Genomic DNA, 66,799 nt, shown 5'->3' with positions numbered 1-66,799 from the left:
GTTTACCTTTTCTTTGTTTATTTTGTCTTATTTCTATTTTATTCCCGATAAGTTTATTATATTTGCACATAATTTATAGTTTTTCTAATTTTTGACATCAAGCGAAAATGTTTCACCTTCGTAGCGGGCGTGGGGATAGACAACCACCACCACCACCACCACCATCACCACCACCATCACCACCACCATCACCAACCACCAAACAGCAAGACCAACGTTCTCTAAGGTATTTTGCCTGTTTTGTTTGTTTTTTTTGCGTTTTGTTTTAGTTTTATTTTTCTTTGTTTTTTTTTATGTACATTTGCTTCAATATTTCCTATATTTTCTTCTCTGAGTCACAATTTTTTTTTTTTTCCTTTATCCAACTTGGCACGCGAAAAAGCACGACGTTGTCATGACAACAAGGGAGATAATAAAGAAATATTGTTTCGGTGAAGCATCAAGATTAACCGAGTCTCTCTCTCTCTCTCTCTCTCTCTCTTTCGCTATCAATCTATTTATCTATCAATATATATATGTATATGTCTATCCCTCCAACTATCTATCAATCTATCCATTTCTCTCTCTCTCCTCTCTCTCCTCTCTCTCTCTCTCTCTCTCTCTCTCACTCTCTCTCTCTCTCTCTCTCTCTCTCTATCTCTCTCTCTCCTCTCTCTCTCTCTCTCTCTCTCTCTCTCTCTCCTCTCTCTCTCTCTCTCTCTTTCTACCTATATTTCTCAAATCTAGTCTTCTGTATTAGCTGTCTCCTTGTCTGCATAAATCACCACAAAAAGTCTGTGATTAGCAGCAAATACTAAGTTTTATTTGTACGAACTTGGAAACATTTCTTTGAAATATCTCTTCCTCACCCAGTCATCTAATCACAATTGATTATCGTGGCATCTAACAAACCAAAGACTTCGAAAGCACCAGACAACAAGGTCACCGACTCAATGTGGTCTCTAAATCCTCTAGAAATAGCAGCCAAAAGCTCTGCGTCTCAAATTACGTTTTATTGTTGTATCAATGGCTGGTAGGGACTCGGTATTTCGTTCTGCAACCATCAAATGCCACAAAGTATATAAAGGTCTATAAGTCAACAGGGACCACTCAAAGTATCTCTTTTACTCTTTTACTTGTTTCAGTCATTTGACTGTGGCCATGCTGAGCACCACCTGAAGTCGAGCAAATCGACCCCAGGACTTATTCTTTGTAAGCCTAGTACTTATTCTATCAGTCTCTTTTGCCAAACCGCTAAGTTACGGGACGTAAAACATGGCGAGGGGGACAAACACAGACACACAAACACACACATATATATATACATATATACGACAGGCTTCTTTCAGTTTCCGTCTACCAAATCCACTCACAAGGCTTTGGTTGGCACTTGCCCAAGGTGCCACGCAGTGGGACTGAACCCGGAACCATGTGGTTAGTAAGCAAGCTACTTACCACACAGCCACTCCTGCGTCTGAAATTTTTTTTAATAATAATTATATATTTTATTTAATCAATAGAAACTCCATAATGATTTTTTAAAGTATCATATTACTCGGACAAGTAGAAAGTTTTGGGGCGCTGGGAAACCTCTCTAATAGCTATTGAGGCAGGCCAGCACGATTACAACGTTGCCGCGGGTGATGGCGAGGCTTCAACCAGTTACCTCTGCTAGGAGAGCTGCCAGTGAAGACAGGAATCTCGCAGTCAGAGGCTCGACCCCCACCAAACGTTTCGATCACCCACAAGATGGGAAAATGTAGTTGGCCGACAGATCGCGGTACTTCAGGATTTCGTTCCACTTGACCACAGAAGCTGTGGATCTCGCCCTGGCCGCAACTTCCAGAATGTAAGAAGCAAAGGAGTCGCTAACTGTGGCCTCCCAGACAAGTTATCTGCCTCTCAACCAGGGGCACAGGGAGAGGCCATCAGGTCTTTTGCCATCACATCTGGACAACCCAAATGGTTCCAAGATAGAGGGGGTGTTTGCCCGGGCCTAATTCCTCTTGAGTATAAAGTCTAACTTCGTGTGACGCGCGAAGCGACCAGCATTCAAGCGGTAAAGAAAAAACCGTGGAAGCCTGTGGAAGTCGAGGAGCTTGTCACAAAGACAGCTCAAACCCATGTAGATGTAGGGGTTAGATGTGTATCATGGTAAACAGATGCAAAAGAAATGTGTATGCCTTTGAAGCAAACAAATGAGTGAATGAATTCATAATTAAAAAATCATTATTCACTGACTTAATTTGTCGTTGGTACACATAATTCTTCACTACATGCAAAATGTTGACAACTGCTACGAGTTGCTAGAAATAGAAACAGGGTACATCTGTAGAAATGATACATCTGTAGAAGTGATAAATGAATATACGTCTGTGTGTGTGTGTACGTAGTTCAACTGAGGCAGTAATCTACCGTGGAACTTCGAACATTACTCTGGTCTCTGAGAAAAGCTATCGTGTCGTAGACCTTGCTCGTTCGCTTGCTAGGCCTTTCTCTCTCTCGTCTGTCTGTAGACCACAGGTATTTATAATAAACGTGGCAGCTAGAAGGACAGACATACTGCAGCAGAGTTTGTACCTAAATACGTCAGCTCCTGTCCATTTGAACTTCGCCTGTTGGTCAAAGGGAGATAATCAATCACTTTTTAACAGGACAAAGAAAACCTGTTTTCGCGCCTGTTGATCGTGGTGGTTTGGACGATCGAGAATTCTTAGATTCGGTTTCGAATCTAGGCTTGGAGAAGGAAGTGTTAATTTTTACACAGACGTCAGCTGCCACTCTTAGAGCAATGGAGACACGAAGTTCCTCCAAGCTGAGTAGGCCACCGTTAGCCACAGGAATGGTATCAATCCAGTCACCTGAGTATTTGGGCACTAGCAGACAGTAAGCGGGCGCCTTGAAAACTGGTCCGCATGGATGAGGGAGGAGTCGAAGGTGGCCTTCGAAATTATGTTGTCCCAAGCTCTCTGACTCCGACTGTCCTCCACCTTCTCAGGAGCAGACAAGCTCAATTCACTCCACTGTTGGAGAGCGCCATCTAACTCCCTGTTGGAACTGGTCCATATCGGAGAGGAGAGGATGTTGCTCACCAGGGTGGGGCAGGCGTGAGTGAAGGAAAGGAAGTAGGGTAGAGAGAGAGATAGACGAACACTTATGAAGACTAAGACTCCCAAATCACTTGGGCAATGCAGCCTGATCGCGGGACGTCGGAGAGAGCCTGACATTGACCAAGCATTCGTGTCTCTCAAAGATTAGGTCGTCGAAGTGTTGGAGGCAAGACGGGAATTAGTGAGAGGAGCTGATTCTGAGCAAACATAGTAGCTTAGGAATCAGAAGATAATTTCTAGGTATGAAAAAACCCTGATGAGGTTCGATTGCTTCAATATTCTTCAGCAAGGATGACACGCAAATTCGTGAAGCGTTCCATATTTTTTTAATAGGCGCCGGAGTGGTTGTGTGATAAGTAGCTTGCTTACCAGCCACATGGTTCTGGGTTCAGTCCCACTGCGTGGCACCTTGGGCAAGTGTCTTCTACTATAGCCTTGGGCCGAACCAAAGCCTTATGAGTGGATTTGGTAGACAGAAACTGAAAGAAGCCCGTCGTATATATGTGTATATATGTATATATATGTATGTGTGTGTATATGTTTGTTCGCCCCCCCCCCCCCCCCCCACTTCGCTTGACAACCGATGCTGGTGTGTTTACGTCGCCGTAACTTAGCGGTTCGGCAAAAAAGGGACCGATAGAATAAGTACTAGGCTTACAAAGAATAAGTCCTGGGGTCGATTTGCTCGACTAAAGTCGGTACCCCAGCATGGCCGCAGTCAAATGACTGAAACAAGTAAAAGAGAGTAATTGCTCAAGGGCAGCCACCTTCGCAATTGGAAGATGGACTCGAAAGGCAAGGTCAGTAACTGGGGCTCCTAAGGAGCACCAAACTAATGAGGGAGGAACTGCAATGGAAGGGAAGAACTCTGTAAATGGGTCTATAGTTTGTTGACGTTGAGAAGCTGGGTAGTTGAGGATCCAGAGCACACATTTGGAGCTGTTTACTTGGAGACCCCCGACGACCAAGCTCCTCAAACATCTTGTTCACAATGGCAAAAACCCTGTCCGGATCCCCTCCCCCACCACTAAAACAAACAAGCGTCGTCGAGATACTAGACGTTGAGGTTTAGCTCGACCCCCATTTTTGGTGATGACACTAATGCCCAGTGCAAAAAGAGTGGGCTCGAGTGGGTCACCTTGCTGGACTCCTGAGGCAGAAGTGATGAGTTGGTCACCGAAAGAGAGGTAGGAGGGCTCCCGATAAGCCTGCCATGCAAAGCGGTAGAGTTGTGGGACCTTCTCTCTTACTGAGCTGAGGTTGGCATCGTGGCTGACGGAGGTGAATGCATTCCTGGGGTCAAGTTTGAGGATGACCTTGGGTGACAAGGAGCGCAAGTTGGCAAAGACTCTGGTAGCGTGGGCAGCAGCTTCACATCCTAATTTGGTGTCCACTCTTAGCTAGGTGGGGGAATTCCTCCGCTAGTAGGTTAGAGACAGATTGTAAACACACCTTTGCGGTGAGACAGCAAATGGTGCAGCCAACCGCAATGGGGGCGCAGGTTTGCATTGGGTTTAGTGAGCCCGAATAATTTTGCACCGAGGAACAGTGGGCGGATATAGGGAAGGACGCTCACTGAAGAGAACGGGTTCACAAACTGAGTCAAATTCTCCAAGAGCTCAAGTCCAGCGTCACTGGCTGATAAGAAATACCATTCTTGAGGTGTTGAAGCCGAAGGCCGTCAATTCCCTCACCTAAACCAGCAGAGAAGGATGAAATCCTTTCTACTATAAGCACAAGGCCTGAAATTTTGGGGAGGGGGCTAGTCGATTAGATCGGCTCCAGTACGCAACTGGGTACTTAATTTATTGACCCCGAAAGGATGAAAGGCAAAGTCGACCTCGGCGGAATTTGAACTCAGATCGTAAAGATAGACGAAATACCACTAAGCATTTCATCTGGCGTGCTAACATTTCTATTTCTTTATTGCCCACAGGGGGCTAAACATAGAGGGGACAAACGAGGACAGACAAAGGGATTAAGTCGATTACATCGACCCCAGTGCTTAACTGGTACTTAATTTATCGACCACGAAAGGATATAAGGCAAAGTTGACCTCGGTGGAATTTGAACTCAGAACGTAACGGCAGACGAAATACTGCTAAGCATTTCGCCCGGCGCGCTACCGTTTCTGCCATGCTGGGGCACCACCTTGAAGAACTTTTAGTCGCAGAAAAATCAGCATTTTAAAAATTGTATATAAAGTCTTTTGTTTTCTTCTCTCAGCACTTACATGTTAGCACGCCGGGCGAAATGCTTAGCGGTATTTCGTCTGCCGTTACGTTCTGAGTTCAAATTCCGCCGAGGTCGAATTTGCCTTTCATCCTTTCGGGGTTGGTAAATTAAGTACTAGTTGCGCACTGGGGTCGATGTAATCGACTTAAACCCCTTGTCTGTCTTGTTTGTCCCCTCTATGTTTAGCCCCTTGTGGGCAATAAAGAAATGAGAATGAGATGACCTTTTGAACTTTCTCCGGCCGTTGAAGGTCTAACAGAATTATGGCACCGAAGGGTGGTCATTCAAACGTACTTCTTATCATTTTTATGTTTCTACACAATTTCTTGAAGTAGATGCTTTCTCTTTTGTTAGAATTCAGACAATATGTACATTGAGTAGTAAAGAGTCTTGTGTTCTGTTATTCTATTATTGATATTAAGGTTGATTTATTTTCATTTTCAAACTTTAAAATTATTCTAAAAACGAGAAAAATAATTGAAACACACGGAACATACCATTGTGAGGGACAAATATGTTTTGACACCGGTTTTTCGATTGAATATATTTTTGAATTTTGGAAAATAATTTTTTTTTACAAAAGCGATTTCCATTTTTGTTTACCGTGAAATTATTAAAAAAAAATTCGTAAGATTTGACTGTTATTTCTAGCATGTGGGGAGACTTCCTAGGCTTAACTTTATGTTCTGGTTGAAAATTACCTAAAAAAGATTCTGGGGTCGATACATTCGACTAAAAATTCTTCAAGGCGGTGCCCCAGCCTGGCCTCTCACACCTGAGCTACAATGTCCATCGAAAAAGGAGTGGCTGTGTGGTAAGTAGCTTGCTTACCAACCACATGGTTCCGGGTTCAGTCCCACTGCGTGGCACCTTGGGCAAGTGTCTTCTACTATAGCCTCGGGCCGACCAAAGCCTGGTGAGTGGATTTGGTAGACGGAAACTGAAAGAAGCCTGTCGTATATATGTATATATTATATATATGTATGTGTGTGTGTATATGTTTTGTGTGTCTGTGTTTGTCCCCCCAACATCGCTTGACAACCGATGCTGGTGTGTTTACATCCCTGTAACTTAGCGGTTCGGCTAAAGAGACAGATAGAATAAGTACTAGGCTTACAAAGAATAAGTTTGTCTCCCCAACATCCCTTGACAACCGATGCTGGTGTGATTGCGTCCCCGTAACTTAGTGGTTCGGCAAAGGGAGACTAGGCTTACAAAGTACTAGGCTTACAAAGAATAATAAGTCCTGGGGTCGATTAGCTCGACTAAAAGGCGTTGCTCCAGCATGGCCACAGTCAAATGACTGAAACAAGTAAAAGAGTAAAAGAGTAATCATTTCATCAAAATCTTGAAGTGACAGTATAAGGCATGATTAATTCAAGACAATTAGTATAAATAAAGAATTACATTTGACAGAGTAATCTGAATACTAGAGGGTTAATGAACAGCAGTGCATAGCTTCAGAGTTTGTGATTGTATTCCTTTAGGATAGGGATAAGAGATTGGATCTGACTGGTTTTGAACATGAAATAGGCAGAATATTTGGGCTGGTTATGACCAGTTTAAATGCTAAAGGGTTAAAGAAAATTTGCACAAAGTTCTATCTGAGGCAGCAGAGAAATCCACATTGCATGCTGGGAACTAGAAAAAAAAATTTAGAAAAGCAGTTCTGTTCAATTCATTACTTCACCAGAAACAGTTCTGCAGAGAGAGAGAGGAGAGAGGAGAGAGAGGAGAGAGAGATAGAGAGAGAGAGAGAGAGAGAGAGAGGGAGAGAGAGAGAGAGAGAGAGAGAGAGAGAGAACCAGGAATTAAATGTGAAATAAAAAACAATAGCACTAAAGATATCCATCTTTTAGAACATTGTCATTTTATAAGATTTTGCAGGCAAATTCTTAAATCAATACAAACAAACATTTATTTACATGAAGGAAAATTACTGGAGAACTTTCTTCTAATTCTTCCAGATCTTTCTATCAAAACTGTATTGAAACCATTTTTTGAGGAATTTTCTTTTTTTATATCAGATACATTTTAATTTAAAGATACTGAAAATAAAATATACCCAGGTAAAACTTATTCTGGTTGAATACACCCAACATTGCAGCATCAAGCACTTCAACCGGATGCACAGCACAAAAGGCAATTTCCCCCCAGTATGGATACAACCTCCGGCTGAAACCAGCAAAAGTCAAGAAATACATATCCATAGATATTGGGTCATCACATAAATAATGCGGGCTTTTTTTTTATACTTCTTTTATTTGTCATAATTCAGATAAACAAAGTTCTTTTTTAATCTAAAATATACTCTCCTTCATTTTCTACAATGCTCTTCCATCTCTATCTGGTAGACTTGCAAAGCCCCTCTTCCAAAATTCACTTGTTTGGTACAAAAAATACTCCTCCAGTACTATTCTGATCTCATTTACAGAATTCAGTTTTTCCACCCCAAATGATTTTGAAGACTGCAGAATAAATGATAATTAAATGGGGCAATGTCTCAGCAAATATGGTGGGTGGGGCAGTGTTTGCCATTCAAACTGTTCCAACCTTTGGAATGTCATCCCTCGCTGTATGTGGCCGAGCATTATCCTGATGGAAGAACACCTTTCATCTTGAAACCAAAGATAGTTGTTCTTCTTTTAGTGCTGACTTAAGCCACTCAAGCTGCTCACAGTAGATCTCCTTTGTTATCGTTTGGTTTGGGTTTTAAAAGTTCAAAGTGGACTAAACTTTAAACACATAACACCTTGCATGGATGAAGACCTTCTTTAGCCAGGGGTGGCCAGTGTTTCTCCTTTCCTTACCCAACATTTTTACAGAGGACCCATTTCTTGTTACCCAGTCTCTATTCAGTCCACTACACATTTCTCTCCGTGTTTCTCTCCTTGTTTCTTTCTGTGTTCCTTCCTGCTGAAGATCGTAGGCTCGAAACGTTAAAGACTTTTTCACTTCCCGAGCGTTATATTAATACTTCTGTTTGTTGTCTACACCACCTGTCTTCGTCTTCTGTTTTTTTTTTTGTGAATTCTCCCTATCTCTCTCTCTCTCTCTCTCTCTCTCTCTCTCTCTCTCTCTCTCCTGTCTCTCTCTATCTATCTATCTATCTATCTATCTATCTATTAGCAGCCCAGTCAAGATGATAATTTTTCTTCTCTTACTCTTGTTTTTTGCACACATCTACAAAATGACTTTCTAAAATGAAATTCCATTATGCAGCTGAGGAGTACATTTTCATTGTACATTTTATATAGTGTTCTCACTACATGAATAAATGAAGTTTGTACGAAAACGTACGTACTGCTATAACCTATTGAATTTTTGTTGCTTTTCTTCACGCTAGAAAGAACAGCTAGATTCATGAGAGGAATCCCATGAGTGGATTCCTCTTATGTGTTTAAATGTACACTGTATTTTATGAGTAATACATAGTCTTTGGACTAAAATTTCACACGCTAGGCCACTGGAAGTGAAAAATTTCTATCAATTTCCATTTCCCTTCAATATGACTATATATATATATATATATATATATATATATATATATATATATATATATCTATATATATATATTATACATATATTATATATATAGGGGTGTGCCAAAAGTCAAGCACGAAATAAGTTTTAATATGCTCTGGAATTGTCAAATATATGCTTCAGTTTTTATTAAAATTGAATACAATAAATAATATAGACATATATGCACACATGTGTAATATATATTATATAAACATTTATGTAATATATATACATCTGTAGATACATGCATAATAAAAGCACCCGTTACACTCTCGGAGTGGTTGGAGTTAGGAAGGGGAATCCAGCTGTAGAAACCATACCAAATCAGTTTGGTGCAGCCCCTTCAGCTTACCAGCCCTATTCAAACCGTCCAACCCATGCCAGCATGGACAATGGACGTTAAATGATGATGATGATAATATATATACACACACACATATGAATATACATACATGCGTATATATATACTATATATATATATGCATGCATAATATGTATATGAACTAAGATATAAGATTTTTGTGTGTATATATATATATATATATATATACAAACATATATATGTGCGTATATAAATATGTGTATATATACATATATATATATGTGTGTGTGTGTATTTATATGTACATATGTAAATATATTATATATTATATATATTTATATATATATATATATAGGTACACTGTACATATAAGGGAAGATAATTACATATGCTGAACAATATTGTATTATCTGCCCTCACTAAAGGAATTAGAACTATCACAAATAAAGAGATAGTACTCGTCGTATATTTTGGCGGCAAAATGCGAGCAACTTGTTGGAAGGTCAGTAAAAATTTTCTGGTTAAACTATTTGTACACACACACACATATATACATACATATATCTATATTTGTACACGCGTATATACATATAGATCTATATACTCGTATAAATGTGTATTTCACACACGTACATAGTATACTATTTTATAAATCTTGTATTTTCGCTTTAAATATTCGTATACATTGTTGATTAACATGCGTTTTCGGCCAACACCCATGTGGTTCTCGTAAACTATCGCCCAGCTCAGAAAGTGATAAATATTCTACTTATTATATCTATGTATAACCACAGCTCCTGTAATGGGACTTCTACTCATTTCTCTCGGCTATTCTAGAAGTAACAGTCAAGTATTCTTTGAATTACATACCCTACCAATAATTATCGTAAAAATAAATTTGACGGAGTTCTGATTTTAAAACCCCTCATAACTTTTTTTTTTTTTATTCTTGAAAATTTTCAGAAAATGTTTCCAAATTTGTATTCTACACACGGGAATTCATACATTATGCAAAAAATAATAATAATAATAATAATTTAGCTGTTATTTTTTAGCTCATCTGCCGACTACGTGATACCGTCTAAAATTTTTTTAATAGTTATGAGGATAGTTTAAGCCAGAATTTTACCATAAATTTGGCTGACTTACAGCAAAGCGGTACTACTAAAGCAGCGCGGACCCGAACGCGCAGTCGCTGAGTGGTCGATCCTAACCCTGACCCTAAACACACGTATTCATTTGCACACGCGGGGTTAGGGTTAGGATCGACCACTCTAGACTAGCTAGCGCGTTCGGGTCCGCACTGCTTTAGTAGTACTCAGCAAAGCTGCCTCTCCCACGTTGGAATTCCTGTTTTTGGTCAAGATTTCTCTTTGGCAAAGTTATGGTGTTTCAGTCTTTTGACTTTGGCCATGCTGGAGCACCGCCTTTAGTCGAGCAAATCGAACCCGGGGCTTATTTTTTGGAAGCCTAGTACTTATTCTATCGGACGCTTTTGCCGAACCGCTAAGTTACGGGGACTTAAAACACTCCAGCATCGGTTGTCAAGCGATGTTGGGGGACAAACAAATATAAACACACACACACACACACATATTATATATATATTTTTTTTTTTTATTATGAATTTTTAGAAAGTTTTTCGATTCTGTCTTCTGCATAATGGAATTGGCGGAGGTAAAAAAAAACATGGTCAGCACCGCCCCCCCTTTTTTTTTTTTTTTTTTTTTTTTTTCTTTTTCAACATGAACCCCACTTTTTCGACTGCCGAGTATTCCGAACCTGGTAAAAAAAAAAAAAATTCATTTCAAAATTTTCAGTAAAATTTCAAAACTTTTAGTAAAAAAAAAAAAAAATAATACTAAATCAATTTTCGGCACTATCATGCTATTAGCTGTCAGAAGTGAAAGTGCTCCACTGCTAGTTGTAGTATCTGTCTGTCTGCCCAATTTTCCTGCAAATGAATCAATTCACTTTGGAGTGCAGATCAGAAATGCTTAGAATTTAATATTGAAACCGGAATTTAAATTTCCCGGCCATCGTGACGAGAAAACTTAAAATTCCAGTCTTAGTATTTTCTTAGTGACATCTGAGTCGATGAAGAGGTAAGTTCTAATAATGTTTGCTGTTTCAACGGCAATAGTAAGAAAAGGAAAACCATAAATTATTATTATTTTGTTTGAGTGTATTGGAAAAAAGCTTGAAATAAAATTTAATTTTTCGTTTAGGTAATAGAAAAGGTTAAAAAAAAGATTTCATCTATCATGGTGAGAGAAACAAATTCGTATAAATACGGTTTCATAAATCCAGGTAAAAAAAAAGTCACAGGGGTTTTTGATCCCATAAATTGCGACTTTATTACCGGCCACCATAAATTGTGACATTTTTTCCTAGCCGAAATTGTAACTTTATTACCGGTCACTTTTGTCCTTGGGGAGAGGGGGTCCGGATCCCATAAATTAATTGTGACTTTATTATCGGTCACCGGTTTAACTATGCAAAAAAGGGCAAATTTAGCTGTTGTTTTTAGCACCCTCTCTGACCATCTCTCAACCTTCCGTGTTTAATATTTTTCTCACCATAAATACATTTGAGTAATGAAGACATGTTTATCAAATAAAAATGCCATGTTATCTTGTAAGAAAAATTCATGGCGATCTTTACCAAAGATCGGCATTTGTCGTAAAAAGTGTTGGAGGGCAACGACGTCGTAAAAGCGATAGAGATACAGAGAGCGCGATTTCTTTTGAAGGGTTTAGGGTTTGGGAATTCCGTCCCTAACCGTAACCCTGACACTAAAACCCTAACACCCTAGTGAAGATCGTGCGAGTGTTACGGAAAAGGCCGAAAAGGTTTCGTCGTCTTTAAATGTGTAGTAACCACAAAATCAGGCGGGGTGAAAAAAAAATACTGAAATCCCCGTCAAAACGGGAGTGGGGTGTTACTTAAATCTACATTGTGTGTTCAAATCCTATTGAGGTTGCTTTTTCGTAATTTTGTGGCCGACTAAATTAAAAATATTAAATTAGCGCGCGAAAAATGTTTCATCATGGCCAAGGGAGAAAACTCTAAACATTCTGTTGGCAGTTATTTCCCTTAGCGTCTAGCATTTATAATTTTCTGTTTATGAAAATTAGTGCATGATGTGATGTATTTCCGGAATAAAGTAGTACTTATATTGAAATACGGACAGTCCGAATTTTTAGCTTGAATTCCAGCAATTGACCGAGCCTGGGTGCATCATTATTCCATTAAATGTTTTGGGGGTTAAAAATTATTGCGACTTTATTACCGGCCACCATAAATTGACATTTTTCCTAGCCAAAATTGTAACTTTATTACCGGTCACTTTTGTCCTTGGGAGAGGGGGTCCGGATCCCATAAATTAATTGTGACTTTATTATCGGTCACCGGTTTCACTATGCAAAAAAGGGCAATTTAGCTGTTGTTTTTAGCACCTCTCTCGACCATCTCTCAACCTTCCGGCCACAAAATTACGAAAAAGCAACCTCAATAGGATTTGAACACACAATGTAGATTTAAGTAACACCCCACTCCCGTTTTGACGGGGATTTCAGTATTTTTTTTTCACCCCGCCTGATTTTGTGGTTACTACACATTTAAGGTGGCCGGATTTCTACATGTCAGCTGTAGAAATCGAGCCAAAAGAGACTGGAGAGTGGTGCAGCTTACCAGCGGCAATGAAACCGTCTTACCCATGCTAGCATGGAAAATGGTCGCTAAATGACGATGATGTCCTGCCAGCCGACTCTTATTTTTCTATGACGCCTCCGTCTACCAAAATACTCTTGTATGGTCACAGGCCATCCAAGTTACTGCACACTGATCAAATTTAGGAAAATATGTTTGCAAAGTGGTGTGTGTAAATATATCTAACTGCAAGCATAACTGTGCGGTTTAGAAGCTTGCTTTCCGATCACTTGGTTCCAGGTTCAGTTCCACTGCATGGTATGTTGGCCAAGTGTCTTCTGCTATAATCATGGAACAAAACCTGGTGAGTGGATTCAGTAAATAAAACTGAAAGCAGTTTGCCATATATATATATATATATATTGATATTATCTTGGTTGAAAAACTTCGATAATGCAAATATGTTAATAGTTACCAGGGTAGCAAAAATCACACACAAACTGGGATATCGTATCCGGTTAAGGGGTAGAAATTCCATGTTAAAGTGATGTATTTTGAGTTGATATAAATAATAATAATAAATGGGGCAAAACGCATATAATCTTATTGATTATATGTGTTTTGCTCCATTTATTATATATATATATATATTCCACCTTAAACAAGTATATTATCGACAGTGGCTTTGAAGTTTTGGCCAGCTTAAGCAAGCCATCGTTGAACTGCTGAAACTTTGAAGTCACTGTCGATAATCTTCTTTAGGAATGATAAATTATTTGTACAGAATTCTTGCTGTTTGTATTGTAAAAAAAAGGATAAACCATTATTATAACATTGTTATAACTGAACTTAAAAACAAACATTGAAATACAGGTTGGTGCTCTTTTGGCATGGGATTTACAAGGGAAATTGCTTTGTTACTTTTTAGTTTTCTTTTCAATTTCTAAAAACCCGTAAGATGTTAGCTAAAAATTTTTACAATGTGACGAACAACGATACAAAGACAATTGCATTTTTACAAGAAACCAGCACTAAATTCAAATTCCTTAAGAAAAAGAAGCGTGCCCCCTGGCATGTGATCTACAATTTCAAAGGAAATTAGTTTAGGTTATTTTTTAGTTTCCTTTGTGTTAGTGCCACTTTCCGTGTGATTTATGTGAGCAGATTTACTTTGGTGGGTGATCTGTGTTTGTTTTATATGGTTTTCTAATTAGAATAGTAAGTATTTTGAAATAAATACATATATAATGTTAAATTAGTACAAAATAATTTAGAAAGTAACCTAATCTCCCTTGTAGACACATGCCAAAGTAGCACCGATATATGTTTAGTTGTAATAAAAATATATTTGTGGTGGCAACCTGGCAGAACCGTTAGCACACCGGGCGAAATGCTTAGCGGTATTTCGTCTGTCTTTACATTCCGAGTTCAAATTCCGCCGAGGTTGACTTTGCCTTTCATCCTTTCGGGGTAGATAAATTAAGCACCAGTTGCGCAGTGGGGTTGAAGCGACTTTAACCTTCCCCCATAATTTCCAGTCTTGTGTCTAGAGAAAAAAAAGTATAAAAATATATTTGTGGAGGCACATGGCTTAGTGGTTAGGATGTTGAACTTAATCATAAGATTGTGGTTTCAATTCCTGGACCAGGCAAAGCGTGTTCTTGAGCAAAGCACTTCCTTTCATTTTGCTCCAGTTTACTCGGCTGATAAAAATTCTGCGACGGACTGGTGTCCTGCCTCAAGGAAGGGTTATATCATCATTTAATGTCCTTCCATGCTGGCATGGATTAATTTGACAGGATTTGGCCAGGTTTGGCAGATTTTGGCCTGCACCATGCTTCTGTCTCAGTTTTGACCTGCACCATGCTTCTGTCTCAGTTTTGACGGTTTTTTAATGGCTGGATGCCCTTCCTAACACTGACCACTCCAAAGAGTGGGCTGTGACATGGTTTTACAGCTGGATCCCCTTACATGTGCCAGGAAACCAGCTCTATGCCCCTTACAAGCAGTAACCTTTGTTTCCAATCTTCTGAGACCTGTCTAGCCATGGAAAAACTAGCTTTCTAAGAAACTGGTAGGGGTTGGTATCAATCCTCAGAAAATCTACTTAGAGAAATTGTTTGATCCATGCCAGCATGGAAAAGAAAACCATTAAATGTTGAATTCATTGAATGAATGCATAAATTTTTGTTTTTTACAGCAGCAGTTTCTAATGAACGTTCCAGATTCTAAACGATTCTTATTCCTTAAAAGTGGTTTTGGTTCGATTTTGGTAACCCTGGAATTTTACAGAATGATGCCATTGAGCTAATGGATCCGGAAGCGAAATCCCAGTTTTTCACAACTGTCAACTTCTATGGCACTTCTAGGTAATTACCATCACATCGTCTTCACACACACACACACATACACACACAATCTTATGGTCACAGGCCTCCCACACAGCCATCCTCTCTTTATTCAGCTATAAAGTACACCTTGAATTAAATTACCCAATCTGACTTAAACCTTTAAAATTTAAACTCACTGTATCTGTCCAAAATGACCCTTCTCTCCATTTTCATTCAAGCTGACCTGATCTGGTCTCCCACACTTGCCCTACAATGTCATTCTAAAAATACGCACTCGCATCATTGAAATCTCAAAGCCATGAGATAATGCACAATTAATTTAAAGCATTGTCCATAAATATTACAATGAGATGGGGATCGGAATGCTGAAGGGTCAAAGGATGTGACTGCTGTTTCTAGTGGATCAACTGACCTGTTAGAGCAGTGGTTCTCATTTTGTTCGTGATTTTTTTACGTCCTGTACCCATATATGCATATATATATATATAAATATATATATACATATATATTACAAATTAAAAGGGTAAAGGATTATCAATTTATTAATTAATAAATCAATTAACAATTTTTACCAAGCCCATCGGTATGAAAGCACCATTATTGGTGGAGAACTTATTTAAAAGCTCATATATATTTATAAATATAATTAAGGGATCAGCAAATATTTGCTTCACCATATACCGAAGTTCAGAAATGGGATTCTCAGCTTTTTTAGCTGCTATTTCTGAACTTCGGTATATGGTGAAGCAAATATTTGCTGATCTCTTAATTATATTTATATACATATATATGTAGACATGTAATGTGCATGTATGTGTATATATGCATATATATATATGTTTTATATATGCACATACATACATATACTCGTGAGGGTCTGAAAAATTTCTCTCTTTGGGTAAAAGAGAACACAGGATCTTTTCAGCACCCCCTTCGTGAAATGACACTCATCTATCTGCTATAGTGTGTGTGTGTGTGCTAATATGCAAGTAGCACCTATACGAGAAGATCTCGACGCTAATAAAGCAGTGTTCTAACAAGATTTAAGGTAATATAGCTGCTATTCCTCGCAAATCTGACCACCATTCAAATGTTCTTGTTTGCTTCGGAGGGTTCTGGTGTCAAATAGGAGTGGTGATGATATTTTACATCTCATACCTAGAAGTTAAATTTAAGGCCCCAGAAATCTTATTTTAAACTATAATTAAAAAAAAACAAAACAATAATTACCATCGTATTTTATTTCTTTTCAAGAAAAAGAAAACGAATTGAAAAGAAATTGGAGCAAAAAGCTGCAAAATACTCCGAAGAATTAATTCCAAAGAAGTTTCCTTCGAGGTGAGTTAATTTTGAACACGGGAGATAACAAACTTAAGGGAAACAACTCTTCGCTCTATTTTCAAATTGTTATATTCAGTTTCTTGCGTTATCTGTAATCTCGAACAACAGCATGGCCGTTTCGGGTTCAGTCCCACTGCACTACACCTCAGGCAAGTGCCTTCTATCATAGTCACGGGCTGACTAATGCATTATGAGAGAATTTGGTACACAGAAAACGTGGAATCACGTCGTGTGTCGACCACATCGCTGTTAGTTTGTTTATGTCCCCCGTAACAGCAGTTTGCACAAGAGACTGGCAGGATAAGTACTACCAGATTTAGTCTAAACGCTGAGGTCAATTTACTTGATTAAAAGCCCTTCTAGATATTCCCTAGTATGACTGCGATGAAATTACTGAAACAAATAGATCAGTATTTTTTTTAATCTTCTCTACGTAATTATTTCTCGTTAGCTTCATACAGTATATACACTTAGATTAATTTGCATGTAACCTGCCTCCAGCAATCGATTGCAGTATGTTTTTATTGTTTTCTGTGAATGTTATAAATATAAGTGGTGGAGTAGAGCATAAATATGTGAAGGAAAACGTTTCCTCTGTGGGGTAGGTGTGTGTGTGTGTGTATGTATGTATATATATATAATTTGAGATTGGAGGTGCAATGGCCCAGTGGTTAGGGCAGCGGACTCACGGTCATAGGATTGCAGTTTCGATTCCCAGACCGGGAGTCGTGAGTGTTTATTGAGCAAAAACACCTAAAGCTCCACGAGGGGATGGTGGCGAACCCTGCTGTACTCTTTCACCACAACTTTCTCTCACTCTTTCTTCCTGTTACTGTTGTACCTGTATTTCAAAGGGCCAGCCTGAATATCCCCGAGAACTACGTGAAGGGTACACGTGTCTGATGAATGATGGTCACACGTGAGCAATGAGAGAGTAAAGGAGAAAACGATAGGGGAAAAGAACTATATATATATATATATATATATATATATATATATATATATATATATATATATATATACACACACACACACACACACACACACACACACACACACACACACACACACACACACACACACACACACTTGAGTATTTAAGCTGCAAAAACATCACCAAAATATTCAGTTTTTGCAGCTTTGATAATAAAGTGTATTACTCTACCTCCTGTATTTGAGTACTATTTTTTTCCCCTTGTTTCACATTTATGTGCTTACTAGGGTATATATATATATATATATATGTATTATAATTTCTTAATTGCAGAATCATTGGACCTTCTCCAATATGGAAGACGTTTTTCAAACAGTCCAAAGCTTTCTCTTATGTGCGAGCATTTCCACAAAAGGTGAGGACTATTCTTGTGTTCATATACAGGGTTGGTCAAAAGACACCCGACAGTAAATCAAAATTCCACAAATACTTAATATTCAATTTTATTTATTCATTCCAATTATGAATGCTTAATAATTGAATGCTGTAAGTTAAATCACTTTTTTTTTTTTTTTTTTTCAACATTTGTTTGCTTATCAGCTTATATTTGTTTATCTTGTATAAAATATAATTTTTTGTAGTAAACATTGTTTGCCAACATAACATGGTAGTCCTGGTTTAGGACAAATGTTGCTGTAATTTAGCCCCAGGCGACATCGTCTCCAGCTGGCTATACGACATGATCTATGTCCTTATATTTTCGAACAAGGAAATATAAGAACACAGATCGTGTCATACAGCCAGCTGGGGGACGACGTCTCCTGGGGCTAAATTACAGCAACATTCGTCCTAAACCAGGACTACCACGTTATGTTGGCAAATAAGCTTCACTACAAAGTACTGTTGCTGAATATATCACGTTCTGAGATTTAAAAATAGTAATTTTCTGTTTTAATCTTGGAATTAAATGGTTTTGATTTACTGTCAGGTGACTTTTGGCCAACCCTGTATATTAAATCTTTAACATAATCCACACAAGTCAAGAGATATTGGAAAATAATAGTTTCAAATTCTGACACAAGCCCAGAAAGTTTGAAGGAATTGGTAAATTGATTACAGGTACCCTAGTACTCAACTATTGCTTATTTTATTAACCCCAAAACAGTGAAAGGCAAAGTTGACTTCATGGGAATTTGAACTCAAAACATACAGATGAATTAAATGTCACTAAGTATTTTACGTGATGTCCTAACAGTTCCCCCATCTCGTTGCTTATATGGAAAAATAGTAGTAAAACAGAAGTGTGTCATTCCTTAGTATATTGCTGTGTGTGTGTAGTTGTATTTTTCATTGCGTGAGTGTGATAGGCATAGACATGGCTGTGTGGTAAGAAGCTTGCTAACCCAGCTACATGGTTCCAGGTTCAGTCCCACTGCATGACACCTTGGGCAAGTGACTTCTATTATGGCCTTAGGTTGACCAAAGCCTTGGGAGTGGATTTGGTAGATGGAAACTGAAAGAAGCCTTGGGAGTGGATTTGGTAGATGGAAACTGAAAGAAGCCTTGGGAGTGGATTTGGTAGATGGAAACTGAAAGAAGCCTTGGGAGTGGATTTGGTAGATGGAAACTTAAAGAAGCCTGTCATATATGTATATACTTGCATATCACCCCACCACTGCCTGACAACTGGTATTGGTGTGTTTGTCCCACTAACGTTTGACAAAAACCAATAGAAGTACCAGGCTTGAAAAGAAAATGAGTACAGGGGTTGATACATTCGACTAAAATTTCCTTTTAGGTGATGCCCCAGCATGGCCATGGTCTAACAACAGACGCAAATAAAAGATAAAAGACACCTCCACATCCAGTTCCGTTTCCTTGCTTCCCTTCTTGTCTCTCAATAATGTTTATATTTGTCTTTTGTCAGGATCTTCGTGTGTTTGCTTACGAAAGCAAATCCTTCGTCTCGGAGATGCAAGGCCAACGCATGTTCCTAGTCTCGCCTTATCCTGTCTTTTGGCATTATTATAGGTAAGTATCCTTAGGAAAGACATAAATATCGCAACACTGCGATATATACACCATTTTGAGCGTGGCCGATGCCAGTACCGCCTGACTGGCCTTCGTGTGGGTGACACGTAAAAGCAACCACTACACTCTCTGAGTGGTTGGCGTTAGGAAGGGCATCCAGCTGTAGAAACTCTGCCAAATCAGATTGGAGCCTGGTGTAGCTATCCGTTTTCACCAGTCCTCAGTCAAATCGTCCAACCTATGCTAGCATGGAAGGCAGACATTAAACGATGATGATGACTGCATTACTGGCCCCCAGCTCCCCCTACAATAGAAAGTAAATGATGATTCCTTCAGCAACACATGTACAATCTCTCTCTCTCTTCCTCTCTACACACATAATCATCATCATTGTTTTAACATCCACTTTTTTATACTTGCATGGGTCGGAATTTGTTGAGGCAGATTTTCTATAGCAGGATACCCTTCCTGTTGCTAACCTTTACTTTCCAAGCCAGGTGATATTTCTCCATGGCCAAACTGGAAACAAATAACACTGCTTGTATGACAGTGATGCTCCTTTACAATGCCTTCTTGTGAAGGGTATACATGTGTATACACACACATGTATGTATACATTCAGGCTTACATATATGACAAGCTTCTTTCAGTTTCTATCTACCAAATCCACTTTCAAGGCTTTGGTCAGCCCAAATCTAGAGTAGAAGACACTTACCCAAGGTGCTGCACTATGGGACTGAAACCAGAACCATGTGGTTGGGAACCAAACCTTTTACCCCGCAGCCACGGCTGTTTTTTTTTTGTTTTTTTTTTTTTCCTATTATGTTCTTTATGCAGAAGGCGTCCCTGGTGAATTTTGCCATGACGTTTCTAACCTTTTAGCATTCAGGTTAGTTTGTCATACGTAATGTTCATTGATTCCCCTTTTGATTTTAATCCTGCGTTGTCTCACAGCTTGGAGATTTCAAATTATGGGATTTTCTACTTTCACTCTGACATCATAAAGTAAGACGGAAGAGGCTGTATTTGGTCAGTTTGAATATTATGGCTGGATGTGGTCAGTTTTAAATGCTAATTTAAAGGGTTGAATTGTTTACTGAAACAACGGAAGGAGTGGGGGTTGGAGTATTTTCTCTGAGCATTGTCTGTATTCTTTGTTCTTTCTTTCTTTCTTATGTCCAGCCAGCTGAAGGAAGGTAAACAGCACCATTATGAGATCATCCCAGAAGGTAAGATTTTCTCTCCCTCTGTCAATCTCTCATACACGCACACATACATACATACATGAATGTGTGCACACGCATGCACACAGTACTTGTTTCAGTTTCCATCTGCCAAATCCACCGAAAAGGCTTTCTTGACTCATGGCCATAATATAAGGCGCCGTGCAATGGGACTGAAGTCTACATGTGCCCATGATGGTAAAACTTCTTAAGCCCTCCACCAACCATGCCTGCACCCAATTCTAATGTTCTACAACATCATTTAATTTGTTAAAGACTATTTAGTTCTCACTTTGCTGCCACCATTATTTTGCAGGTGCTGTCTGTAAGCTCTACTTTGATGTGGAATTCTATAGAGAGAACAATCCCACCTTGGATGGCCACAGAGTGTGCAATCATTTCATTAAGGTTTGCATTTTGGTTTTTATACTCTGCTATATATTACTCTAAGCATAGGTGTCACTTCATAACCACAGAGTTTCAGGTTCAATCCTGCTGCATAGCACTTTGGGCAAGTATCTTCTATAGCCTCAGGCTCACCAAAACCTGTGAGTAGATTTGGTAAATGGAAACTGGAAAAAGTAGCCCCCTCTCAATACTCATGTATGTGTGTGTGTTTATAAGCACATGCTTACATCATAAATCTTTTTTTTTTTTCTTCAGTTATTACACTGTGGCCATGCTGGAGTACCACTGCCATGGAGTATTTTAATGAAATGTATTGACCCCAGTATGAATTTTTTAAAGCCTGGTCTCTTGTTAATGACATAAACACACCAACACCGGTTGTCAAGCAGTGTGCGAGAAACACACACACACACACATACATATAGATATGCATGTGTTTGCAAGTGTATGTGAATATCACACAAATATACATACACGAGGGGGTGCTGAAAAGGACCACTGCAATAAAAGTGAATCTGAGAGGGGAATATTTCAATAAAATCATAACTGGTCCTCCTGTATTTTCTTTTACTTTTACTCAAATCCAGGAAGTTTTCAGCATTCCCCCATGCTAGCATGGAAAGCGGACGTTAAACGATGATGATGATATATATATATATATGTATAGATATGTGTGTGTGTAGGCATGTATATATTTACATGCCAGTATTCCTTCAGTTTCCATCTACCAAATCCTCTTACAAAAGCTTTGGTTGGCCCAAGGCTGTAGAAGACGCCTGTCCAAGGAGCCGTGCGGTGGGACTGAACCTAAAATCCTGTGGTTAGGAACCAAGCCATTTACTACACAGCCACACATCTGCACCCACAGTCTACAATTCTCCACACACCCTTTCTATTTAGTCAATTCCAGCAGAGCTTAATTATTCTCCAAAGAACGGCACTGCCAGAAACTCTACACAGTCCTTATTCCACACAACAAACCAATTTATTCTACTTTTGAACTGTTTATATTCACAAATCGCTGTTACAGACCTTTATCAAATCTCTCTAATCCTTCTCTCTTTGATGTCTCAGTTATAATTACAAGTTTACTCTTGGTAATTACTCTTTAATTACTATACACAGCAGCAATGATTGGTACTAGTTTGGTCAACCTATATAACAATGTATATCGTTTAATCAATCTAAATTACAGTTAACCATAATCTAAGGGATTTAGTGATGGGTTTATTAGCAAATTAGGAATATAGGCACTGGCATGATTGTGTAGGAAGAAGCTTGCTTTCCAAGCATGTGGTTCCAGGTTCAATCCTACTGTGTGGCACCTTGGGCAAGTGTCTTTTACTATAGCCTCAGGCCAACCAATGCCTTGTGAGTGGATTTGGTAGATGGAAACTGAAAGAAGCCTGTTGTATGTATGTGTATATATATATATGTATGTGTGTGTGTATATATGTTCATGCAGGAGTGGCTGTCTGGTAAGTAGCTTGCTTACGAACCACACGGTTCTGGGTTCAGTCCCACTGCATGACACCTTGGGCAAGTCTCTTCTGCTATAACCTTGGACTGACCAAAGCCTTGTGTGTGGACTTGGTAGACGGAAATTAAAAGAAGCTTGTGTGCCTTTGTGTCTGTTTGTCCCACACTACCACTTGACAACTGCTGCTGTTGTGTTTACATTCCTGTAACTTAGTGGTTCGGTAAAAGAGACCAATAGAATAAGTACAAAGTTTTAAAAAATTAAGTACTGGAGTCCATTCATTCAACTAAAAATTCCTCATGGCAGTGCCCCAGCATGGCCACGGTCTAATTATTGAAACAAGTGAAAGATAAGACATATACATGCACGCATACCAAATAATAATATGATTCCATTTTGTTTCTGCATCTGTTTTCCAGTATGTCTGTGCTTGGATACAATACCTGTTCAAGGTTCCCTGTGATTGCAGATGTGTGCTACGGTTGGATGCCAGGTATGGTTTTTCACTTCCAATGCTGTTAATGTTAAAGCCTTCATCATCATCATCATCATTTAACATGCACCAAGTAACATGCCAGACAAAGATCCGTTGTGAGGAGAAGGGGCATTGGAGGAGGTGGTCTTATGTAAGAGGCATTTATACATTGACACACATTTCCACTTACATCCATACACAGCAAAGCAACTTGAGCACATTTTTCCTACTCTGTCCCCAGGTAGATCAAACGCTTGAGTCCATTTGGAAGATGGAAACTGTGTGGAAGCCTATCCTGAGATATATAAAGTAGAAATAGATGTACAACTGCTACTGTTACACTTAACCCATTAGCATTTTAACCGGCCCTATCTGGCCCAACTGTGCCTCCTGTTTTGTGTTCAAACTGGCCAGATCCAGCTTCTCACGCAATGTAGATTCTACCAAGGTCAACAAAGGTAGTGAGCTAGCAGTTTTGTTAGCATACTGGGCAAAATGCTTAGCGATATTTCGTTAGTCTTTTGAGTCCAAATTCTGCCGAGGTCAGCTTTGCTTTTCATTCTTTCAGGGTCAATAAAATGAGTTCCAGTTAAGCACTGTGGTCCATGTAATTGACCGGTTCCTTATCCCAAAATTTTAGGCTTTATGCCTAAGGTATAAAGGATTATTATTATTATACATACATACACACAAATGTCTCTGTCTATGCCTGTACATAATAGATTTTTTTTCCAGTAAGATGTTAAGGAGTGTAAGTTTATAGAAATTTAACAGCTATTTCTTGCATGTTGAGTGACCAACTAAACATTCACTGTTATTTCATGATGATTACAGTGGTGGTGATGCCAATTTCAAACACCTTTCCAATTTTTTTCTTTTTCAGTACCAGTTCCAAATACAGTGAACATTTGATCTTTATCCTCAACCAAGCAGCGTTCAAAGACAATTCCCATGTCGGTAAGTCTACTACTACTACATAATTATAGCATCTGATTTCTAGCAAAGCAGTGAGCCGACAAAAGTGTCGGCATGCTGGACAAAATGCTTAGCAACAGTTCTTCTGACTTCTACATTCTGAGTTCAAATGCTACTGATGTCAACTTTACTTTTCATTCTTTCAGGGTCGATAAAGCAAGTACTAATTAAGCACAGGGATCAATATTAATTGACTAACCACTTCAGGTCTTATGCTTATTGTAGACAGGTTTATTATTAAAGCAGCGAGCTGGCAGGGTTATTAGCTTGGGCAAAATGCTGTGGTATTTCGCCCATTACTAAGTTCTAAGTTCAAATTCTGCTGAGGTCAACTTTGCCTTTTATCCTTTTGGGGTCAATTAAGTACCACTTGAACACTGGGGTAATGTAATCGACTAAGCCTCATACCTTTGTGCCTATAATAAATAGAAAACTAAGGCAGCGGGCTGGCACACACATGAACAAATGTACACACACACACACGTTAATTGGCTTTTTTTTTCTCTTTCTGTTTAAATCCAGGTTCGTTTGTTCAGTTTATCTGTTCTCATCTCGTAACTTGGTTACGGCAGAACAGAGCAGACTCGGATCAAAGTAAACTCCTGTTACCAGAAGATCCTGCGGTGGTTGACCTGTCTAAAACTCCTCCCCCTGCAACACCAGCAACTATCGAGGATAGTTCCAGTTCAAGACAGCAACATCTTTCGCCACAATTACCAACATCCACCTCATCACCATCACAGAACATTAACGCCTCGTCTTCTGTTGTCATAAACGGCCGTGACATCTTGTGTGAGCCAGGGAAAGTTCTTTCGCAATTTTCTCTGTCGGATTTAAAAGAAACTGTGGTTTTTGACAAAGATGGAGATGAAACTGCAATCTGTGATCTTGGTAAGTATCTGTACAGTTAGGAATAATGTTCCATTCTTGCCTGCTTCCTCATTCTTTGATGCTTTCAGGAGCAGATGTGGTTGAGTGCTTAAGTTTGCTTCCTAACCGTGTGAGATTGCGGCTTCTGTTTCACTTTATGGCACCTGGTTAAGTAGATTTGGTTGACAGAAGCTGAAGAGGCACATCATAACACACACACACACACACATGGCTGTGTGGTAAGATGACTGCTTTCCAACCACATGGCTCCATGTTCAATTCCTCTGTCCCACTGTATGGCAATTTTTTTTTTTTATTGACAAAATAACAAGAATCTGTTCCAATTGTAACTCAGTACAAATCCCTCGAAAGGGATGACAGGCTAAGCTGACCTTGGTGGAATTTGAACTCAAAATGTAAAGACAGACAAAACGCAATTATGTCTTTCGTCAGGTGTGCTAATGATTCTGCCAGCCCTCCGGCTGGTTCTCTCTATCATTTGATAACCATCATGTTGTGCCAAGTCGTATCAACTACTGCCCTTCCTCTACCTTATCACAGAAAAACATTCTCTCTATGGTTTCTATGTCTTGTCTCTCCTGCAGGTGTCTACTCAAAGAATCGGAACTTTCGTTTATTCCTGTCTTCAAAACTTCGCAAAAAGAATCCCTTGCTTGTGTCGGGTCATAATCAATACCCTACAGATCAATCGGATCAGCAGAGTGTCTTTTTTGATTCCCTAATTGCCAATGTACAGTAAGTATGTTTTTTTGTTTTTTTTTTATCTTTTACTTGTCGTTAGACTGTGGCCATACTACGGCACTGCCTTGAATTTTCAGTCAAATGAATTGACCCCAGTACTTTTTCTTTTATTTATTTACTCTTTTACTTGTTTCAGTCATTTGACTGCGGCCATGCTGGAGCACCACCTTTAGTCGAGCAAATCGACCCCAGGACTTATTCTTTGTATGCCTAGTACTTATTTTATTGGTCTCTTTTGCTGAACCGCTAAGTGACGGGGACATAAACACACCAGCATCGGTTGTCAAGCAATGCTAGAGGGAGCAACACACACACACACACACACACATATATATATATACATATATATATATATATACACACACACATATATCCGACGGGCTTTTCAGTTTCCGTCTACCAAATCCACTTACAAGGCTTTGGTCGGCCCGAGGCTATAGTAGAAAACACTTGCCCAAGATGCCACGCAGTGGGACTGAACCCGGAACCATGTGGTTGGTAAGCAAGCTACTTACCACCGCCACTCCTGCGCCTATTTATATATGTATATATATATATATACACACACATATATATAAGCCTTGTACTTATTCTAGTGGTCTCTTTTTCTCAGCTGCTAAGTTACAGCAGGGATGTAAACACACCAACACCAGTTATCAAGCATTGGTGGGGGACAGACAGACAGACGGACACATACATATGCATGTGACTGGCTTCTTTCCAATTTCTGTCCACCCACTCCACACTCAAACAGCTTTGGTCAGCCTGGGGCTATAGTAAAAGACACTTGCCTATGGTGCCATGCAGTGGGGCTGAACCCAGAATCATGGAGTTGGGAAGCCTCTCCCCCCCCCCCCCACCATATTTGATGGCATGTAAGAAGTACATAAATGCAAAGCTAGGTTTCTCATAAATGAATTTTGTCCCCGACATGCACATCTGTTGGCTAATTTTAATCTAGAACCTCTTTTCTAACTAGCCTATTATTAAGGTGGTGAGCTGGCAGAATCATTAGCACACCTGACAAAATGCATAATTGCGTTTTGTCTGTCTTAACATTTTGAGTTTAAATTCCACCAAGGTCAACTTAGCTTGTCATCCCTTCCGAGGGATTTGTGCTCAGTTATAATTGGAACAGATTCTTGTTATGTCAAAAAAAGAAAAAGTCTCTGGCAGCTCTTGTGCATTCCAAGACATGCATAATTAAAAGAAATCTGTTGCTTGAAAAATAGATGAGGGTTAGTGACAGAGAAGGCATCTAGCTGTGATACAATGCCTCAGTAATGTGTATTGCTCTAACCCATGCTAGCCTGGAAAACCAAATGTAAAACTAGTAAATATATATGTATGTGTATGCCTGCACAGGTGTGTGTTTGTGTATATATATATATATATATATATATATATATATATATAAATAAATCATTTTTGTATTCCAGATACCATCAGGACCTGAGGATCTTAACATTTAACACTCCTGGTGAAATCAAGTTGAAACAGAAGAGATTGTTGGCTGTACAAAAGAATGAAGGTACGAAAGATTTTCTTATTAGTATTTAAGGCAAACACTTAGCGGCAATTCTTCCTGGCTTTGTTCTGAGTTCATATTTCACTGGAGTTGACTTTGCCTTTCATCCTTTTGGGGTTGATAAAATAAAGAACTGGCCATATACTATCATCATCATCATCATCGTTTAACGTCTGCTTTCCATGCTAGCATGGGTTGGACGATTTGACTGAGGACTGGTGAAACCAGATGGCTACACTAGGCTCCAATCTGATTTGGCAGAGTTTCCACAGCTGGATGCCCTTCCTAACGCCAACCACTCCGAGAGTGTAGTGGGTTCTTTTACATGCCACCGGCATGAAGGCCAGTCAGGCGGTACTGGCAACGGCCACGCTCGAAATGGTGTATTTTATGTGCCACCTGCACACGAGCCAGTCCAGTGGCACTGGCAATGATCTTGCTCAAATGTCTGTGTACATGCCAGGAAGGCGACACTGGGCACAGGTGCCGTCTCGATTTCACTTTTTCGCTTTCGCTTGCTACAACAGGTTTTCGCAAGCCAAGTTTGGTGTCCAATGAAGGAGACGACGTTGGCATGGGTGCCAGTTGTCAAATTTAGTTCCATTTCGATTTCACTTGCCTCAACAGGTCTTCGCAAACGTAGTTTAGTGTCCAATGCGGAAGGTGCGCATAAGTGGGCTGGCTACACCCCTGGCAGAGGCCTTGGATTTAGGTCTCACTTGGCTTACCGGGTCTTCTCACGCACTGCATATTTCGAAAGGTCTCGGTGGATGTAATCAATTAGCCTCTCTCCAGCAAAATTTCAGGCTTTGTGCCTATATTAGAAGGGACTATAATTAAGGTGTTGGTGCCATGTAAAAAACAGTGGTACTGGTGCCCTTCCTTCACTTTCTCTCTCCCTCCCTTTCTCTCATAAGACACCCTTACTAGTATATAAAAACTCAATTTCATCGTTCCTCCTTACAGATAACCTCAAGGGAGACTATTCCTCGAATCCTTCTCCGTATCCTGAGATCGATGCATTTATTAACTCCATCATTTCCACTCAAAGCCGCAGAGGAAGAATCTTCCGATGGATGTATTTCAGCAATGAGAATCTCTTAGGCTACGACATCTGCCAGTACCGATGGTGTGGTAACATTGGTCGTGAACACCGAAGTAACAACATCAGGTAGGGGAGTGGCTTTCACGTTAACTTCAGTTTCATTCTTAACATTTGTTATTTTTTTTCTGTATCTTACACTTTCGTTCATTTTGCATTCAAACTGGCCAAATTGAGCCAAAATGTTGAAACTGGCCAGATCCGGCCTCAAACAACAACCCTAAAATCTTGTTCTAAAACTAACAAATCACATCATTGTAATCTCTTGAACTACAAAATAATCTGATTAATTTTGAAATAATATAAAGAAACTTTACATTCTGTTGAAACAATAATCTGAATACGAAAGGGTTAAAGATGGAGATTAAAATTTTTTTTTTTTTTGTTAGTCTTGTGTATATTTTGAAGAATTTCAGTATTAGAGAAGGGTTTAGTTCTCTTGAAAAGAGTTTGAGACTTGTATGTACATACACAGTGTACTTGTTATTTTATCGTATTTTTAAATATTAGGAATATGTTTTTTGAAGTCACAAGACCTGAAGAGTGTCCTCATTATGAGTGTTATTTATCTTAATCGATTCATTGTAGATTGACCAAATCTCTCCCACTTTTATGTGGCCATGAAATGCGCGTAGTCTTTCATTCACTTTCGCTTTTATAAATTTACTAAACTGATTAAAATTTTTAGTCAAATATTTTATGAATTTTATGGATTACAAATTTTCTCTTGGATTTTTTAGATTTTTGAATTAGTATTTTGTAGAGTACGTTTTTGTTGATGGTGTCTGATCTCCTTCATCGTTTGAGTTGCACCATGGTGGTTCTTCTCTAAATTATTAACATATAGATATAGATAGATGGATATACACACACATATATAAATATGATTTTGAAGGGAGGTTCAGCCAATAAAATATAATTTATGGAGGTGTGGCTGTGTGTTAAGCTTGCTTCTCAGCCTCATGGTTCTGGGTTCAGCTCCACTGCGTGAAACTTTGGGCAAATGACTTCTACTATAGCTTCAAGCTGACCCTGTGTCTAGATTTGATTGGAGGAAGCTTGCTTTTTCTTTACACACATACGCACACACGTTTTTGTGCTTGTTTCGTACGACTTGCCAATTGATATTGGTGTGTTTTACATTCCCATAACTTAGCAGTCTGGCAAAAAGACACTAATAGAATAAGTAACAAGCTTTAAAAAAAAAATTTGTGATTGACTCATTCAACTAAAAATTCTTCAAGGTGGTGTCCCAGCATGGCCACAGTCTAATGACTGAGACACATCTCTCTCTCTGGCTCCATACTGTTTCTGCCTATTGAACTTACTTAAAAGGCATTGATCAGCTTGGGATTATAGTAGAGAATACTTGCCCAAGGTGTAGCACATTGGGATTGAACCGAAAGCCATTAGTTACAAATTGACATGCCTGCTTCTTCATCATCATCATACATCCATTTTCCATGCTGGCATGGGTTGGACGGTTTGACTGGTAAGCTGGGGAGCTGCACCAGGTTCCAGTCTGATTTGGCAAAGAATTCAGAAAAGAAAGCCAAGCTGACCGAACACGAAGACATTGGATCTTGAATATATTGTCAAGTTTATCAAAAGGAACCAAAAAGATATTGAAGAGAAATTGAAATGCAAATTGTAATGAAATGGCGACATTTCCTTTTTGGTGTGTTTCTGAAGAAGAATTTCCTCCCATTTTTCTCTTCCAGACTAATAGTGGACCTGAAGCAATGTGTTTATTACCAGAAATGCCATGATCCAGATTGCAAACGGATTAATTACCGTTCTGAAGGTATGAGAGAGGTGATCTTTCATTTCTTCTTTTTGATTAGGGGTTTTCACCCATTTTCTATCTATGGACCCCTTTGATTACTATTTTATTCTGGTGGACCCCCATAACCATAAGAGGTCTTAAAAACTATTGGGTTGGCAAGAAAGTAATTTCGTTTTTCATAAATAGAATTTTTTAAAATGACTTTTACGGTTATGATTTTTTTTCCATTTGACATTTGAAAGCCGTTACTTTTAGTTTACTTTAGAAGCAACTTGCGTGTAGTTTTGTTTACAGCTGTTAGTTCAACATCATCATCGTTTAACATCCGCTTTCCATGCTAGCATGGGTTGGACGATTTGACTGAGGACTGGTGGAACCCGAAGGATACACCAGGCTCCAATCTGATTTGGCAGAGTTTCTACAGCTGGATGCCCTTCCTAATGCCAACCACTCCGAGAGTGTAGTGGGTGCTTTTACGTGTCACCGGCACGAAGGCCAGTTAGGCGATACTGGCAATGGCCACGCTCAAAATGGTGTATTTTATGTGCCACCATCACGAGCCAGTCCAGGGGCAATGAACATTTTCACCATATTTTGCTTTTTAATTTCTGTAAAGGCAAGAAAGCTGCTGAGGCTCACACAATAGTTTATGGTGTTGATTGCTTAACAGAATACTCATGTCAGAAATGGTTTTAAAAATTCCATTCTGGAGATCTTTCACTCAAAGATGACCAGTGTCCTGGTCGACCAACTGAAGTCGATGATGACCGAATCAAAGCCATTATTGAATCTGATTGTCATATGACTGTGTGAGAGATTACAGAGAGGTTGAATGTATCACACACACAATTGCAAATCACTTAAAATGTCTTGGTCTCCCATAATTCTATTAACTGGATCTTTTTTTATGAAACTTTGATTTCTAGCATAAAACAGCCTTAGAAACATGCTGGAATGATCAAAATAACATTTTAAATAGAAATAAGCGAGATATTGAGTGAAAAATAAGCAAACCTCATTTGAATATCAGAGAAATATACCTAGCAGATGAGCAAAAAGGTTAGATATGTGTAAATATTGACAGATAATTACGAAATTTGTAATTTTCAAGTGATCTCATATGAGATCACTGGTAGGTAATGGGTTAACAAGCTTGATATTTGGATTCCACACAAACTGAAAGAGATTCACTTAACACAATAAATCAATATGTGTAATCGAAGCTACTTCGAAGAAACCAAACAATCAATTCAGATGTTTGCTGTCAACAACTAATGAAACTGGTGGAAGCAATCAAAGAAAAATGGCCAGAATTGACAAATCATAAAGGAATCCCCAATCTACTATTTTGTTGCATTGGACCCCCCCCCCCCCCCTGTCAAATGGACCCTGGTTGAACATACCTGCTTTTGGACCTCCCTTTTATACTGCCTCCCCCTCCCCTTCTTCCTGCTGCAATCAATTGCTGTTTCTGTTAACCCTTTTGTTACCATATTTCTGTTGAGATGTTCTGTGTTTCTTTCCATTATTTAAAATATAACAAAGAATTTAGTAAAATAACTTGGTTATCATTTAAGCAAGTGTTAGGAATATAAATTGTGACTAAAATTTGGTGTAAGAGTTTAATTCAGAACTTTTGAAAACAAGACATTTGTATTGAAAGGGTTAAGGGGCCAGTAATGCTCCCTATTTACTCAGAAAGGTATAAGCAGATGTCTCTCTGTGACACACTATTCTTCATTGGTTTCAATCAAAGGACTGTGGCCAGACTGCAGCAGAGCCTTGAAAGATTTTATTCTGTCGGTCTCTTGCCAAGGAGATGGAAACAAACCAACACCAGGAGGTCCCACTGCGTAGCATCTCTGGCAATGGTCTACTGTTGTTATGGGCCAAACAAATCCTGGGCGAGTACCTTTGACTAAACGTGATGGTTGAAAACAAGCATCACCAGGAACAACTAAACTACCATATCAAAGCATTAATCTATACATACATACATATATACATACATATATATAATCTCTTCCTTTTAAGATTATCTGTTGCCTGACAATTTACTTCCCTGGTTGAATGACTCCACATTGGATGAGGACTTTGAAGACAGTCTGTTGGTTGATGCTTTGGAAAGCCATGAAAGAACTGAAGATTCCCTGTTGGTCGAGGCTGTGGAAGGGAAGCAAGAAGTGACCGACCCGTTGATGGATGCTGACGACGAGGAGGATCAACGTTTGTTGGTCGCTGCAGAAGAGATGGAGAAAGATTACGGTGTCTTATCACATGGTGGAGAATGGGGCTGAACCAAGAGGTAAATTGTAAGAGAGCACCTGTTTATATATTGATGCATTGCAGGTAACATAACAGAAGGTACAAATCTGTATATGATCTTATTTTTGGTCAATTTTGTTGAAGGTTAATATGCCATCAGCTGGATGAAGGATTTTAAAATCTTATTGTGGGACCCTATATCTTACTCTTGTAGGAAATGGTTTTGTCTGGACCATTTCCAGGTGTTTGACCACCTGTTTGGTATTCTCTGGAGGAATTTGTTGAAATATGAGTTTGAAGTTGACCATTTCTGATGGTGTGTTTCTTACTTTACAGTGACTTTTTTTTTTCTCTCTGTCTCCAGGGTGGTTGCAGTTTTTTTTTTTTTTTTTGCAGGTGGATTAACATCTGCTAGTGATCATCATCATCATCATCATCATCATTTAACATCCGCTTTCCATGCTAGCATGGTTTGGACGATTTAACTGAGGACTGGTGAAACCAGATGGCAACACCAGGCTCCAATCTGATTTGCTAGAGTTTCTACAGCTGGATGCCCTTCCTAACGCTAACCACCCCACAGTGTAGTGGGTGCTTTTACGTGTCACCCGCACGAAGGCCAGTCAGGCGGTACTGGCAACGGCCACACTCAAAATGGTGTATTTTATGAGCCACCCGCACAAGAGCCAGTCCAGGGGCACTCTCTACAATTATTCACTTAATATTTTCTTTAGTGAGAAGACACCACATCAGTGGGACTGAGTACACCATGTGAGGGGCTCTGTAAAACATAGGGGACAAAAGGATGATGGCAACTGGATTTGTGGTCTAGAAAGGTCTCTAAGAATCCAAGGGTACATCCTTCTGGCTCCGCTGGCCTTGTGGCTGATGTAGGTGCTCCAGCTTGGTTTAATACTTCAGTTCTAATTTAGTCTCTGTTGTTGACATCTGCTAGAAGGAAGAGAACATGGCTGTTTTAAATACACCCTCTTTTCCTGTTAAGCTGTCTTAGTCCTTACAAAAGCCAGGGGTCAGTTATTCTTAATTTCACCACCCTCTCAAATGTGTCAATGGTTTGCGAGGGATGCAGATTCAATGTTAATACACTAAGTTATTTCCATTTGTGGAAACTGAAATCACCAACTGGGACAGAAAAATGTTCGGCAGAACTCTGCTTTTACACACTGCATATAAACCACCCTATAAACTTTTATTTTTTGAGTATTTGCAGAAAATTTTTGTGAATTTGTTCTATGCATGTTAAAAAAATTTTTTTTAATTTTTCCAAATTTGAAGAAATTTTTTTTTTTTCATATTTTCCCAAATTTAAAAAAAAAAATTTTTCCCACCCCTCAAATCCCAAATTGAAAAAAAAAAATCTTTAAAAATTTTTCCCAAATTTACAAAAAATTTTTTAGCTTTCCCAAATTCAAAACTTCTTTTCCCCCTAAATTAAAAAATAATTTAGTTTTCCCCAAATTTTCCAAAAATTTAAGGCCCCCCCCCCCCCAACAAATTTTAAAAGAAATTTTTTTTTCTTTTATATCCAATCAGTGTTTTCTCTTGGGGTCTTTCCTTGGTAATGATTTCATTCAAACCACAAGGGTTGAACAAAGGGGACAATACACAGGACAGATGGGATCAGTGACTTATTGAATGATATTACATATGAATAAATACGTTATAATTTAGGATGAATACAAAAAAAATGGACACTGAATGAGTTTAACCCCACCAACCACATTCCTGCATTGAACTATTTACTTCATCCTTTTTTTTTTCCCCCCTTTTTACTCTGCTTAATTAGTCAGTTACACACCTAACATTTAGGCTACTTTCTTCCGTCATTGTACTTTCTTGCCGTCAGGCGTTTCTTTTCCAGACATGCTTTCCCTCTTAGGTGATATGAAAAGAGGTTAACCAAAGCATGCCCAGAAACGAAGGTGCCTGATGCGATACCTCTTCCACGCATCATCCATATCATATCTTTCGCTATAGCTATTACGGATAGAAAGCAGAATTTCTCTTCTCCTTTTAGAGGAGACAGCAGAACAAATCTTAATCGATTCGAATCTATAAAACCACTGGTGCTGTAATATTAGTAATGGAACAAATATCTCATATTTTGCATTTTTTTTTTCTTCCTATATCAGGCCATATTAAATAGTACACTCCTTTTAGTCTGGGTTGAATGACATGATTTAAAATCTAAGCCGATGGCAGTGTTGACAGGACAGATTGAATTACAGACGATATTTGGTTGGGTAGGCTGTAGGAGTGATGGGGTGAGGCAGGCGTAGTGCATGAGGGGAGAATTTTTGGTGGCACATCCTCTGTGGCCTGCAACTTTTGCAACAAACCTTGCTTTGTCCAGGCCACAATGTCACTTTTGCTAGAAAAGATAGAACATTATTTATTTCTTCATTGCCCACAGGGGGCTAAACATAGAGGGAACAAACTTACATCGACCCCAGTATGTAACTGGTACTTATTTAATTGACCCCGAAAGGATGAGAGGCAAAGTCAACCTCAGTGGAATTTGAACTCAGAACATAGCACGCCGGGCGAAATGCTTATTGAGATTTTGTCTGCCAGCTCGCCACCCTTTAGGTAGAATATTATTGCCAATCTTTATAGTTGATTTGGAAAGTATGGGCAGGTACTCATTCCTGGCTCGAATGTTTCATCATTGTCGCCACCTTCAGGAAAAAAACTGCAATAAAATAATCAAAGAAATACGTAATCCATCTACTTAATTTTCTACAAAGATTTCTTCCAGAGAAATGGGTATATACTGTAACAGAAAGTGAAATGAAAGTGTTTTTTTTCTATAAAATGAAAATCGAAAGTTACAAAACTCGTTCTCATCATTGAATCTATACACCCATGTATACGGTTGTGCTGTGGAGTTTTTGACGATATCATCGAATTTTTCTTTAGTAAGTGCGGGGACGGTGTTAACTGGCATATCCATCTCTGCGTAATGAAATTATTTGTTGTAAGACAGTGAAAAACCAAATGCCACTTTGGAAAGGAACTTGGTCTCGCCATAATAATCTTTTTTCTCTGAAAGTTTGCTATCGGTTACTCTTGTATTCACAGGTATGAACAGCAAACTGTTCATGAAACATTTCATTGGTGGACAGTAACTCTGATAATGACAACGTGTTAGTAATGTCCACAGAAACCATAGCAGACTGTTTTTCGTACTGTCAGTGGTCGGTGGAGACAAAACTGCATACGGACCAACCCAATGGTGGCCTAGGATTTAGTCGAAATTGAGGAATCGAAATTCAACAAAACAATACCATGAAAGATTTGTAGAAGGACAGTGGGAGTTTGTATGTGGTCGCTAGCAGATTTCCTTTCTGCTGTTGAATTATTTCACCTCTGTTTTTTAATTTTGCTATTTTTATAACTACGGCAGCCCTTTTCTGCAAGCAATTACTGTAGCACATGTATATGTTGCCACAGCTTCTAAATCCACTACAAGATTGGCCGAACTAAAAAGAAATCAGTTAAGAAATAATATACGGCCCTGGTTATGGTATGGAATTGATAAATTCCAGACTACTTTGTACTCTAGGCCATGCTGACTAACATTATTGTCTCTTTTTCCCTGTATAAAAACTAAATCCACAGCAGTACCTAGTATTTGCTTCACAAACTTTGGTCCCCCATTTTGTGGGCTTTCCTGGCATATACTGTCGGAAGTGTACCCTTTTATACCCCACCATGCCCTCATTGACAGATAATTATCTCTCAGGGTTATAAAATGTTTCGTATGCATTTTAAATGCAATCGATGAGGGGTCTTATTTCAAATAAGGGATCAAGGTTTAGTTCTCCATGTATTGGGGTACTGCTAGTGTCTCTCACATGTAAATACTGGTTCAGTTTTACAAATTGTATTTGGGTCATAATACTGGAAACCTACTGATCGCCAAAAGGTTCCTGATTGCTCCAGTAATTTGTTATTCTGGGTAACTGTCTAATACCCATAATAATATTTTTGGCAAAAATGCCCGTATTTCTTCTACGGTTGTGGGAAACCAGAAGCTATCTTTTTTTTTTTTACAGTTTGTTTCCGCAGTGATTGCTTCAAAGAAGCATGCTGGAAAAAGTCTAATGGTTTTGCTTCCTGAGAAAGACTACGTATGGGTAAACCCTGTCTCCTCAGAAAAAATTGTTAATAAAAACATCTTTTAAGCTTTTACTCCATTCTGGTGGAAAATCGTCCTCGCTGTCACCACTAGAAATATCTGATCCATTTTCTTTCACCACATGCTTTTGTACCTCAATCCTTCTTTTCCTCAATATCTCCATATCTTACATTGAAAAGCCTTCAAATTTGGAATCACTGTTTGATAACATGAAACTCCTCTCCATCTTCAAAGTTGAAAAAAATCTATTTTTTGTATTTATAGACTGAACTGCTCAAATTAGATATTTTTGTAGATTTAATTAATGGAATTTTGAAAATACATTTTTTTTCCCAACCCTTATTTCCAAATTTGCTAGCAGGTAATTAAAGAGGAAAAAAAAATTAGCAATTTGGCTGTTATTTCGCACATCTATGTAAAAATGAGTGGAGGTCATGGGTTGCCTCCGAATCAATGTCACATACATACCTACAATGTGTGTGTGTTGGCTGCGTCTCGTGTTTCCGAGCTTGCAATCCAGTTCATTTTCCTGGTTGTTTGAACCGCAGATGGCTCTGCAATCCAAGGGTTGCATGAAACATACGGGGACATTGTGGACAAGGGATAGAAGGGGTTGGTTTGGGAAGGAGAAGGCGCTGCTTTCTCTCGCGTCTCTTGAGTTCAGCTCTTGCGACTCTGGCTTTCTCAAAGTCCGCTGAACCCGTTTTGATGGTGTGTCTCCAGAGGGGTCTGTTTGCCGAGATATCCTCTCAGTGTGCGGTGTCGATGTTGGTGCTTTTCAAAGTTGATTTGAGTTGGTCCTTGTACCACCTTGTAGAGAAGTGGTTATACACCATTAGGTGTATTCCGATTCCGTACATTAAATTTCTTAAGGAAGAAAACGGAACGCAGACTCTAAACTAACAACACAACAATATTTTTATTACAGTAGAATTCTGCTCACACTAGGAGGGAATTCGGTAGCATGTCGCCCGTTGGTTAGATGAGACACCGTCAATGAAGTTGCGTGGTTAGAAGTCATTTTTCTCCACGAGGGCGTTTTCCTTCAGACAGTTCACCGTAGAGACAGATCTTGGGAAGGTGGTGTTCATTCATCCGACGAACGTGACCTGACTATCGGAGACGATGTTCAATGATCAGGGCTTCGATGCTCAGGAGACCTGATCTTTCAAGCACAGAGTTGTTGGTGATGCGATCTTCCCAGTTGATGTTCAGGATAGAACGAAGTTTGGATTGATGGAAGCGCTCTAGTTTCTTCATGTCCTCACGTACAGCAGAGTTGATACAACAACAGCCCGATAGACCATGAGCTTCGTTTTGAATGTCAGATCCTTGTTGCAAAAGACTCTGGCTTTGAGAAGACCAAAAGAGGCATGACCTGATTGGATGCGATGTTCGATATCCTTACCAGATCCTGGTAAAATACCTACAATACATGCATGTGAATAAACATGATTGAAGTTCCATTTTGGCAGTATGTTAAGGTTTTTAGTAGAAGAAAACCCCATTTTCCTAAAAGTTACAAGGGAAAACCTCGGACCTTGTGGATTTTCTGAGGTCTTCTCCCCACCCTCCTGTTGCTTTGCTCGCATTTTTTTTTTCATATTCGTTTCCTACACATTTTTTTACACCCGTTGCACTATTTTTTTCTGATTTTCATTTCCGGGTCAAGTTATAAACATTAACCGAGTGGGCAAATCCCATTCCTATCGTTACGTTTGATTGTTTCAAATTTCCTCCTGGCTCCTTTGTATACTCTGATCCTTTCTCTATGGCTGTATCCTGAGAACTGCATGCAGTGAACAAAGTGTTGTACGTGTCTCTTTAACTCTGTAGGGTTGCACATGTGGGACACATTTCTCATTACTCTGATGAGGTCTGCCATCAATATATTGAATTTGGCATTGTCTGCAACAGTTGAGTTCCAGTGGATCAGGTATTTGGAGACCATAGGTTTGGCATAGTGTGAATGGCGGATTTGGGTTTTATTATTCACCGTTTCCAGCCATAGTTCTATATCTAATACTGGTAGTCTATTGTTAGGGTATTTCGTAGGGTAGTCTATCGTGACCTTAATACTCTGATGAATGAAGTTATCTATTTGTTGGAAGCTCTCCATAGAATTAGTTTCTATTTCTAGTTACTCTCTTGTAGGGGGTATCTTTACCACTATGTTGACATCATCAATAGGGCAAGAGTACATGTTCACGAGTATGGAGTTCTGTGCCAGGCATTCTTTAAGCTTCCTGTCCCACTATACCAGGAAAAGGTTGGCCACATCACCGGTGATGCTAACCTCAATGGCCACCCCTCTCATCCTGGGTGTATATTTTGTTGTTAAACTTAAACGTGTGCCCTTTTAGGGTAACTCTTAAACTAGCTGCTAGTGCATGTGCAATCATTTTCTTTACTTGATATTGGTTTTCGGGGATCCGTATGGCTCTGATCCATCCGCTCCATCTCTCCATACTGGTCTTCCTAGCCATAGATGTGATTGTAGGATGGGTCTACCTCTTGTCAGCCTGTGTTGGAGACCCAGTTCCTCTGTATTTTCGTGAAAGACTTTCCAATTTCAGAGAGGAGTCGGATGGTATTTACCTTGTTATAGATAACATATTTCGGTGGTATTTGAAATAACAACCTTTTATCTTGGTCAGTTGTTATTCCACCATATTTGTACATTTCATTGTCCTCGTTAAATTCTGCTGGTAGTGGGACATCTGCTATAATTATTCCGCTTATTTTTTCTGGGTACTTCTCTTCCTTTGAGAGTTGGTATTGTTGTATACGTTTCAACCACGAGAATTTCTTTCTGAAACGTCTTTTGCACTTGCGTTTAATATGTGCATTTTCTTGAAGTATTATATCCATGAACATAGTTCCTTCTGTTGGTGTGGTGAAGCTTCTAATTCTTCTTAATAATATGCGCCTGCGTTTTTCTTGTTTGCTTAGTTCCTTATGTATCTTATTCTTTATATTCACCATTAGTGTCCATTTCAGCCTTTCAGCTTGACCTTTGGTTAGTTCCAGTCTTTCCATGCTGGATGTGACTCTGCTAATGTATATTTTGGAGGAGACACATTACGGTTTTCCGTAGGCAACTAAATATAGTGTTTTTCAGCATCTTGCTAGCCTGGCTAGGGCTCATGGTATTACGTTTATGTATTCATTATGCAAGATTCTTGACGTGAACTCGTGTGTTGAAACAGATATCGTTGTATTTGTGGATGGTCATGTTGCCAATTTAGCCAATGAAAACACATGCTCTATTCATTCGGTGTTTGCTTGCTTCAGCTTTATTTGATATTAATTATATTTCGGCCAGAGTTCTTCATGTCCCGCTTCTGTGACCTCATCTGTGCTTTCTTTCTTTTTTGTGTCTCTCTTTCTTAACGATCTGCCATTTTGTGTTCCTGTTGTTTGTGTCTTTATTCACCGCAGACAACAAATTCCCTCTGCTGGATGCTTACAACCTCCTGATGCCCTTTGTGATGAATACAGCTCTCAATAGCGCTGTCTCCACTTTAACGGCTAGAAGTAGACTGAACTAAAGAATCCTTTAATTTATAGTGCTTTCAGTGTTGCCAGAATGTTCTGGAAATAAACATGCTGCTTTGTTGTCCAAGCATGGTTCAACTCCCTGTGTTCTATGTGTATATATAATACAAATGATATATAAGCATGTGCATGTATACATGCATATATGTACATACCTACATCTACATGTATATATAGATGCATATCCGGGTACAGGACGTTAGAAAAATGAACGGGGACATAAAAACAAAACAGACTTAGTTTACAGACATCAGAACGAACACATAGGAAGACAGACGAGCCACTTATGGAATTATTCCTTCATCAGCTGCCTCTATTCTAAAACTAGGCGTTTCGAAGATAAGGCAGGATGCACTCTTAGAATAGTTTCTTCCTGAGTAGTGGATTAACCCACTAAACAGAGGATTTTTAGGTAGCAAACACAAACCAAGACAGGAAAAATTGGACAGTGAAAACATTAAAAAGCCGTAGGGCCAAACGTGATGGGATATTGAACGGTGTGATATGACGAAGCTGGACGGAGAAATATATATATATATAACAACAAATAGTAAATGAGTATATGCATATATACGTACAGGTATGTGCATACCGACATCCACCTGTATGTATAGGTGCATATCTGGGTACAGGACATTGCAAACAAAACGTAGGTGAGAAAACACACAAGCCACATAGAGAACATTCTCCTTCATCAGCTACCCCCGTTTTAACAACGGCGTTTCGAAGAGCTGGGTAGGACGCATCATTAAAACGGCTCTTCCCATGGACCGCAAATTAAATTTGTATACACAAATTAAACCTTGCCATGGAGGAATGTAGTGGCGGACAAAAAACAAGACAGGAAAACAAACAGAAAAGGCTATACGGCCAGACGGGAAAAATTATGTGTGAACGCTGTGAGGCACAAACTTGAAAGTGGGGACGAAGTAAGTTCGCGTGTTTGCTCGGCGATAGCCAAGGAAGAAAAGGATTATTGACCGGAAGCATGTGACCATGCCGGTGTAAGGGGGAGAGAGAGAGAGTGGTAGAGAGACACAAAGGGAGGAAGTAGAAGAATAGGTGAGCAATGAGAGGAAGTACGAGGTGGGGGAAAGGAGATACGTAGTAGTATTAGTAGTAAACGGAGGAAGAACGAGAGGGGGGGAAAAATGAATATATATATATTTATATATATATCCAAGGTTTCAAATTTGTATATTTAAAAAAGATAGACTTCCAACGCGACCGATTTATATTCCATTTATTTAATTATTTACCATCCGATGTCAACATTTCTGTGCTCAAACCTATCCAGCGACTGATCCGTTGGATGTCTGACGTTTGGCACTTCCTCAGGAATGGGTTCCATCAGAACAAATTACGAAGAAACACAAATAACGATCCCATGCTAGCATGGAAAGCAGACATTAAACGATGATGATGATGATGATATTCAACTCTACCTCCGCCATGCTGTCTTCGTTTATTTTGGGTACTAAATGCAGGGGAGGTAACTCCTTAATCTGTCACAACCTAGGGTTGGTCTGTACTATTACAGGTTGCCTCCTATTAATGGATAATTTGGGGTTCTAAGTAAGATATTTTTAACTGACCCGTTAACTATAGCTATCCTTTCCTTAAATTATATCTACGGTGCCTTTCTAGTTATAGTTAGGTATCCATTGCAGTTTAACTTACATGAGTTTCCCTGTGATACTCTCTCATATCCTAAAATCATTTATACCAACGAAAAGTACTTCTTAGGATATGTGTACATTTCAGAGTATTATTCGTTAATTTGTTGATCAATTTACCCTTGGAGAAGATTATGCAGTAGAGTTCTGTCGTACAGAGCGAACAATACTTTCTTCCTCTCTCGTATGGCATTGATCATGATATTATTGTGGGTAAATACTTATTTATAATGTTCTTGCTTAATATTCCAATGTCCGATCTTGTTGGGCATACGAGTCTTAGTGATGGCTGTGTCCAGAAATTTACTTTATGGTCCTTCAGGATAAATCTTGGTTCTCTTGGTACCAGTGGTTCTGTCCTATCTGTCAAGTTATATTTCTCCATTATTTCCTTAGTTTGTATGTTAGCTTCCTTGAGTATGTTACTGTTTACTATTTTATAATTCTTCTCTATTTCCTTTTACAGTAGGTTGTTGTAGTTCTGCTTAGTCAGTTTGTATATGTTCCCTGTTTTATCTGATTTCACCAGAACTCTGTTGGTATCTTTTATTTCTCTGATGATTTCTTCTATGTATCTCATGTGTGTATTCTTTTTCTGTGACATATTGAATTTGATGTTCTTTACAACTGACCAAATCTCTTCTTCAAACTTATCTAGTCTATGGTTGTAAGGCGGGTTTTTTCTAGATTTAAAAATTCTTGTGTATTTCGATCTGTCTTCTGATGTGTCCTTCTGTTTTTCTTTATTATCCCGAAAGTGTGCTCTCCAACGAATTCTATTTATGAAAGAATGCGTCTTATGGATGAGCTGCTCCATGTAGATCTTCTTTGGTGGGATGGATATGTCGATGTTGAAAGTCTCCATTGGTAAGCGGTTATTTATCTGCGTCTATTGAAGACGAGAGATTATTATAATTTTCCAGTGAATGTTGTAATCGTTACCAATATAGCATAATACTTTACACCAGGGGATCATTGGTTAGATTCCCTAAGGGTCGTTCTCATTGTTTATATTTCCAAGGTTTCAAATTTGTATATTTAAAAAAGATAGACTTCCAACGCGACCGATTTTTATTCCATTTATTTAATTATTTACCATCCGATGTCAACATTTCTGTGCTCAAACCTATCCAGCGAGTGATCCGTTCGATGTCTGACATTTGGCACTTCCTCGGGAATGGGTTCCATCAGAACAAATTACGAAAAAACACAAATAACGATCATAACAGATTAAGAATTATTCAACTCTACCTCTGCCATGCTGTCTTCGTTTATTTTAGGTACTAAATGCAGGGGAGGTAACTCCTTAATCTGTCACAACCTAGGGTTGGTCTGTACTATTACAGGTTGCCTCCTATTAATGGATAATTTGGGGTTCTAAGTGAGATATTTTTAACTGACCCGTTAACTATAGCTATCCTTTCTTTAAATTATATCTACGGTGCCTTTCTAGTTATAGTTAGGTATCCATTGCAGTTTAACTTACATGAGTTTCCCTGTGATACTCTCTCATATCCTAAAATCATTTATACCAACGAAAAGTGCTTCTTAGGATATGTGTACATTTCAGAGTATTATTCGTTAATTTGTTGATCAATTTACCCTTAGAGAAGATTATGCAGTAGAGTTCTGTCGTACAGAGCGAACAATACTTTCTTCCTCTCTCGTATGGCATTGATCTTGCTATTATGGACCATTCTAACGAATACTGCTTATTATTTTCTTTGAGTTCCCAGATGTATTTGCTAAGACTGGTGCTTGCTATTTTCTTTCTATCTCTAAACGTCGTGAAGTGATTAGATATTCTCTTACATACCTGTCCTGATGTGCAGCCAATGTATTTCGTGGTGCCTGTTTGGGTCTTTACTTTACATTGATATACTATATTTTTGACTTTTGCGTTGGGTCCTTCAAATTTTAATCTCCTAGGGTTTACCTCATTTGCTGTGATTATGTTCTTACTCCTACAGGCCTGACCCCTATTATTAATAATAGTACCTCTGCGCTGCTATTATTTGTGCTGTGTTCCTAGTATTTGAAAACCCAAACCTAATTATGTGTGTGTTGATAATTTTACCATAGTGTGAGCTCCTTGGGAAGTGCCTACCTATCACCTCTCTTAACTTTGCTATCAGGTTACTCTTGATATTTCTCCCAAATGGGATTATGAACCAGACTTTATTATCCTCATGGTTATTAATATCGTTTTTAAAGAATTTTAAATTGCTTATGTTGTGTTTGTGGGGGTATCTTGGTTTATTTCCTTTATTTTCCTTGTGTTTATTCCTCTCCTTATTATTACTACTGCTGTCAGTTGTTTTAATTCTGTTGCTATCATTTTCAATATAGGAGACCCTTTCTCTAGACCCGGCCTTATTCAGTGCTGCATTATAGAAATTAGCTTCATTATTGAAGACCCTATTGTTAGCAGATAATTTGGAGAGTCTTAAAGAGATGTTTTTAACTAAATTCTCGATGATAGCCCTAGGATGGTTACTTGATTTATTTATATACTTTGGGTTCGTTAGGGGTTTGTGGTATGGTCTATATGTCTCATTCTTAATATCTAACGTTACATCTAGGAAGTTTGCCACTGAAATATCATCTTTGTAAACTATACTCATCCCCATTCTACTGAAAAATCTAGCCAGCCTACCCTTACTTCTCTGCAGTTTCTGGTTGGAGCAATTCCTAACATACAAAGGCAGTCATCTCTATACAGACCCCCGCTAACCCTAGGGAATTGATCATTTAATTCATAAAGGATAAATGATCCCACCATATCAGCTATTTGGGCTGAGTCAGAGCTCCCCATGGGGACATCAAACACCTCAGGTGTATCTTTCCTTACCCATATCCTATCTTTAAAGCTAATGAATGATTTCCTCGCTGCTGTTATAACTTTGAATTCTTCTCTAGTGAGGCCTGCCTGCCTTATGGAAGAACCACATTGCCTTATTTATTCCATTTATTTAATTATTTACCATCCGATGTCAACATTTTTGTGCTCAAACCTATCCAGTGACTGATCCGTTGGATGTCTGACGTTTGGGTACTAAATGCAGGGGATGTAACTCCTTAATCTGTCACAACCTTGGGTTAATTGATCTATAAAAGTTTGCTATATCGAATTGGATAAACTTAGTGTCTTCCTTATGCTCAATTGAGTTAAACCAATTTATTACCTGGTCTGTACTAGACCATAATTCTAACTTTAACTTAGTGGTTATTGTGGATAAATACATATTTATAATGTTCTTGCTTAATATTCCAATGTCCGATCTTGTTGGGCATATGAGTCTTAGTGATGGCTGTGTCCAGAAATTTACTTGATGGTCCTTCAGGATGAATCTTGGTTCTCTTGGTACCAGCGGTTCTGTCCTATCCGTCAAGTTATACATCTCCATTATTTCCTTAGTTTGTATGTTAGCTTGATAAATTCTCTGCAAGTTTGACCGAACTGAAAAATTGGTCAAAGAATAATATACGACCCTGGTTATGGTACGGAAGTGATAAATTCCAGAACACATCATACCCTAGGCCATGCTGACTTACATAATTGTCTCTTTTTCCTGTATAAAATTTAAATCCAGTATTTGATTCACAAATCTTCTAAACTTTGATCCCCCCCCCCCCATTTTGTAGGCTTTCCTGGCATATACGCTCGGCCTTTATAGCCCATCAATTGATAAATGGTCTCCCTGGTCTATAAACTGTTTTATATGTGTTTTGAACACAGTCAATGAGGGGTCTTATATTAAATAAGGGATCAAAGTCTGGTTCTCCACGTACTGGTGTACTGCTCGTGTCTCTTACATGTAAATATTGAGTCAATTTTAAAAACCGTGTCCTCGTCATTATACTTGAGACATAATCGTCTCCAAAGGGTTCATCACTACTCCAGTAATTCGTTATTCTGGGTTGCTTTCTAATGCCCATAATAATATTTATGGCAAAATATGCCTTCATTTCGTTCAAGTCTGTGGGAAACCACAAACTATCCTTTTTTACGCTTTGTTTATATTCAGCGTAACGGTTTGTCTCCGCCGTAATTAATTCAAATAGGCACATCGGAAAAAGAAATAGTCCAAAGCTTTGCTCTCCTGGGTAAGACTGTGATTTGGTCCAGTTTCTTCAGAAAAATCACTGAAAGAAACGGTTTTTGAATTTTCACTCCATTCAGGTACCAATTCATTCTCTTTGTCGCTGTCATCGGAGCTCTCGGATTCACTGCTTTCACTTTCGGAAAATGAAACATCAGATTCATGATCAAAAACCACGTGCGTTTGTTTTTTCAGTTACAGATTGCTGCTTGACAGAATAAAATTCGTATCCTTTTTTTTGTCAGGATTACAAATTTTACAAACAGAACAGGAACAAATTTGGAAAAAAATCTCACAAAATTCACAAAATTAAAAAAATACACGTTGATCGTCAAACAAAGCTATAGCTGAAGTGTTTACACAGTATAATCACGTGTTTTCACGAATGTACTAACGAGATTTGATCGGATATTCTCATTTAAATATGAATAGGTGATTTTGGGCGGCTTGGTCACATGAACCAAAATTTTTGGGGGGCATCTTTGGGTGGTTTGGTAACGAAAAGGTTAAAAAGAGAATAAGAAATCATGGAATCTGGTGTTCCCGTGTTAAAGAGAAGCTTCTGCTTATCATTTTTCACACCTTCATATGTAAGCACAGGTGCTGTTATCTGTGTTTCACAATCCACCATCTTACTTTCCAAACTCTGAGTACTGCTATTTGTATAAATTGGTTTATTGACAAGATAACATTGTATTCCTGTTTTCTTGGTACGAATGTCTTGTACAGTCTGCACTGACTTGTGTGTAAAAGCTGAGAATGATTCAGGATTAACTGGACCACAGTAATCCTGATACATTAAGGAATTGTTAACATAGACATGGATGTATGATCTCTCAGGCATTTTCTTCCACCACAGCCCAGTTTCATCCACATTATACATTTGTTCTGGACGAGATTTAACACCGGAGTTTATATATCCATGTCTTCATTCAATGTAAACATTTCTGTGTTTAAAAATTGATTTGCTCGATCAATTCATTGTTTTCTTTTGGTTTTTTGTTCTAATGAAAATCATTCCTGATGACGTGTAAGACAACTAATATATTTAACTTATTTTAATGGTTAAATATAGTTATACACAGAAATGTTTACATTGAATGAAGACATGGATATATAAACTCCGGTGTTAAATCTTGTTTTTTAAATGTATATATATATATATTTATATATGTGTATATATATATATTTATATATGTGTATATATGTGTTTTTATATTATTAATAAATTCATAAACTCATCAATAATATACTCAGGAAATCAATATTTAATATTTTGAAAGACATGCATCCAACATGACACGGCAACATAACAAATTTAAAATATAAATATACGAAATATAAATATCAATATATATAAAAATCTGAATATAGATAAATATATGTGTGAATATATATATGCGTATAAAAATTTATGCGTAATTAAGCATGAATATTGTAAAGTCTAAAATATAAAGGAACCTAAAATTTAAAGAGTTAAATATCTTACGATCGTTTCGCGGATATTACTATAATCACAAAGTGATCTAAAGATCCTCTTATTATCAGTAATTCCGCTCTTCAGAGATGCATTAAGAACCAATAGTATATATATATAATATTAAAACATTAGAAATATTAAAAAATTAAAAATAATAATAAAATATATACTGTCCTTTCTATAAATTGTCAAATTAATCCTTCTGAAATATGTAAAGTTCATTCCTTTCATCCTTTGTTGAAATTTCAAGTGCTAAACACTTATTTGTATAAGAATTGGTATGTATACACATTTATTTGCTCAAAATAATTGAGCACTCAACATAGGTTCAGTTATATATTCTTTTAGAATATTACTTATAAAAGTTATATATATATTTATATATTTATATTTAATCTTTTGAGTCTTTCCCAATAGCTTATATGCTGCATGGAGGCTATCTTCTTCGTGTAGCTTTGTTGGATTGCCTCAAGTTCTGAGATTAATTTGACACTGGTTGGTGACCATAGTTGAGAACAATAGTCAAAGTGGCTTAGAACAAGTGTCTTCCAGAGCACCATCATGGTTTCCTGATCTCTTGTTCTAAAACTCCTTAGAATCCATCCTGTCAGTTGCCTGCATTTCATTGACAATTTAGCAACATGAACATGAAAGGATGCATTATTACTCATGTAGATGCCCAGGTCTCGCACTGTCTCTGCCTCGGGGATTGCAGTCCCTCCAGGTCCAGTGTATTTAATGGGTTCTGCATTTAGTCTTGCATGCTGATAGCATAAGGCTTGAAACTTTTTAGCATTAAACTGCATGTTATTCTTTTCAGCCCACTTGTATATTTCATCCAGCTCACATTGCAGGTGCATAGTGTCTTCAGGGTTCTGTATTACCTGTGAGACTTTTGTGTCATCTGCATAACTTGTGACCGTGGCTCTCTGTGTGGCTGAGGGCATGTCTGAGAGGGCCATTATGAACAGTAGTGGTCCCAAAACAGTGACTTGCGGAACACCGCTCACTATTTGTGTATCATTGGAGGTGGCCCCATTGGCTACTACCACCTGACTTCTATCCTTCAGAAAGTCATGAAGCCATTCTCCCAATTTTCCAACTATGCCGAGATCACGCAGTTTGTGACATATCATTCCATGATCGACTTTATCAAAGGCCTTTGCAAAGTCGAGATATATCACTTCCACATTTGAGTGGTTAAGTAGCTGTTTCAGCACCCAGTCATAGTGTTGTAAGAGCTGAGTCAGGCAGCTTCTTCCTGGTGGGAAACCATGTTGGGTGTCAGGCAGCAAGTCATTTTCTTCAAGGAAGGCGATTAGTTTTCTTCTGACTATTCGTTCCATGACCTTGCTGATGTGTGAGGTGAGAGAGATAGGTCTGTAGTTCTTGGCTTCCGCTCTGCTACCTCCTTTATGAATAAGGCATATTTTCCCCTCCTTCAGTTTTCTTGGGAGTTTGCCAGATGCAAGGAAGCTCTGAAAGAGGGACTGCAGTGGTCTTGCTAGGACTCGTTTACATACCTTTAGAAGGATTGCTGGGAATCCATCAGGGCCATTAGCTGAGTTTGGGTTCAATTCATCTATAGCCCTTATTACATCGTCTTCCTTTATATCGATGTAATCATTCATCATTGCCTCTGCTTTTATATCTGCAGTGGTAAAAAAGTCAGTTGGATTGCTGACTTGAAAGTGCCCTAGGGGTAGAGTGAAAACACTTTTGAATTGATCATTTAGTATTTCACTTATCCTCTTTGGGTTTCCTGTTAGTGCACCATCTTTTTCAAGGAGTGGCCCTATCCTGCAGTGCGCTGAAGCTGTTTCTTTGGCAAACTTGTAGAAAGCTCTGGGGTTAATTGTCTATAGCCCAGGCTTCTTTGTCTGCTCTTTCTTTTACGTGGGAGAGTTGCAGATTTTTTTCAATCTCCAGCAGTTGTATTTTCAGGCGGGACTTTTCACTGCTTTCAATTTGTTTGTTTAGGCAATTTGAAACTTTTGTACGCCGTCTCATAAGAATTTTCCTCTCCCTGGGGATTTTGTTCTTGTGTACAGTGGCCTTTCTCTCCAGGACACATTTGTAGCATATGGCTTGCATTACAGACATGAATTGTTTAAGTTTCATGTCGATGTCCGGTGAGGAGAGACATTTAGGCCAGTTTTGTTTGAGGATCTCTTTCTCAATTTGTTTCCAGTTTGCCTTATTGAAGTTCAAATTGGAAAGATTCTGAGAGTTTCTTGTAGGCTGCATGTCCATGGCTTCCTTTGGTCCGTACATGATCAGCTCTACCATGTTGTGATCCAAGAGTAGCGTTGGTGTCACTTTCACATTATGGATGAGATCCATATTATTTGTGAAGCAGAGATCCAGTATGTTACCTGCCCTGGTTGGCTGGAGTATCACTTGTTCCATGTACAAAGTGTTGGCAAGGTTCAGGAGGGAATTCACCTGCCCTTGTTCGTATCGCGTCATTCCTGGGAGAGAAAGGCCCTCGGGCCATCTGACATTGGGCAGATTGAAGTCTCCCATAAGGAGTACACTTATGTGTTGTTCTAATGTGTCTAGAACTTCTTCTATTTTTGTAAGGCAGTCTTCAAACTTGCCTACATGATTTGGAGCATCTGGAGGGCGATATGTAGCACATATAATTACATTGAGTTGTCTTATATGTACAATTAGCGTGTCACATACTGAATTTGAGTGTGACAAAAGGACCTGGGGTGTGAGGTCTTCGCGAATGTACATAGCAACTCCACCATGACTCCTTTCTTTTCGGTCAGTCCGAAATACAACATACTGTGGTATGTGTATTTCTGCATTTCCTATATCGGGTTTCAGGTGGGTTTCCGTAAGTGCTATGCATAAGGCTTGATTGCAAGCAACAAGGTCTCTCAAGAAATGGATTTTTGTCCTGTTACTAAGTGATAACAGTCCTCTGATGTTCAGTAAGAGTATGGATGTGATGTGTGTGTTGTTGCCAGTGGTGTCCATCTTGGGTCTATTTGCTGCGGTGGTCTTGCGTATTGGGGATAGTCCCATCTGTGCGATTGTAGCCAGGTCAGCTGCTGTACCATCTTTTGTGCCATGCACGAAAAAGATTGTTGTTCAGCCGCTGCCCTTTCAACAACATGTTGTTGATAGGTCTGGTCTCTGGCACGCACTACATCTGTGTACCTCCGTTTTGGAGTAGGTGGTGCGTAATCCTTTCCTTTTGGCAGATGGTTTCTGCCCTGTTTCATGTTTTTGTGGCGGGGTCTTTGGTGTGCAAAACGGCAGCCTGCACCTTCCTCTCCATGCCAGCAGACACCTTTCAAGTAGAATTTGCACATTCGTGTGTGCTGTCTCTTTCTATCCTTTTTGTTATATGGATATTCAGGTCTGCTTCTTTCTTTGGCTGTTTCATCTTTTGATTTATTGGTTTTTCCTGCTTTCAATTCTTCTTTCTTGGCCCTTTCACCTCCATGGTTTTTCGTTTTGATGGTGGTAGGGGCACTTTCACTCGGGTTTACTTTCCGAGCAGGTTTCTCGCTTGAATCTTCTTTGTTGGAAATGGAGATTTCAGGGTAGGATGAATAATCCATGTTTGGCTTATAACCGAACGCCTGTAATAACCATCTGGAACTGCATGGTTTCATGACACCTTTGCAAAGACTTTTACGATAGGCGATGGTGTTCAAGCGGTCTTGTCTCACTTCCGTTAACTTTGGGATTGATTTTGTGGCATACCTCGAACGTTTTCTTAGCGAAGTCGTATGCGTCCATATTATTAAGTAGTCTTTTTTCTCTCTTACCTGTTCCTATATGGGTGTTGCGAGTGTTTCTATGTTCGTTTCAGTTGCAGCTGCTTGTATGATTGTTTGTAGATTAGGTGTGTTACGGTAAATGTTATTCCACTCGTTCTGATATTTGACCCTGTTCGTGGTTTTACAGAACCGAATGAGGTCCCCCATGTCTGTGCTGTTGCATTTTTTCATAATCTTTTTTAAGAAGTCGTACTTGTGCCCTCTCACTGTGTTGGTGGGCATGATGGCTGATGTTTTTGAATCATTGTCCGAGTCTACGTCCGGTTGTTGTAATGGTTTTGAAGTCAATGATTCGAACATTTCTTTTGTCCGGGGGTGTTTATTTGGTTTGCAGCGACGACCCATCGGATCGTTTGGTCCTGTGCTAAGTAATTACAGAATCTGTGCTGTGTAAATACTTTTTGTGCTTGCAAGTTATACAGTTTTTGTATGCTGTTTTTCAGCATTTGGAAGCTGTGTATATTTGTTGGGTGGTCCTTATGCCATGAGATGATGTGAAAGTGCGGTCGATCGTAGCAGTGTTTAACTTTGCTTATGGAAGATTTATGAAATACGATCAATGGGTGTTTGTTGAGTAGATTAACTAAGTAATTCTTCGCTGCATTTGGTTGGTAATTGAATGTAGAGGTTGCTGTGTGAATATCTGGTGTTTCGTCCCATGTGAAGTCATCATCGGTTTCGAACCTGTACACCCATGTGTAAAGTTGTAGAGTTTCTGATCTCACTGGTTCTTCAAATTTCTTCTTTAGCTCGTGTGCTGCGTTCAGTGGCGTCTCCATGGTGGATCTGATGTTAGCTGGTTTCGTCAAGGCTATTTATAACTCTTAAAACCAGACCTGTGATATCAGCAGCAATGGCATTACTTGCTTACAAACTTCCCTGATAAGCGTTTCAAGATGTTGTTGGCATTGGCATCGGCGTCCACTAAAGTGGTTCTTCCGTGACGTTTCCCTTTAGGTATCACGCCATGCAGATGCCTGGAAGGAGGAGTGGCTGCAAAGAGGTCGTAATTAAAATTTGTATAAATGGCTTCAGTGGCTACTTTATTGTTAATGGTTGACACATGTATGAAAGTAAATATATGCCCACTAAGTCAGTTATCTGAGCTGAATCTGGGGCTCCCATAGTGATATCAAAACAGTTTGGGGAGTCCGTCTGGACCCAGAGTTTGTTATCAAAGCTTATCACTGATTTCCTTCCTTCAAGTATTACTTTTATTTCTTTTATAGTTAGATGCGAGTGGTTTTTGGCGACTATTAGAGCACTATTTAGGATCGTGGGGTTAATTGCTGTGTGCTTGATAAATGTCTGAAAGTTCTCCCGCAAATTCTTATACTTCATATTGTAATAATCACGGTGCATTGCCTCATCAATATGTGACCATTCCATGTTACCACATGATCCACTTTCGTATTTCAGTCTACGTTTTATCCGTGACAAGAATGCCTCTACGCTATTGGTACATAGCCCACTAACGGGATCAACAAAATTCCTTGAATGGTTCATGGTACCATGAATGTATCCCAGTTTCTGAAGATTTTGGTAACTGGGCCACATATCCGTGAAAATCGTAGTTCCTGGCTCCACATTTTCAATGATTGCAACTTCTAACGTTTCAGCCTTTCTATCAGTTATTTGTTGCATGTAGCCCTTTTTCTAAATCACATTGTAAAAGCCTATCACCCAAAACTTGTCAACCATTCTGCCAACCTCATTTTTCCTCTTGAAAAGCAGGCTTTCATCCACTTGTACAGTGTGGTTCAGTCCACCTAATTTTTTCTAAACTTTCAGTAACTTGACTGAACATATTTCTCAGCAGTATTCGTACCATTGAATGGCCGTGTCGTTGCTAATATTGTTTCAACTCATGGAACAGGTTACTGGCAATTCAAATATAAAGTCTGCTATTACTTGAAATAATATAAACGCTGTCAAGTGGCATTTCTCTACAAAAGTATTTTTTCTTATAGAGATCATTTTACTGCATGAATTACATTGCTAAATAACTCCGTCAATAGCACGTTGAAAAGATTGAATTTTCATTTGACGACAACAAATAGATTTTTTTTTTTTTGTGCAATTAACTTGTTTTCTTTCAAAAAATCCAGAAATGTATCCTGTAACCTTTTTCTATAATTCAACACGAAGTGAAAACATTTTGGGTATATGGGGTTTGAAAAATTTACGCAACACGCTACTATGAATACTTGAATTCAATTGTGAACAATAGTGGCGTGAAGAGGTCAAGAAAGAGGACGAACCCTTTACAGAGAGAAGTCAAGAAAGAGGTACTGGTAAAACCAATCCCGTCTTTTCGTTTCAAATTGATAGAGAAAGGGAAATTTGGGTGGAGGGGTCAAAACAATTTTATAGGGGGAATCGCATGACTGTGATATGTAGAAAACATTATCAAAAGTGAAAACGACAAAATGAAAAGGTAGAAGTTACAGTGGTTTTCCATCAGTGTCTAATCCCAATGTGCACCCTTTTATTTCTTTCATAGTTAGATGTGAGTGGTTTTTGTCGAATATTAGGGCACTATTTGGGATCGTGGGGTTAATTGAGGAGTACTAATCTACTATGCCTATCTGTATGGATTTATAGTTTTTTTTGTGTTTGGTATTTTGGAGAACCAATTTAGGGCTTCGTATGTGTTGGACCATAATTCAAGGGTGAGTCTACTTTTTACCTTAGGGATGTATTTATCTAGTATTTGCTTACTTAATTTACATAGGTCTGATCTATTTGGGCATGTTAATCTAACTTGAGTGTCTGTTAGGAAGTTCGGTTTATGGTCTTTTAGTGTGATTCTACGTCTAAGTGGTACAAATGGCTCTGTTTTTTCACCTAAGCTGTAGTCTAACATGATGTCCTTGGCGGTTAAGTTCATGGATCGTAAGGTGCTATTTAATATTTTTTTGTAATTTCTTTGTGTAGCAGTTGGTGGTATAAGTTAATATCCATAGTATAAGAATTTCTTGTTTTGTCCAAGTGAACAATAATTCCGTTCTGGGATTTTAGCTTGTGCAGGAGGTCTTTAAGGTAATTTTGGTAACTATTGTTCCTGAGTGGGTGTCGCTTGAATCCAGTATTTTTGATGGTGTCCCATACTTCGTTTTCAAATGCTTCCAAGTGGCTGTTTGGTGGAGGAGTGTTCTGGGTCTTGAAGATTCCTTTGGTGAATTCATTATTATTGCTGTGGTTTTGTGGCTCATTATGTAATCAAGGTGCAGGAATGGCGTCATCCAACAGGAACAGTAACCCAAAGGCACAAGAATTCCAGGAATTGGGTACTCCAACTTCAGTCGAAAGGCCGGGATCCGTGTGAGCGTGAGTGATACAGATATTGTTTTACTGGATGCTCAGGAAAGGAAAGAAAGAGAATTTGACGTTTCAAACGGAGCTCTTCATCGGAAATATAGGAAAGTCCAAAGAAGGGAAGACGGAGGAAGAAAAACTCGCCAACGATATGCACAAGGTTACATTGTGGAATAAAAAAAGAAGTTTGAAGACGCCACTGTATAAGATAAATTCTAATTTTCTGAGAGATTTTACATGTTTCGGTTCTTCTTGAAGAAACAAACCTAATCAAAAATATATATTTTTAAAAAGTTAAGTGTAATAAAAGAAAAGTTCATAACTATATCTTACTAGTTTCAACAGAGTCCACCTGGTAGCGTTTTATGTGTGGGGACATAATGGCTGTCTTGTGCATTGAGTAAGCAGTAGCAGTGACCATGGTATGGTAATGAGTGGCGGTTGGAGTTGTAGAATTTTTTGGTTTTAATATTCCTGGCCCAGGGTGTTTAAACTTGGTCCGAATTTTCTAATGAAATGAATTTCTTTGTTATGACTTTAAATGAAGGTTGCGTTGTTATTGAATTGGTAAAGTGGGAAAGCTGTAAATTTTGGAGTTTTATTTGATGCACATCTGTCTATGTGGCCGCTGACAGGTATTTTCCTGTTTTCAGGATTGTTAATTCTTGATTTATGTTCTGCCATCTTTTCTCGTAGGCTGTTTTTTTGTATGGCCAATATATTGCCCATTGCACCCTGCACGTGTTATCACGTAAATTAAGTTTTTCCGATGCACAGGTGAAGTTTGTTCTGATGGTAAAATGATGGCCATGTTCTAATGTGTATTCCAAACCTTCTAATAAGTTGACACAGATCCTGCAGTTGACCTTTCCACACATTTTGACTTGATTTTGTGGTTGTTATTGGGTGCAGTTTAGCCTGGGTTAAAAACTTTAAGGATTTTGGTTGCCATTTAATTTTTTATGATGATGTACGTTTGGAGGATTCGGTTCATCTTTGGGTCTCCCCTAACAGAATTAATATATCTGACTTTTTCTTTATATCCTGCTTTGAGTAAGAAGAAACTATATAGTTTTTTTTAAACGAAATGGATTAACGATTACTATATATAATGAAAACTATAATGTTAATTATTTAGATGCATTCCATAAAATTAATGAAGACATTAGACATATTAATGCTAATAGTAATCATCCACCCTCAATTAAGAATTCGTTAACGTATAATATAGGTAAGAGATCATCATTACTTTCTTCTAATTTTGAGATTTTTGAGAAAATTGACCGCTTGGAGAAATTGTTTGCATTCATTCAAAAGAAGTACTTGTGCACTGCAGTATTTGTTTTGATGAAAGAAAAACATACTCAACAGTTTTCCTTGCGTTTGGCCTTGATAGCCTTTCGCAACTGCCTTAGAAAGGTGGCACAGTACAGCACTCTCCATTGATGCTGAGAGCCTTTTGAAAGTTGTCAATAAACACGATGCTTTTTGCAATCCAAAATACTGAGGCCATCACCTTCCCTGCAGATTAAACGATCTTGCTGACCTTCTTTAGAGTAAGTATTGAGGTGTGTCTCCACTGTTAGATTTTCTCCTATTCTCTCACTCAAAATGATGAACCCAACACATTTAAGGAAGCGATTTCCAATCAGAAGATGGGTCCAGTGTAGAGTTCAGAATAAAACAGTCCAGAAAGAAAAAATCCAGAATGAAAGAAGGTAGAATCCAAAAGTTTGTGTTTGATGAGTGGGGACAGGATTAGCTGGTGCGACCACGTGAGCGTGTATTATATATGGGGGAATTTACGAAAAAAACAACAGACGAGGACAGGTGGTGTAAACAACAAAAGGATGTATTAGTTTAACGCTTGGTGTGTCTCCACAGTTAGATTTTCTCTTATTCTCTAACTCAAAATGATGAACCCAACACATTTAAGGAAACTGGATTTGCCTCAAGTAATGTCAGACATTCTCCAAATGTGATCAGCCTGGTGCCCTTTTAATCAGGTGTCAGAAGAGGCAACACCCACCAAGCAGAAACTTTTGTTGTGCCAAATTTATGATGTAGAATATTCTCAGCTCTCACACGTGATATGCTAATAACACTGGCAACTTATTTTTTTTCTCTCCAGTGGAGACAGTTTCAGACTGTTCAGATCATTTGTCTTCTCAAAATTATCTCTGCTCAAATCACTTTTAGACTTGATGAAACTGGAGCATCATCCTCCAATATATCATGTCCTTGGGGACTAAATCCTTTTTCTACAGGTACTTGATAACAGCACGATGCCAAATTTTGTTAATCTTCGAGAGAAGTCACTAATAGTTACTTTTAAAGTTTTCTCTGAACATTCAAATGTCAGTTTACCAAGAAAGACATAATGAAGCTATAAGAAGTGTTAAAATGGAAGTAAGCCGAGTTTTTGCATCACTCCATAATTCACACGTATATAAAAAAAACTGTATCAACATATTCCAAAAGTTTTCCTAATGAAACGTTTCATGAGGATGTGCAAAGTGTTTTCATCGTATATTTTTTATGTACATGCATTATGGCACAATGTGTAAGACGGTGCTGTGTCATAGTGGTACGGAGCCAGGTCTTCAAATGGCGAAGTGCGCTGAATGTTCTTTCGCTTGATGCAACAAATACAAGTGAAGACAAGACAAGCTGCATTAACACCAACACTTGTGACATACTAGAATGATAAATGGCATCGGACGCTCTCCATTCTTCAACTATGTAACTAAATGATTTAGGCAATGTATCCCTTTCCGTCCATAGGCCAGCAAGAAGTTTGATTTGCGATGACAGTAAGAGCAAATCGAAAGAAGCAGGTAGATGTGCATTTTCAAAGTTAAATACTCCACAATTGTCTGCTGATAACAGCAACTCCTCTCACTCACAGCATTAATGCATTCCCCGTTGCTGAAACCAGCAAGTCAATTCATTTTTCATGACCTCCACTATAGAAAAAAAGGCATACTTTTGATACAAGTTCTCTTTACGTCAAATCAATTCAGCAATTTCCATAAAGAAAGAGGGAAAAGACACAAATGCAAATTACTAAGATTTAAAAAAAAAAAATTATAATAATAATAATCATAAATATAAAATTATATAGATTCCCATGAATTTGAGGCTAAATTAATGGAAAACATTTTATGAACTTCATAAAATATATTTTTTAAGTACCATGATAATAGCGTCTGATACACTTTATGAAGTTCACAAAAGTATTATCCTTGTGGTAACGTCGCCAACAAAATTCATTCAAGTTTCAGACAACCTATCGGATGTTCCATGCATCGTCCGATACTTTGCTTTAATGCTACAATCCACATCCCTTCCACAGTATTTGTGTGGATTGTAGCAGCGTTGGGATCAACGAAGGTGTCTCTGTGGTTGATAGTGGAATGGTTTTGCAGGCTGTTATATGCCCTCCAGCAATCTGTGATGATCTTAGTTCCTGGTACAACATGTTTGGCGATGATAGGCAACAATGTTGCCGCACTTCTGTTTTCAACAGGAACTAAGACACATCTCAGACTCCTCCGCTCAACCATCCCAAGAACCCAGTGCCCTTCTCGATAACGGCCACGGTGGTATTTTCGGTGCATGAATTTCGATTCATCAATTTCCACAAGATTGTCGATGCACCACTGAGCACATATATCTCGGAAGTAATTTTACCAGTTTACAATTGCTTCTGACCCAATTTCAAGTTCCTCCATCACAGCACTCTGTTTGATTTCAAATGCTGCCCAATCTGTGAAAAACAAATCTCACCTAATGCTACGAGTTCGTTTGCAAACACTACACCCCCACAATTTCCCATCAGATACTGTATTGCGCTTTTTCAGATTAATCCTACAGATGCTAGGTATTGGTTTGTTGAATCTGCGCTATTCGCTATGTTGATAATGTCTCGCAGTTTGTAACGTCTTTGAGACATGTCATCAACAGAAAGGACAGATTCAACAAACTTATATCGTCCAGCAGCCATAGTGGGATCGAATGTGTTTTATGAAATGTGTGACAATATACAGGAGTTTGTTGCCAGATGTTTCTGTGTCTGTGTATGTGTGTGCAAAATGAAAATAAAACTAAAGATTTACTTCAAACTTCGTCTGTGTCTGTGTATTTCAGAGTATTCGATCCAAACTTCTCAGCATCCAAATTCGGACTAACAAATTGTGCCTGCATGTGGCCGTTGAGGATTGGTATCGAAAGATCGCCTTTGATTGTCTCACATGATTCATTCACAGGTGCCGATTGGTTGTATTGCATATTGGCTCACGATGCTTTGAGACAATGCGCGCCAAAATCGATCAGTCGAGAAGGCAAACAAAAAAAAATATATAAATACCGATACATTTGTAAAATGTTGGGCATTTTCACCAAGTCAGAAGAGGATACGTCATCGAAATACTTTTCAAAAACCTCACTTCTGGAAAGAGAGTTTTTCAACTTTTCAATCAATTTCAAGCAATCACCGGCTGTCGTGCCTGGATGCTGTAAGCTACGTGCCACTGGCTCCCATACTCCAAATATATCCCCAGCGATTTTAATGCCGAACAAAGTGGAAGCTTTGTCAGATTGTTTTAGCAGCCCTTTAACAGTAGCCTTTGTTGTTGCTCTTAACGACGAGTCATTAAGAAGGTCAAGCAAGAAACATGATATGCATACAATTACTCATTCGTATGATAATTGTTTTCTGCTCGTTTCAGTGCTGTTGCTCTAATGCACCACCAAGTTGGACACACTGCTTGCAACATGATGACATTCTCACCACAAAGATTTGTCCATTGTGCTTTTCTTTTTGGTGACTCTTTTACAAGAATGGTGCATTGATGAACAAAGTTCAGTGCATCAGCTACAAAGGTAACCTTAGAACTAATTTCTTGGAGGACAAGGTCCAAAGTGTGGTTTCCAATTCTGCGTCTGGCAGACAACAATCTCCACTGATCTCTATTGGCAGCCTCTCTCTCGATGTTTTTCCATTTTCTGTTTATTACTGCTATGTCGGCTTTGAACAATCTGCGCCATGTTGTTTTGAACTTATGAGGGGTCACAATTCCAAATGCTTTCAAACAATTTCCCCAAGCGGCCAGTTTTCTCGTATCTCCACCGCCACATATATTCGCAGGGATACAAGTCTTTCATCGATGCAATTGACTATCCCCTCCTCCAAAATTTCAGGCTTATGCCTAGAGTTAGGCATTTGAACTTACGAGGGGTCAAAATTACGAACGGTTTCAAACAATTTCTCCAAGCGGTCAGTTTTCTCATATCTCCGCCGTCACATAAATTCACAGAGCTATGAGTCTATCATGGAACGTTGTATACCACACCGTCGCTTGTTAACCGGTTTTAAAGATGCCCAAGTGCTTTCAATTTGTTGCGTGTGCGTGTTATCTACCGAGTTAAAAAACTCGACACTTGTGGTTCACCGTTCTATGTTGAAAGCTGTACCCCTCGATCTCCGGAATATGAGAATACGCCATCCACAGGTCACTAAATATTGTGGTACCTGGGTGGACGGAGTGGCAGATACATTCTTCAAGTGTTTCGTGATTCCAACAAGGAACTGCATATAGAAACACTTGTCTGGTCTCGCAACACTCTCCTCCGAATACCCATTGCTAAGGTAGCAACCTTCCTCAATTATACTTTTCTCCTAGAGAAGACTGTCTCGTCTAGCTCGACAATCTTCCCAGGACCACCTGTTTGAACTGGGTTCATGAGCAAGTCATGTGCGCATACTTCTCGCACAAAACTGTTATAATCAACAGCTGTATTGGGGCTCATCCCCAGTTCGTCTACACAATAATGGACTGTGGTCAGTTCCTTATGATTACAGTCCGCAGAGGAAATGTCCTACCTTCCAGCCATGTCTCCTTTCTGATAGACACTTTCATGCGGCAACCTCTGGCAGTACACCGCCACATAATACGATTACTCGAGGATTTTTTTCTTCATTAAGTGCCCATTTGCACACTTTTTTGTGGACGGTATGATACCCTTCTGTTAGGTACTCCACCACATCCTCTTCCGTTGTTCGTTAGAAGACAGAAATAAAATCTGTCTTTTGTCTTTATAAGCAATAATTAGTAGACCTTCTTTTTGCATCTGTAAAATGTCCCCTCTATTTTTTAATTTTATTTCCATTTTACGGGGTAAACCTTTACGGTTTCCCATACAGTACTGCACATGTGAGTACTTACACGGGCAAGATTTTCTGCCAAAGCCACTGACGAAAAAAAAACCCCGTCGAAATAGAGTTGTCGGTGATGATGGTAAAATGGTTCAGTAAGGGACCACACTACATCATGTCTCAATCCATGCGGGCTTTTCCCTGTGTAAACATCCGATTCACAAACTTCCTATCCCTTGATCCCCCATTTAGTAGGTTTGGCAGGCATGTACTGCCGAAAATGTACTCTGCCTTTAATGCCTATCATGGCTTCATCTACACTGAGATTTTTCCCAGGTAGATAAACAGTTTTATAATTATTTACAAGTAAATTAATTACAGGACGTACTTTGAGCAGGGGATCGTAGTTTGGGTCGTTTTTGTTGGGGGCATTAGCAGAATCAGCCAAATATAAATACTGAGATATTTTCAAATACCTCGTTTTCGACATTATACTCAAAATATATGGATCGTCATACCTTACATTGGGACTCCAATAGTTCCACAGTCGAGGAAGCTGTTTCACACCAAACATAATATTGATTGTGAAAAGCACTCTCATTTCCGCCTTATTAGTTGGCTGCCATAGTGGATCGTTTCTTTCACGAACAGTAATTAAATGTTGTGCATATTTGTTAGTTTCCTTCGCAACATTTTCATAAAAACAGATAGTCTAATGGTTGAGCGGGAGGTAAATTATGTTGTGGACCAGTGTTTTCTGTAAAATCAGAAATAGTGTTTGGTGTTGTGATTTTTGACCATGTTGCTATGTTTACGCTATCATTTTTCATCACTTTCGTTATTAAAATCTTCCTCGTCCAACGAAAAATCACTAATATCGATATCAGATTCATCCAAAGACAAAATACTTTTGTTTTCGTTGATATTTTCAATATCATCAATCGTAAATCCTTCAAAATCGGAATCACTACTTGCTGACACCATTTCTTTCACAACCAAGGTAAACTCTCCTCTTCAAACGTTGAAAAAAACCATGTGGTCTAAACAATTTCACAGTATTTATACTTGAATACAGGCGGGAAAGGCTTCATCTTGCATTATCTCAAAGCTACGAGTATTCAATAACGTGATTTGTTTATTTTTTTAGCGATTTCGTAGAGCTATCGGATACGGCCGGTTTGAACAAATAAAGGGGAATTAATTTTGGCCGGTTACGGCCGGTGTGAACACTAAAAGGTTAAGGTGCCGAGCTGGCAGAGTCACTCGCAAGCTGGACGAAATGCTGAGCGGTATTTTTCTCATCCTTATGTTCTGAGTTCAAATGCTACCGTTTTCAACTTTGTCCTTCGGGGTTGAGTGCTAGGGTCGAATAATACATCTGTCCCCTTCTCAAAGGTTTCGAGTCTAATGTAGAAAAAGAATATTATTTCCTTTTTATATAGGTTACTCTGGAATTGTCGAATACATTTCCCGATAGAACTTTGCAAATTTATTTCGTAATTTCGGTTTGCTATTATTTATACTTAAATGTTTCCTTTCAAAGTTTTTATTTTCAAGCAATTTTTTCATACACATGTTGGACCTAACAACCTATATGAAAAAATCTGACTGAAAGAATTTTGAAAGGGTTATATTTTTAGACTGGGGTCAAACAGTCGAATCCATTCAACCATGTTTTAAGTCTTAAGCAACACCAATTACAAAGAACTTGGGAGTGGTACTGAAAAATAGAGAGAAGTATTGACAGACAGAAAGAGAGAGTTACACATTTCAACTGGGTGGGAGCTGTCTTCAATAATTCAAGTGTATATATTCAAAATTAACCATACATGCTGGTTTCGTTGTTATTGTCACTTTTTTTTTTTTTTTTTGTATTTTGACAGTACTCTCCTTCAGAAGTTAGTGGTCATAAACTCCCTAGGGAATTTTATGCCAGCTTCATCACTTTTTTTTTTGATTTGAAACAAGATCAAACTTAAGAATTTTATACATTTTAGATAAATTTTAGACACTTTTTTCTGAAACTGTTAAGATTATGTAGGGGGTGCGAATTTTGATCTTGCACCCCCCTGAAAATTCTAGGGGGTGCAGGTGCACCCGCTGCACTTCCTGTTCCCAGGCCCTTGCTGCTAGCATCGCACCATGTGATCCCGTTCTTCAATTTGGGCTCATACCAATTCGACAGAAGCACCCCGCTGGACTTTAAAAAGTAATTTCAAAAAACTGGGATGGAATCACTGCCTTGATCCCTAATCTTTCAATAATACATAACGTGCCCCCTTCGGTATTGAGGTTCTCTTTCATTACAGTTAGTATGACATAAATTTACAGTGGGTTACTAAATCTTGCATCTCCCCTAAGTATAAGGTATACTCCCCAGAACTTTTATTATTCTACCTAGATCGGTGTCTGATATATTTTAGAAATATTTTATTAACCCATTTCCAAAGGTATTTTTATTTTTTCTATGGTATCGTAATAACTTATCTAAGAATTCTTTTCAATATACCAATTTAATTTATAACATAATCCATTTTATTTTGAACACAATGTTTTAGGAATTTTTTATACTTATATGTGATATTTTTATACATTTGTATATGCTTTCATATACTTTCCTAGTGTTTGTAATTTATAAATAATTTTTTAAAGGTCTTTCTATATAATTTGCTGGATGTGGGAATCGTTATTTTAGTATATTTTTTAATCAGACAATATTCATTAAATGTTTCCAAAAAACTGGCGAGTATGTGGGTGAGCATGTGTTTAAAGCGAGGGTAGTTTTAGTATATAGATATAGGCGGATGGACGGATTGGTGCGCTTACGCGAACCTATAGGCTTCTCTACTCCCTTACCCTTACCTTACTTAGTGGTCTATTAGCTCTTTTGTCACCACACAGTAATTTCCCTTTAACAGTCATTTTTCACAGGAATTTTCAATGGCCGGATAACGGAAGAGATGTTGGCGTGGGCTCCCACCCCGGCATCCGAAACTCGGAGTTTTATCATGGCTTCCGAATAAGTGTCACATAATTTTACAGATATATATATATATATATATATATATCTGTAAAAATGTTTTGACCATACGTGTACTGATGAATAAAAGATGCAGATTACTGCATTGATTATGAAACCATTGGTTGCATTCCCTCGCGATCGGTACAAATGTGCTTATGGTAGTTTTGACTTTTGGAGTCCCTCTTAGCGTGAGGCATTATTGTGTAGTAATGCCCTTATATAAATATATATAAATAAAATGCATACACGCACACACACAATCTTTGTCTTGCCAACTCACGTAAATTCACTTTATTGTAATCCAAAATGGCTTCAAAGTCCAGAGCTGTTCCCATCTGCATAATTTTACAAAACTTTTGCACCTTTAAAATTAGTTATCCCCCTTGATTTTAATTTTAAGCACACCTAGAAAGAGATTATTTTACTATTTTTACTTGTTTGTCTTTTGACTGTGGCCATGCTGAAGCACATGTGATAACTGCAGAAATAATCTGTCAGTCTAGGTGTTTTCTTTCAAATATTATTACTTATGTGAAATTGTAAACCTGGCTTTGCAGTTGATGTTAATTGTTATAAATAAATGTATTTTTTGCTGTGATATGGATATTTTTATTAATTTTTTTTTCCACATGGATTTTGCATTTTATTTTCAAATAAATTTTAATCCACAAAATAGTGTTTTTGTTTTTCTTTCTAATTTTGGATTTATTTTGCAAACGCCCTTATCAATTGTTCTAACATTTCCATTTCCATATTCACTTAGGACAAACAAGCATATGTTTGAACCAACAAAACTCTACCCCAATAATATACCCTTGTTAACCCCACCATCTGTTTCCAGGCAGATTTTGTGGTGAAAAGCTTCATTTTTAAAAGTAATAATATAAAGTGCAGTCTGAGAGTGATTTGGCTGGTTTTCCTGTTTCCTTATCTGTTGTGGGGTACTCAAAATAACATTTCTGCCCTGTCGGATACAATCATATTTGAAAATTCCTCACCTGAGACACAGGACTGGTTTGTATGGTTAAGAAGCTTGTGGTCTCGGGTTCAGTACCACTGCATGACACATTGGGCAAGCTCATCTACCATAGCCTTGGGCTGACCAAAGCCTTGTCAATAAATTTGGTAGATGGAAACTGTGCTGAGGCCCATTGCTCGTGTTTGTTCCTGCCCCCACCCCCACGTTGATTGCTTGACCACCAGTATTGGTTTGTTTATATCCCATAACTTAGCAGTTTGGCCAAAAGACACTGATAGAATAATTATTGGACTTGTACTCCGTTGGTCATGATGAGTGTTCCCGTTGATCTGATCAACGGAATAGCCTACTTGTGAAATTAACATACAAGTGGCTGAGTACTCCACTTGACATAGTTCTCAGGAGCATACAGTGTGACACAGAATATGACATGGCTGGCCCTTTTTGAATTCCTGGTACAACTCAATTTTTTCCAGATGAGTAGACTAGAACAACATGAAATAAAGCATCTTGCTCAGACACAACTTGCCAGGATTCTAACTCCCAACTGTACGATTGTAAACCGAATATTCTAACCACTTAGCCAGACCCGTCATATAAGTACCAGACTTTAAAAAGAATCTACTACATATGTGGGAAATTCTGTTTGTAGGGTTGTTAGCTAGCTCCTCCTCCTACATCGTTTTATCAATTTTGAGACTTGACACATGAGTAGAACACATGTCTGGAAACCTCATGGCATACTTAGATTGTTGAAAAAGTCGATAATAGGGCCCCTGGAAGGGATCCTTATATATATATATATATATATATATATATATATATATATAATATATTTCATTTTAACAGTGAAGGGAAATTACCCATTGATTTTCCTAAATCATTTAGTATGAATCAAATTGAGTATGCTTATTTCTTAGTATTTGAACTGCTAGGAGTGCCTGTGTGGTAAGTAGCTAGCTTACAGACCACATGGTTCGGGGTACAGTCCTACTGCGTGACACCTTGGGCAAGTGTCTTCTACTTTCGCCTCGGGCCGACCAAAGCTTTGTGAGTTGATTTGGTAGCCGGAAACTGAAAGAAGCCCGTCCTATATACATATATATGTTTGTTTGTGTGTGTGTGTGTGTGTGTGTGTGTGTGTTTGTCCTCTCAACATCGCTTGACAACCAATGCTGGTGTGTTTATGTCCCCATAATTTAGCGGTTCGGCAAAAGAGACCGGTAGAATAAGTACTAGGCTTACAACTAATAAGTCCTGGGGTCGATTTGCTCGACTAAAGGCGGTGCTCCAGCATGGCCACAGTCAAATGACTGAAACAAGTAAAAGAGTGTGTTAGTTGTTTTAGCAATTTATCCAGTACAAACCCTTAAATAAGTAAATAGTATTTTCCTAAACAATAGATCAACTTATTTCGGTTAGTGACTTATTCACGAATATACCAACACTAGCACCGCTGAGGGTAATATTCTCTGGGAACACACAAAAGCCCTTTTCAGACTTATTTACTTTGAATTATCTCATATCTGATTAGCCTGTTATTACACATGCTTCACAATTTTAGTTTACATAACTTATTAGTATTTCGTCCTAAGTTCTCTCATTTTGAAATAATGATATTTAGATAGAAAAATGTGGCATCATAACTCCAAACAAATAAAATGCTTTAGTTTTATGTTCCAAGCAACATCTTTAACCCTTTTGCATTTAATGCAGCCAAATCCGGCCAAAAATATCAACTTGTTTTATGTTCAAATTGTCCGGATCTAGCCTTTCTCACCAGCCCTACAATGTCATTCTAAAAATAAATAGCTAACACATAAAAGTCTCGAGATTATGTATTACTTTTGACAGAATAATTCTCGTTAACTCATTAGTATTCAAATTATTTTACTAAGTTTCTTCAAATTTTGGGGGTTATTATTTTCAAATTTTATACAAAACGTGTAGGTAATGTATATTTCTGTGAGAAACATCGTTATGAAAAAATGTTAAAATAATGTTAGTTCTAATGAGCTGTAAAATTTGAAAATTTTTATATATATAATATGAAATATCACCAAAAAAGAGGAAATAGTAAAATAAATGAAATATAAAATAAAAATTTATCCATTCAAAACATCAAAGGGTTGATAAAACAGAAAACTCATTAAATTATCAATTTTAATGAGGACTGTGCCATCAGAAATTA

The 66,799-nt window shown here is 38.5% G+C and overlaps 1 protein-coding gene and 1 pseudogene across 8 annotated transcripts; one reads left to right on the top strand and one right to left on the bottom strand.

Moving 5' to 3' along the window:
- Positions 1-9,572: 9,572 nt before the first annotated feature.
- On the top strand, positions 9,573-34,835 carry LOC106883065 (DNA-directed primase/polymerase protein). 8 transcript variants are annotated; one of them, XM_089342211.1, is made up of 15 exons: positions 9,573-9,673; positions 15,023-15,191; positions 16,428-16,511; positions 17,782-17,863; positions 19,376-19,479; positions 20,662-20,708; positions 21,019-21,110; positions 23,010-23,083; positions 23,949-24,022; positions 24,563-24,931; positions 25,516-25,666; positions 27,112-27,203; positions 28,167-28,371; positions 30,024-30,106; positions 32,123-34,835. In XM_089342211.1, the coding sequence occupies exons 2-15, from the start codon at positions 15,133-15,135 to the stop codon at positions 32,383-32,385; spliced, it is 1,779 nt and encodes a 592-aa protein (XP_089198337.1). In that variant the 5' UTR covers positions 9,573-9,673; positions 15,023-15,132; the 3' UTR covers positions 32,386-34,835. The 8 variants fall into 8 exon arrangements, with proteins under 8 accessions (XP_089198337.1, XP_089198341.1, XP_089198339.1 ...); XM_089342215.1 differs by having other exon boundaries at positions 30,024-30,117; positions 32,123-32,873; XM_089342212.1 differs by having other exon boundaries at positions 9,584-9,673; positions 15,026-15,191; positions 32,123-32,873.
- A 25,041-nt stretch (positions 34,836-59,876) lies between these two features.
- On the bottom strand, positions 59,877-60,558 carry LOC149131144 (uncharacterized; annotated as a pseudogene).
- Positions 60,559-66,799: the final 6,241 nt, after the last annotated feature.

The sequence above is a fragment of the Octopus bimaculoides genome, chromosome 25 (assembly GCF_046866305.1).
Source record: "Octopus bimaculoides isolate indiv1 chromosome 25, ASM4686630v1, whole genome shotgun sequence".
Classification (NCBI taxonomy): domain Eukaryota; kingdom Metazoa; phylum Mollusca; class Cephalopoda; order Octopoda; family Octopodidae; genus Octopus; species Octopus bimaculoides.
The sequence above is the reverse complement of the archived record's forward strand: the minus strand, read 5'-3'. Positions and strand labels throughout refer to the sequence as shown.

Excerpts from the sequence above, each read along its gene's own strand:
- LOC106883065 (XM_089342211.1), top strand. The coding sequence starts at position 15,133 with ATGGATCCGGAAGCGAAATCCCAGTTTTTCACAACTGTCAACTTCTAT. Across the intron at positions 27,204-28,166 it reads GGCTGTACAAAAGAATGAAG|ATAACCTCAAGGGAGACTAT; the intron begins GTACGAAAGATT and ends TCCTCCTTACAG. Across the intron at positions 30,107-32,122 it reads GATTAATTACCGTTCTGAAG|ATTATCTGTTGCCTGACAAT; the intron begins GTATGAGAGAGG and ends CTTCCTTTTAAG.